This window comes from Ovis aries, chromosome 23 (assembly GCF_016772045.2).
Source record: "Ovis aries strain OAR_USU_Benz2616 breed Rambouillet chromosome 23, ARS-UI_Ramb_v3.0, whole genome shotgun sequence".
Taxonomy (NCBI): Eukaryota; Metazoa; Chordata; class Mammalia; order Artiodactyla; family Bovidae; genus Ovis; species Ovis aries.
Window position 1 is genome coordinate 62,085,635 of NC_056076.1, and position 69,650 is coordinate 62,155,284.

A 69,650-nucleotide genomic window follows, 5' to 3' on the forward strand; every position below is an offset into this window, starting at 1 on the left:
CACAAGACACTTAAATTGTCCTTGAGAATAAATTAATCTCTTAGGTGGATAAACAAGTGCTTTAAAAGGGCAAGTCTTACTGTTATCACTACTGGAACATAGCAACGACTTAATCCTAATATGATGAACAAATGCACGCAAGAAGGAAAATCAGTGCTGTGGATTTAACTGTGAGTAATAAGATGGAAGCCCTAGGAGCGAGTCCAAAGGCAAGGAATGGAAGGACAGTGGAGGATGATTCATAGATTTTCTAAGAATTATTTTGAGCTGTGTACCTTTTACAATGACTGCTTTTTAAAATTCATCTAACATTTTTTTGGCTGTGCTGGCTTCCCTTGTGATACTCAGGCGTCTACAGTCGTGCCGGGCAGTTGCCCTGCGACGAGCTCCCCTTAGTTCCCCACAGGGATCGAACCTGCACCCCCTGCATTAGAAGCAGATTCTTAGCCCTGGACCACCAGCGAAGCCCCTGAGCATAATTATTAAATCGGACTGGAACATATGTTTTCTGTTCTTGGTGTTCTATCCATAACCATGTTCCCTTAGCTTCACTAGATGCCTGGGAACCTCATAATAGCTGAAACAGAACTTCAGTTGTGGCAAAGTAAATGAGGCAAATCCCCTGACTTGGTACCTAGTTCTTTACCCTTTCCTCAAAAGTCCAAGGTAACTGGATGAAATTGCATGGGAAAGAATTATCCTTGAAACTCCCCCCTTAATTTCTGGTCAGCGTCTAACCTAAGGACCCCTGCCCCGGCCGCCTGAGACACCGCTAGCTCTGTCTTTGAAAGAGAGAGCTGAGATTCCGCGCTCAGCAGCCGTCTCCTCTCTCGCGGCCTTGCTCCCTCTTTATGACCTCCGCGCCGTCGCTAGTCAGTAAGCTGTCTAGTCGTCTCTATCTGCGACCCCGTGGCCTGCAGCCTGCCAGGCTCCTCCGTTTATGGGATCTCCCAGGCAGGAGTGCTGGAGCGGGCTGCCATCTCTTTCTCCGGGGAATCTTCCTGATCCGGGGATCAGACCACATCCCTTGTGTCTCCTGCATTGCCAGCGGGATACTTCACCACTGGCGCCAGCAAGTCCTTGTTAGTTATCGATTTGCGTGTATTTTAACTCCAACTGACCATTTCTCTCTTCCCCCGGTTCTCCCTTTGGTAGCCATAAATTTGTTTTCTATGTTTGGAGTTTATTTCTGTTTTATAGATAAGTTTATTGAATCATTTTGTTTCTTGATTCTACGTATAAATGGTATCATATGACATTCGACTTTGTCTGACTTTCTTCACTCAGTATTATGATCTCTAGGTTAATCTGTGTCACTGCAGGAAGGCATTATTTCATTTTTTGTGGCTGAGTGATGAGCCACCGCACACACGCCGCACCTTCTTTATCCATTCAGCGTTTAGGCTGCGTCCATAGTTTGGTTGTTGTAAATAGTGTTGCTGTGAAACTGGGGTGCGTGCGCCTCTTCAGAGCTTGGATTTTTCTGGGTATATGCCCAGGAGTGGGATTGTCAGTTCATAGGGTAGTTCTATTTTTAGTTTTTTAAGGAACCTCTATATCGTTTTCCATGCCAATTTACATTCTCACTGATAGGGCAGGAGTGTCCGCTTTTATCCATACCCTTTCCAGCATTTTTTATTTGTAGACTTTTTGATGACGGCCATTCTGACTGCCGTGGGTGGTTTTGATTTTGATCTCTAATATAGACGGCTAAGGAGGAGACAACGGCACCGCACTCCAGCACTCTTGCCTGGAAAATCCCATGGACGGAAGAACCTGGCAGGCTTCAGTCGGGCACGACTGAGCGACTTCCCTTTCACTTTTCACTTTCATGCATTGGAGACGGAAATGGCAACCCACTCCAGGGTTCTTGCCTGGAGAATCCCAAGGACGGGGGAGCCTGGTGGGCTGCCGTCTATGGGGTGGCACAGAGTCGGACACGCCTGAAGCGACTCAGCAGCAGCAGCAGCAGCAGCATGCTGCTGTAAGTTCCTTTAAAGTCTCTGATTCTCTGGTTTATAGGGAAGAGTTCACCACTTTAACATTCCACAGAATTTTAGGGTTTTCTTTTGTGGTGGGTTAAGGTTTTCTTTATTGATACAATGCAGACAGTATTATTTACTCCTCAAATTCTGATGCTCATTCAGTCATGGCTTGGGGATGATTTCTGGTAGGACACTGAGTGCACTGCCCTGAAATTTCATGAAGAGGAAGAGCGCTTTCTATGGAAATTCAATGACCTCAGAAGTCCTCTAAGGACGTGTTTTCCTTCAGATATGAACCATGCTTTGAAAAAGAGTCAGTGTTGCTGTAATGATGACGGGTAGTCCCTGGTGAGCTGTGCGAGTGAATTGTTCCTCTGAAATGGCCTAACTCTGAGAGAAAGAGAGAGCGAGAGCCCAACAAGGTTAGGGCGGGACTCACTGAAAGACAGGGAATGAGAGATGAGGGAGACAGAGGCAGAGAAGGAACCAGGGACTTTCTGGCGGTCCCAGTGCAAGGGCCCCGGTTTGCCTGTGGTCAGGGAATGAGATCTCGAGCGTTGTAACGAAGGGCTTTCATGCTGCAATGAAGACGGAAGCTCCTGCATGCTGCAACCGAGGCCAGCGCAGCCCAGTAAATAAGCAAATGTCTTAAAAAACTGAAAACCCCCATTAAAAAAACGAGAAGAAACCAGGGAGACAAAGGAAGAGGGGAGAGAGTTTGTGCATTAGTTAGGGTCTGTCTGAGATGCTGCAGGAAGACAATCAGGCTGGTGACAACGCTCGGCGAGTTTCCTGGACGCTGCAGTCACGGCTGGGCAGGTCACAGAGGCAGGAAGACGGTGTTTGCAATGCCCCCTCTCAGCTACACTTTGCTTGCCTCACACTCACTAATACTGAAACCATAGGGTGTTGAAACCTCTCAGTCCGTTGGCTGGGAGTGGACTGGGGCAAGCTATGAACACCATTCCCTGTGGATTTTGCATATCACACTCACAAACTGAACTCGTGCAGCTTCACAGCTCTGCAGCTCTGCAGTCTCCAAGGGCTCTGTAAGGTGCTCAGGGAGAATAAGGAGCAGAGAGCGCGTCCAGGAAGGAAGGGGCGGTTCATATACACAATGGAATACTACTCAGCCGTGTAAAGAACGAAGTGACGCCATCTGCAGCCACAGGGATAGCCCTGGAGATGATCACACCAGTGCAGGGAGTCAGAGAGAGACAAGCATCGTGCGGTACCACTTGCACGTGAAGTCTAAAGTAAGGAACAGCTGATCTTATCACGGAAACAAACAGACCTACAGACGTTGAGAACAGACCCCTGGTTGCCGAGCGGTGTGGTGGGGGAGGGGTGGATTGGGAGTCCGGGACTGGCAGATGTGAACTATTATGTATAGAATGGATAGACAGCAGGGTCCTTTATGACAAAAGGGACTGTATCCATATTCTGTGATAAACTGTAACAGAAGAGATTATGAAAAAGAACGCATATATATGGTTGGCCAAGAAGTTCATCTGAGTTTTTCCATAGCATGTACTGGAAAACGCTGAACAGGCCTTTCAGCTCTATGTCACTGTTCTGTGCAGTGGACATTAACATGATATTATGAATCAGCTATACTTCCATGAAAAGAGAAAGTCCAGGCTTGCTAGCAGCCCTTCGTAAAGGCTTCCTCTGTAACCTGTGTCTTCCAGGAATGACAGGCTGCGGGAGACTGTGTGAAGAGAGGCTGTGTTAGTGGAACATTCTATTCTAAACGAGTGATAACGCGGAATTAGAGATAACTGCTTTAATTTAAACCTCATTGCTCTAATGACCACGGATGTAGGTCTCCCTTCCCCCTCCCCCCTGTCTTATAGGTTAATTATTCTGATTCATGGCCCTTATTTAAGACACATAGAATTACTTGTTCAACACCTATCCTTAGCCGTTTCCACAGGCTGTAAGACGTGGCTGTTTCTTCCTCTGTCTGGTCTTGAACTGACTTCATCAGAGCACAGACTTTAGCTGGAGACAGTCCTCACTAACTTCTAGGTATGTGCTTGGATGGGACAAACTGTTGATGGTGGAGGTACCTTTCGGGGCTCATTGTCTTGGTATTGAAGCTGCATGTGTTTCAGATCTTAGTGTTGGGGTCAGAGAGGCAGGCAGGTGCTAATACCATGCTGCTATTTTCTAGCATCATGGCTGAGCACCTTAACTTGCCTGAATCCTAGTTTTCTCACTTGTCACCTTGGGATAGTAATATCTCCCTCCCTGAGATATTGGAAGGACTCAGGGAGATAATGAACCTGGAAGGCCCTCTGTGCATGTTTATTATTTGTAGACACAGGTCATACAGTCTGGATAATAAGCTTTTATTGCTTATTAGGGGTCATGGGAGCAGGAACAATCACACGCTTGACAGTGTGCCCCCAGCGTCTGACGTGTAGTAGGCACTCAGAACATAGTTATTCATCAAATAAATGTCGGGACCATTATTTTATTGCAGTACTCCAGGAGCTTAGAGTTTTGTCTGAGGTTAAGTTCAAACCAAGATGCATATTTTTATTACATTTGCTCTATGTAAGGAGAGGTTATGTATCTAAGGATGTAAGATTTTCATAGACTTTAAAAGTTATAATATGTTGTCATTTAAAGTAAGGATGAGCAAGTGCTAACCACTCACTTGTGTCCGGCTCTTTGCCACTCCATGAACTGTAGCCCTCCAGGCTCCGCTGTTCAAGGGATTTCCCAGGCAAGAATACTGGAGCGGGTTGCCATTTCCTTCTTCAGGGGATCTTCCTGACCCAGGGACATAAAACACATCTCTGATGCCTCCTGCATTGGCAGGCAGGTTCTTTACCACTAGCGCCACCTGGGAAGCCCCGTACCAGATGTAATATTCCAGAGAGAAAAGACTAGTTACTAAAGGGTTAACTGGTTGGCTCATACATAACTCATGGTGTGTCTTTACGTATGTAGGTGAAGTTATCTTACTCTACACTTGATGAAACCCTATTTTTGCAGCTGTTGCCACAGAAAAACTTCTTTCACTTGCCTTGAGCATAGCACTGACCTTCAAAATTCCTTTAAACTCTAGCCTAATTCTCTGACACCGTAAGTCATTGGTATTGGAGACTGACCTTCTTCAGTCACTCACGTGAAGTTACATACGGAAAGTTCCAAGTGGTGCTTGACCCATGGTGGAGATGCTCAACGAACTCTCTCGCCCTCTCTAGTGATTTATCATAGACCTCCATATCTAGCTACACTCAGTGGAGGGTTTCATCACTACAAATCTCCAGGGGATCTTCCCGGCTCAGGGCTCGAACCCCAATCTCCCACATTGCAAGCAGCTTCTTTACCATCTGAGCTACTTGAGAAGCCCATAGAACAATCACACTACCCCAACATTTTTAGGGTTGCAAGACACAGTCATCTGTAACTAGGTCTTTGTTGGATTATTTGAAAGAATGAAGAGATGCAATCCTAGATGAAAGATATTCAAACAAGCATTGGATCTGCCCAGGCACCCAAACTGGAGCTGGGCAGAGATCCAGGGGGCTGGGCAAATAAATCATCCTGCTGTAAACGTCAGTAGTACGCGTTTTGGCATGGCGACGTGGAAGCAATCTCAGGAAGTAGTTACTGATCAACTGGCATGAAATAGTAGTTGCTTCACAGGTTAAAATTTTCCAACCTCTTGTAAATCAAAAGCAATGACCAAACTCAACTGAAAAATGATGGTTTTAGAAGTTTATGGAAACATTTAGAGAAAAAAAATCCATACGCATTTTCTAGTGAAAAAATGAAGGCAAGTCACAGCAAAAGTGAGTCAGCAAGGACGGCCAAGACAGGGCAGGTGGCTCTGACCTGTGGCTCACACACCCAGTCACATTTGGGTGTGAGATGTGTTCTTTTTCTCCGCAGCTTTACCGAGGTATAACTGACAAACAGAAACTGTGCGTGTTTAAGGTATGCAAATATCTTGATATCTGCTTACATTGTGGAATGGCCACTACCGAGGAGCTAATTAACATCTGTTCCACCTCATAGCGTGAAGTCTTCTTAAAGTGCTGGACGTTATCTTGGTAAATTCATGTCATTCGCTTTATGGACTTACTGAAATTTCCATCTCCCCCTGTCTCACTGTTGAAGTACACTGTCAGCAGTCCTTATTACAAAGGGTTAAACCACAACAGCACTTTTGCTTTCTGTGTTCACCACAGAGTTGAGAGACCCTTTTGATGTTGAGCTACTGATTCCCACTGGTTGATATTTTGCCTTCTAAGGTGGTCTTCACTTGTTTAATTTTTACATCATCTGAAGTAGCTTATATTCTCCACGTAAGTTTACAAACGCATAGAGTGTATACACAGCCTATACTCTCCTTAAAGGCAATACTCTCATTTCAAACAGTTTGCTTTTAAATTTCCCTGTATTTAATACAGTAATTGTATGTGTTGGGTTGGAGCTCACATAATACTGTTGTCTGACAAGAAGTCAGAAAAGGAAGACAAAGCTGTCAAAAAAGGAATCGAGCCGTAGAGGGCCCTTATTTTGCCCCTAACTTGTGTTGGTTGCAAAGCTTTGACTGTCCTCTCTTTCGTTAACAGCTACAGCCGCTGTAGCCTGTTCAGGAACTGCCCAGTTTATGGTCATAAACAAGTCAGGGTCGTGGAATACTAGGACTAGAATGACATCAGAAATTATTTATTTCAGTTTAAAAACTATTGTTTTTTTTCAGTTGTGGAATACATTTGTCTGATGAAAGCTTTATCGGGAGCCCAATCAGGAAGAAAAAAAGAAAACAAGGCTAAGAGGAAAGACAGAAAGAAAAGGAAGAACGTGGGAGCAATAGTCGTTTGAGGAAATAAAAATAAAGCAGACGAGCAGGCCACAGAGTGCAGGGGGTAAGCTGTACAGGTTTTCTGGAGATATTGGTCCAGCACTGATCAGCCTTTGTTTCTTAGCCATTAGCTCATTTCTGGAACTCACCTCCCATCACCCTGCTCTGCCCCACCCCGTCTCTGTCAGTAGGTCTTGAGAATTCCCATCTTCCCACTGTTATTCAGCTATTCTAGTAGATGAATTAAATAGCAACCCCCAACCCCCACCCCAAGGATGCTGCAGGGAAAACCCCCCAAACTTTGAAAATAACTTAAAGCATATTTTGAAAGTCATTTGTAATAGTAAAAAAAAAAAAAGCTTTGAATAAACTATAGACATTCAAGCGTAAGAGAATGTCCAAGACATGGGGGTAAAGTGGAGCGGCTCTCTGCATCTTGATCCAGTGTAAGGGTCGGGTTGGAAGGTACCGTTCAGCAGTTACTGTGAGGTCTCTATGAAGAGACCCAGTTAGAAAGATCAAAGGAAATATGCAAATAGTAAGCTAAATGTTTAATTTAGCTGAAGACACAGAGCGTGAGAATTTGTTTAAAGATGTGGGACGCACATTCCTTTTCTTTGGTTTCTTTTTTTTTGGTTGTTCATCAATGACAGCTGCACCCCGGATGCCAAAGGGTGCTTGGAGGAGAGCCAGTGTGGGAGGCGCAGAGTTCATATATTTCCGTTCCTGACAGGGTGTGGATTGAAACTTACCTGGCCAGCTGTTAGGAGCAACTCTGAAGGCAAGAAGGTAAATGCTAGCCTTACCTATTGTTTTTTGTGATGAACATTGCACTGGAATTTTACATTAAATGATCGAAACCCAAAGCTGACTTGATTGAAATCAAAAGCTGTGTAATTTTATTTTTATTAAACCAAATATCTTTTAAAACAGAGCAATTTGTTTTACGATGGTTTGAATTTTTTGTGAATGTGGCAACACCTGTATCTCTCACAAGTATTTCTTGTGTAAGAATTGTTTATCATTTACTTAATTATAACCAGGCTTTATATTTATTCCAGTAGAATGGTATCACCTATGTGAACTTAGAATTTCATTCTTGGGTTCTTAATAGCTTTGTGGAAATTATAAAAATTATAAGTCATGGAATAATTTGGGAATATAACTTTTTTCTTTCTATTCTATATAGGTAAGAATAATTTCACTCAATGTTTTGGGTTGTTAGGAAATCTGTTTAATCTAAGCTTTAAAATTTTCACTTTAAAGGAAATCATATTTTAATAAGTGAATAATTTCTAATATAGTAGGAACTTAATCAGAAGTTGATTCTATTATATAATATCTATTGATTATAGCTGCCTGCAGAATGTATACAGTTAATAATAAATAATTGTCATCTAATATTTCAAGCATTACAATTGCTTGCAATGGAAAATAAGTAAATGATAGCTAATAAATCTATAAAAATTTAGCAAGTGCTCATATATGCCATCATTCTTTATGATGGGATACAAAGATGAATGAAAAAAATGGAACCTACCCTCGAGAGAATTATGCTTTGGAAGCAAAGACGTGTGCTCAGCGTGTGGTCAGTTGCTGACCGTGCTGACCAGGTGGTCAGTTGCTAAGCTGTGTCTGACTCTTTGTGACCTTGTGGCCTGGAGGCCCCCAGGCTCCTCTGTCCATGGGGTTCTCCAGGCAAGAATACTGGAGTGGGTTGCCATTTCCTTCTCCAGGGGATCTCCCTGACCCAGGGCTGGAACCCAGGGATCTCTACTCAGTGGTAAAGAATCTCACTGCAGGTGGGTGACAAGGGGAACAAACATACAAATGTGTGCGCTCCACGTGATCAGGTAAAGGCATGTTTCATATATACAGATGGTTGCAAGATTAGAAAGCACACGGAAAAATAAAGGCAATTGATTTGTCAGTATTGTGAGAGCAAAATTCAAATTTATTGAACTTGTTTGGCCCTGGGAACCATTCTCAATATCTTGTAATAACCTATAAAAAAAAAGAATCTAAGGGTTTGCTGCATAGCAGGCAGATTCTTTACCGTCTGAGCCACCAGGGATGCCCCTGAATAAATAGATATATGTATGCACGTAACTGAATCATTTTGCTGAACTTCTGAAACTAACAGAACATTTAAAATCACCTGTATTTCAATAAAAATTAAACAAAAGTAAAAAACAAACAACCCCCCCCCCCAATTTATTGTGCAGATGGAAGTACCTCATTACTGACATTCTGCCATTTGTAAAACAGATTTGAATTTGAGAATCAAAGTTCTTCTTCTGCTTCGTTAGAGGTTAAATAACAAGTCACTCACCTGGGAAGTATTATAGGAAAACTATGATACTTTGTTATTATTATCAAAGTGATATCTTTTTTCCCCTGAATTAAACTTGCTCAGTAGCACCAGCGATGGCTGGCCTCCCTGGCGGCTCAGCAGTAAAGAATCTGGCTGCAAATGCGGGAGACGTGGGATCCCTGGGTCAGGACGATCCCCTGGAGGAGGCCGTGGTGACCCACTCCAGTGTTCTTGCCTGGAGGATCTCAGGGACAGAGGAGCCTGGCGGGCTACGGTCCACGGGGTCACACAGAGTTGGACACGACTGAAGCAGCTTAGCCAGCAAGCAAACGTATATGTATATGTGTACCTGGCTCAGTACACCTGTGACAAACGCAACATTGCAAATCGACTAATTCCAGTGAAAACATTAGTTTTAAAAATGGCCACACCAAGTGACCCAGCACGCGCCCAATGGCAGGAAGGTGCCTCCAGCAGGTGCATGTTCTGTTGGTGTCGCTGAGTGGGGACCTGGGCTGTAGAAAAGGACCACCCAGCATGGCACCCACCGGGGCTGTTCTGAGCTGACCTCTCTGCCCTTGGGCAACTCAGGAATTAGTTTGTCTGTCCTTCCAAGACTCCTGTGATCTACCCAGGACTTCTCCTCCGGATTGAATATTTGCTGGAAAGTCTTTTCCACATTGCATTGAAGTCTGTGTAAATGGGTCGTAAATGTAGATTGGGATTGCAAGACTGCAAACCCTTTTATCTCAAATCCAGACTGATTTACACAATTTCATATTTAAGTCCCAATAACACCTCCTGCCAGCTATGGTGGTGGTGGTTAGTCACTGAATCATGTTCGACTCTTTGCGACCCCATGAACTGTAACCCCCCAGGCTCCCCTGTCCATGGGATTCTCCAGGTAAGGACACTGGAGGGGGGTGCCATGCCCTCCTCCAGAGGATCTTCCTGACCCAGGGACCCAACCCGGGAACCGAACCCAGGCCTCCTGCGTCTCCTGCACTGGCAGGCGGGTCCTTTACCGCGAGAGCCGCTGGAGAAGCCGCACATTCACTGGTACCTACTCTTTCTTAGATTCTCTCCCCATACAGTCATTATAGAGTGTTCAGTTTTGCTTTGGAGCAAGAGTGTCATCTGTGACCACGGGCAGCGAGATGCAGGAGGAAAGAGCGAGGCTTTGAACTTGGGCTGAGCTGACTGGTTTGAACACCAGCTGCATCACTTAATGGCTGGGTGTACAATGAAGATAATTTCCAGACTTACGAGATATTTTGAGAACTACAGACAACGTTGATGAAATGCTGGTCACACTGAAGGCTCAAATGAAGTGGTAGCTATTATTACAAAGTCATCATGGGTGAAGGTAGTGCTAATTTCTTGAGCTGAATAGATTTTTGCGGGACCTTTCTCTCCTAAAAAGTTGTTTCAAGTCTAAAGATACTGACGACTGAGGTAAATTATGCGCTAGTTTTTCAAGTTGTAGTTTAGTAAGCGGCAGCTTACATCAGCAACCAGCCTTTAGATTCGGGCCTAGCCAAACAGACGCCTCTTGTGTGGTGGATCTTTTCTAGATTAGATATAAAGTACTTCCTGTTAATGTTTGGGGAACTCGTCCTGTTTGTATCTGGAGCCAGATTTCACTGTGATGTTACTCTTGAAGTTTGAATATAATCTTAGCCCTTGTGTTAAACACAAACTTGCAATGCCTAAAAATTAATTGCCATGTTTAGTAATATATTTACAGCAAACTTTAAAATTGTGTAACTTCAAAAAGCTATGTACATATATACGCTACTACATATAAAATAGACAACCAACAAGGACCCAACGGGGAAACAGAATCGCTATTTTACAGTCAGTCGCTCAGGCATGTCCGACTCTTTGCGACACCATGAACTGCAGCACACCAGGCTACCCCTGTCCATCACCAACTCCCCGAGCTTGCTCAAGCTCATATCCATCAAGTCAGTGAGGCCATCCAACCATCTCATCCTCTGTTGTCCCCTTCTCCAGCCTTCAATCTTTCCCAGCATCAGGGTCTTTTCCAGTGAGTCAGTTCTTTGCATCAGGTGGCCAAAGTATTGGAGTTTCAGCTTTAGCATCAGCCCTTCCAATGAATATTCAGGACTGATTTTCTTTAGGATGGACTGGTTGGATCTCCTTGCTGACCAAAGGACTCTCAAGAGTCTTCTTTAACACCACAGTTCAAAAGCATCAATTCTTCGGTGCTCAGCTTTCTTTATAGTCCAGCTCTCACATCCCTACATGACTAATGGAAAAACCATAGCTTTGACTAGATGGACCTTTGCTGACAAAGTAATGTCTGTGCTTTTAAATATGCTGTCTAGATTGGTCATAACTTTTCTTCCAAGGAGCAAGCATCTTTTAATTTCATGGCTGCAGTCACCATCTGCAGTGATTTTGGAGCCCCCCCCCAAAATAAAGTCTGTCACTGTTTTCATTGTTTCCCAGTCTATTTGCCATGAAGTGATGGGACCAGATGCCATGATCTTAGTTTTCTGAATATTGAATTTTAAGGCTACTTTTTCACTCTCCTCTTTCCCTTTCATCAAGAGGCTCTTTAGTTCCTCTTCGCTTTCTGCCATAAGGGTGCTGTCATCTGCGTATCTGAGGTGATTGATATTTCTCCCGGCAATCTTGATTCCAGCTTGTGCTTCCTCCAGCTTGGTATTCCGCATGACGTGCTCTGCATGTAAGTTAAGTAAGCAGGGTGACAATATACAGCCTTGACGAACTCCTTTCCCAGTTTGGAACCTGTCTGTTGCTCATGTCCAGTTCTAACTGTTGCTTCTTGACCTGCATATAGGTTTGTAGTAGTCATAGGTTTGTAGTAAACTCTAAGAAGAAAGAACCTGAAAAATAATCCACTCATATAGCTGAATCACTGTGTCATACACCCAAAATCAATACAACATTGCAAACAACCAAGCTTCAATTTTAAAAATCAAGATAATTAAAATAAACTATGTAATGTTTATTACATATGTATGTATGTGTATGTATGTGTGTATGTATGCATGTGTATGTCATATGGAACACGCATGTACCTGAAGTGTTAGTAGGTCAGCCTTCTGACCCTTTGTGGCCCCAGGGGCTGCCGTCCGCCAAGCCTTTCTGTGCACGAGACTTCCCAGGGAGGAGCACTGGGGTGGGCTGCACTTCCTTCTCCAGCAGGTCTTCCAACCCAGGGATCGAACCCGAGTCTCCTGCACTGGCAGTGGGTGCTTACCACTGGGCCACCAGGGAAGCCTGTTCTGCAAAACAGCGCGGATTTCTCAAAGGCAGAAACTGTCTTGTTCAATTTATCTTTTCATACTCAGTGACTAAGCCAGTGGGAGCACTTCATAAATGCTTGTTCATCAAAAAATTAGATTATTGCCAGATTTAGCCAGTTTCTAATTTTAAAATTAAAAAGACCCTCAAAGATGACTGCCATATGTCATTTAATGAAGCTATTCAGTGTTCTTGTTTTCCATATTTTAGAGTTTTGTATAAAGCCAGGTGGCTCACAGGGCAAAAGTGTCCGCCTGCAATGTGGGAGACCCGGGTTCGATCCCTGGGTTGGGAAGATCCCCTGGAGAAGGAAATGGCAACCCACTCCAGGACTCTTGCCTGGAAAATTTCATGGACGGAGGAGCCTGGTGGGCTGCAGTCCTTGGGGTCGCAAAGAGTTGCACAGGACTGAGCCGCGTTTGGGCTTCCCTTGTGGCTCAGCCGGTAAAGAATCCGCCTGCAATGTGGGGGACCTGGGTTTGGCCCCTGGGTTGGGAAGATCCCCTGGAGAAGGGAAAGGGTATCCACTCCAGTATTCTGTCTTGGAGAATTCCATGGACTGTGTAAGTCCATGGGGTCTCAAAGAGTCGGACAGACTGAGCGACTCTCACTTCACTTTCACATGAAGGCAGAAGGGTTCTCCCTATTATAGATGCTCACACAGAGCCAGCGATATTCGCTGTCGCCCTGAGGGCACCCTTCTCTTACTGCCCTCTCATCACTGCCCTGGGAGGGGAGGTGGTGTGAAGCTCTGCTGTCTGCTGTGGAAGCTCGGGACTGGCCTATGGGGTTGTTGCTGTTCCGTCTCTCAGTCGTGTCCAACTCTTTGCGACCCCATGGACTGCAGCACGCCAGGCTTTCCCATTCTTCTCTATCTCCCGGAGCTTGCTCAAACTCATGTCCATTGAGTCAGTGTTGACATCCAACCATCTCATTCTCTGTCGTCCCCTTCTCTTCCCGCCCTCAGTCTTTCCCAGCATGACGGTCTTTTCTAATGAGTCAGTTCTTCGCATCAGGTGGCCAAAGTACTGGAGCTTCAGCTTCAGCATCAGTCGTTCCAATGAATATTCAGGACTGATTTCCTTTAGAATTGACTCTTTTGATCTCCTAACAGTCCAAGGGACTCTCAAAAATCTTTTTCAGTACAGTTTGAAAGCATCAACTCTTTGGCACTCAGCCTTCTTTATGGTCCAACTCTCCCATCTGTACATGACTTCTGCAGAAACCAGAGCTCTGACTAGATGGTCCTTTGTTGGCAAAGTAATGTTCCTTGTTTCTAGCATGCTGTCCAGGTCTGTCACAGCCTTCTTGCCGTCACAGCTGACTCGGTTAGAGCTCAGGGAAGGAAAGCACAAGCTAGTCGTTGGGGCCACGGTAGGGAACTCAGCCAAAGTTCACGAAATTGCGTGCAGATTCCACGTTCTTTCCTTTAAATATTTACTTATTCATTTGGCTGTATTGTGTCCTGGTGGCGTCATGTGAGACCTTTCACTGAAGCACACGGACTCCCTCGTTGTGGCCTGTGGGCTCCGTAGTTGCACAAGGGCTCAGGTGCTCCGTGGCACGGGGAATCTTAGTTCACAGCATTGCCAGGCAGGTTCTTAGCCCCTGGGCCACCAGGGAAATCCAGATTCCTTGTTCTTTATGCACAAATGGGCAGAGAGAGTTTGGTGGTGGGGGTGGGTGGGGGTGGGGGGCTGGGGTGGGGCTGCTCTGCAGCTCACAGAGTAAAGATAATTCTAGAATGAGAAATGAGGGCCCAAAGCAGTACATTCGGTGAGAACAGGCACAGGCGGGGGAGGGCTCAGCCTCATCTCTTCTCCGCCAGTGTGTCATTGTGTACGGGTTCCCTCACCTCTGCCGGCCTCGTTTATTTTTTTAATCTGGGGAAGAAGGGAGTGGCCGGCATGAACAACTCTGCTCTTTTTAAAGCAGATAAGACACTAATTGTTGAGGTCTGTGCGTTGTCATGCCAGAAAGCAACACCCTTTCACTCTGGGCCACATCCACACCAGGGAACAAGGTGATGCTGTGCAAACAGCTGGGAGCCAAGGGCTGGGTTGGGATCATTCAGTCTTTTAATCCAAGTCCATTTTTCTCTTCAATATTGCCTGTCTCAAATCTTCTTTTAATAGCAGGGAATAAATAGCCAGAATGTCCATGACCCTCCCCTCCCTTGATACCAAACTCTTTTTTTGGCTAGGCTGTGTGGCATTCGGGATCTTAGTTCCCTGATCAGGGATTGAAACTACGCCCTGTGCATTGAGAGTGCAGGGTCTTAACCACTGGACCTCCAGGGAAGTTCCCATTCCAAAGATTTTGATCAGATATCAACATTGGTTGTACAGCCAAGGGTTTAAAAAACATAAGGCTATTTTTTATCCAAAATTTTATGATTTACAAAAGCCTGTGAAATCCCCTCAACTCATATATTTAAAAATTTATTTGATTTCTCTACTTTCTTAGTCGACTTGTCACTACATGAACTGCGCTTATAGGCAGAATGTGTTGGAGGTGAAGACATTTTTCAACACACCAAGTTTAGCTTTCTGAGGTGTGAGGCATTATTGAATTTCCAGACGCACCAGGAACATATGTTTCTTGGAAACTTTACTGGAACCCAGTATTAATAGCACAAAATGAGAAACACAGTTATGGATAAATTTGGCAGAAAAAAATGTGACATTAGAAATGGACCGAAAGCTAAAGCAAGAGGAGAAAGTGCCCTCATGCAGCAGACAAGCATGTGGTCAGCAGGTCCGGCATCGAAGGGCAGCTTAGCAGAGCTAGTGAATATAGCAGAGGGGGCGCTCGATCTGGATAAATCCATGGAAGTTTTAAAAAACCGACTGACTTACTTTGGCTGTGCTGGGCCTTCGTTGCTGCACGCGGGCAGTCTCTGGCTGCGGTGGGTGGAGGCGGCTTCCTGTGTGGGGCACAGGCTCGAGGGGCAGCGGCGCAGTCATCGCCTCTCGGGCCCAGCTTCTCGAGGCACGGTGGGTCTTCCCGGAGCAGGGACTGAACCCGTGTCCCTGACACTGGTAACAGAATTCCTAACCACTGGAACACCCGAGAAGTCCGCAAGTGGGATTTAATTCCTCCGTTTCGTCATCTCTAAAAAGGGAGCGACAGTATCTCACTTCGGAGAAGGCGATGGCACCCCTCCAGTGCTCTTGCCTGGAAACTCCCATGGACGGAGGAGCCTGGTGGGCTGCAGTTCATGGGGTCGCTAAGAGTCAGACAAGACTGGTCAACGAAAAATGCAAAAATAAAATTAAAAAAAAAGGTCTCAACTGGGAAGATGCCAAAGATGCAGTAACTATTCCTAACACTCACTGAGGGCTCTCCTGGTGGCGCAGAGGTTAAAATGTCTGCCTGCAGTGCGGGAGACCTGGGTAATACTCACTGAGGGCTCCCCTGGTGGCGCAGAGGTTAAAATGTCTGCCTGCAGTGCGGGAGACCTGGGTTCGATCCCTGGGTTGGGAAGATCCCCTGGAGAAGGAAATGGCAACCCACTCCAGTATTCTTGCCTGGAGAATCCCATGGACAGAGGAGCTTGGTGGGCTACAGTCCACTGGTCGCAAAGAGTTGGACATGACTGAGCGACTTCACTTCATTCACTGTGGGCCTCAAGTCTAGTGGTAAAAACACAAATAAGAGGGCTTACGTCTCCATCTTGGAACACCACAATAGTCACAGGCAAAAAGGCAGAAGAAAGGACATCTCATCCGAGAGGGAGGGGTCCAAGCTGAAGGCTTCCTAAGAGTCTCTTGATTCTTCTGGAATAGACTTTTGGTGGGCAAGGTTTAGAGCCACTAATGAATTCTAAACCTCCCAAGATCTTTCAAGGCTTATTATCTTGAACAATGCCAATGACTTCAGAGCCCCATGTCCTCTAGGCTGCATGTGGAATGAGTCAGGAGGTGAGAATGTTCCAATGGACACGGCCCTGGATGACCAGCTGGATGTTTCTGACGTTGTAAAACACAGAGGGGAGGGAACTGGGGAAACACTTAGGAGGAGGTGGAATGGCCTTGGTTGTCAACTTGACCTTGGGGAAATGGTAGCCTTTGACTTTATTGACCTGATTAAAGGCAGTTCTACAACAAAGTAGGTGGAACTTCCCTAAAGATGCTTAAACGCTAATCCCTGGTACCTGCGACCGAGGCCTTACATGAAGTAGGGTCTTTGCAGGTGTAAACAAGTTACGGTGAGTTTGTGCAGGATTAGGGTGAGCCTTAAACCAAAGGTGAGTGTCTGTCCGTGACACACCCGGGGAAGAACGCGACGGGGAGATGGGGGCCGAGGTCAGAGTGATGTCTCCGCAGGCCAAGGGCTGCTGCCAGGGGGCTGGGAGAGAGGCAGGGGGCGGACCCTCCCTGAGAGTCTCCGAAGGACTCCTTGGTTTTGGCCTTCTGGCCTCCAGAACCGTGGGAAAATCCATTTTTGTTATTTGAGTCACCTGGTTTGTAGCAATTCATGCCACTTAACGAATATAGATGTCTATCTGAATCAATGTCACCATCCACATCTCTGTGCATATACCATGAGGATAATGACCTCAGTTTTCCAGCTTTTAACGACACGGCGACTAACGGTGTGCAGTCGTATCTTGGGCGTTTGAAGCGACAGCTGCTGACCCACAGCCCTGATGGTCGGTTTTCTCTCTTTTGTTTTGCTTTCTTGTTTCAGACAGTCATCAGACTCACAATGGACTCTCTCATCGCAGCAAATACCAAGTTTTGCTTTGATCTGTTCCAAAAGATCAGCACAGGTGACTGTCGGAAGAACATCTTCTTCTGCCCGCTGAGCCTCTCGGCCGCGCTCGGCATGGTCCGCCTGGGGGCCAGGAGCGGCAGCGCGCGCCAGATCGACCAGGTGCGCACCGCGCTCCGCGTCCGGGCGCAGAGTCGCCCGACCCTTGGCAGGCCTGACTGTTCCCTGCGCCCTGGGCTTGCTGGGAACTGCATTTGCTCCCAGATTCATTTACGGCACGCCCTGCTTTCTCTTCAGTCCGACCGTCCTTCCGGGCTCAGGGGCGCCCCCGGGTCCCTGAGGACGCCCGCTCCATCTCGCCTACCTGACAGCTGCTCTCCCGCCTCTGTCTGTCTGTCTGCATGCGTGCTCAGCCACTCCAGTCGCGTCTGACTCTTTGCAGCCTCATTGGCTGGAGCCCGCCAGGGATTTCCCAGGCAAGAGTACTGGAGTGGGTTGCATTCCCTTCTCCGGGGGATCTTCCTGACGCAGGGATCGACCCACATCTTCTATCTGCATTGTCGGCAGCTCTTTCCCGACTGTCTACATGGCTGGTCGTTTTCTCTATGTAATTATTGATACCGATATCGCCAGTATTTTTAATATGTGCGTGTGTTTTCTCTCTCACTCATTCCATTAAATAAAAATGTATTAAGCACCAGCTATGTATCCAGTGGTGAAAGATTCTGGTGCCCTCCTTGACTTTCTCTCTCGCTGCACATCAAGTTTGTCAGAAAGGACGGCTGGCTTTTCTTGTGAGATGTGTCTAAGGCTTCGGCCTCCCCACTGCCTCCCTGACGCCTGCCTGATGCTTGGACCCAGATTCCTCTCGAGTGGCCTCCCTTCCACTGTCAGCATTCTCAACCCTGGTGCCAGGAAGATCCCTTAAAACCAGAGTCAGATCCTGTTTCCTGTTGACTCAAAACCGGGGCTTCCATCTCCCTAATGACAGAAGCCTGTGAGGGTTTGGGGGTCCGGGTTCTGGGTAACCTGGTGACTCTCTCCCTCGCCTCCCCTCTCTCTGGCCACCCCTTCCTTGGGAAATCCACACCCACTTCTGCTTCAGGGCCTTTGCTCCATCCCACGCCCCTAGGTGACTGACCTAGAACTTAACCTCCACTTCTGGACTGTGACCAGAGTCCACCTTCTCAAACAGACTGACTTTGATTTCTCAGTCTAAGGCTGCGTGTGTGTGTGTGTGTGTGTGTGAGTGTGTGTTAGTTGCTCAGTCCTGTCCTACTCTTTGTGACCCCATGGACTATCGCCCTCCAGTCTCGTCTGTCCATGGGACCCTCCAGGCAAGAGAATACTGGAGTGGGTAGCTGTTCCCTTCTCCAGAGGATCTTCCTGACGCAGGGATTGAACCTGGGTCTCCCACACTGCAGGCAGATTCTTTACCATCTGAGGCACCAGGGAAGCCCCTTAAGGCTGCATACTGACCCCCAACACTGTGAGATTCCCTCTTGTCCCAGCTGCTTTCCCCTACATGCATTTTCCATCTTCTGACATACTGCCTAGAGTAATTAATTGCTATTTCACCCCTCTCCCACTAGAATGTACCCTCTCAGAGGGCAGGACTCTGTCCTAGGGCAGCAACCCAGTGCAAATGTGTACAATGAACGAATGCCCTCCAGTAAGCCACAGGCCCCCGAGGCCGGCCTTACGATTCCCCGCTCGAGTCCAGAGGGCAGAGGTTCGGTGTGCGCACAGCTGTGCCCCTGAAATGGAAGCGTGGAGCACTGCACTGAGGCAGCAGGCGCTGGGGCCACGCTGCTTTACTCAGGTGCTCTGACTTGGCGTGTTATCCCACGCCAGGCGGCTCAGTGGTAAAGAATCTGCCCACACAGGGGATGCAGGAGGTGCAGGCTCAGTCTTCTCCAGAAGGTCCCCTGGAGAAGGGAATGGCAACCCACTCCAGTGTTCTTGCCTGTGAAACCCCATGGGCAGAGAGGCCTGGCGGGCTACAATCCATGGGATCACAAAGGGTCGGACACAACTTAGCGTGCGCGTGCGCGCACACACACACACACACCCCTTATTCCATTAGCCACACTCGGCTAGAGTGCAGTCCGCATCCTCCAGGCCAGGTTTCAGATGCTCCTTCTCCAGGCTCTTGGGTGTCACAGCAGACCTACCCTGACGATGCCAGATGCCCCCCCTTGTCTCCCATTTTTCTGCAAAGCTCTGGATAACTTATCTTCTGCTCTACTGATTTGAAGCTCTAGGTCAGCGCCGTCTAACACAAATATAATCTAAGCCACATATGTAGTTAAATACTTTTTAGTAGCCATGCTAAGGAAGTATAAAAATAGATGAGACTAATTTTAATAATATATATTATTTAACCCAATACCTTGAAAATATTATCAGATCAACATGCAATCAGTTAAAACATTTAAATAAAATATTTTATATTCTCTTTTTTCATACTAAGTCTTCAAAATCTGATGTGTATTTTACACTTCTAGTCAGTTCAGGCCACCTCATAGCCAAGTGCGATTTGTGGATGCTTGATAATCTTTATTATTCTTATTGCTTGGCTGCATTCTTTCTTAAGTGCAGGGGCGTGGCGTTCTGTTTACTTCCCATCCTCCCACTTCACAGCCTGGGTCAAAAGAGACATGCACCTTTCTCTTTTTTAATTTACTTTTAATTAGAGGATAACTGCTTTACAATATTGCGTTGGTTTCTGCCGAACATCAGTATGAATCAGCCACAAGTATACACTGTCCCCTCTCTCCCACCCCTCTCGGCTGCCACAGAGCCCCAGGCTGAGCTCCCTGGTCAGACAGCAAGTTCTCCCAGGCTGTCTAACTTGCATGAGGGAATATACCTGCCTCCATGCTGCTCTCTTAGCGCGTCCCACTCTGTCTTTCCCCAGTTAGACCATCAGTGATTATTTTGTCTAACTCTGTAACCCTTATCATTGCCACTATAAAAATGTTTCTGAAGCTGTTTGTGCGGTCTGAAAGACCCCATCTTCACTCTCGCACAGGTACTGCACTTCAGCGAATTTTCCCAGAATAAAGGGAACAAGCCGGATCCCTGCCTGAAAAAAGCAGAGCAAGAAGGGCCTGGTGACAGCAACCTGGAAGGGAAGAAGGAAGTGACGGGGTCCCTGACGCTGCAGGTGGGCCACCACGACCTCTGCCCCTCCATCCAAAGCGCTCCTCTGGGCTGTCCTGTGTGAGACCACAGTCGTTTCTCCTTTGTGAGATCCTGGCAGACCTCAGCAGCCACAGCCGCAGCAGTAATCCCAAATGACCCAATTCCTTTCTGATTACGCATCTTGTGTGTCCTTGGCTGTAAAGAGTAGGATCTAGAATCGTCTGTGTAGGGTAAAGAAGCTCAGACCGTAGTCCCAGGACTCACCTAGGGTTACAGGCCACGGTCTCCCAGGATGGAGCTAGGCTGAGGAGGATGGGGTGGGGGAAGCAGCTCCCCACGACGCCCTCCGCTTCTGTTTCCTGCTGGAATCTGCTGACACTGAAGGTTTGTATGGGTTGTCTTATGCCAGGAACTGTAAAGATATTCTCCAGTTTATATATCCTCCTACGTTAGGAAGTTTAAGATTCTTTCTTGACTCGCTTTGAAAACAGAGAAAAACAAGGCACACTCATCCAAAATGCAGTGTGCTTTGTGGAGTCCCCATTTCTGTATTTCCCGCCTGATCTTGATCCCACGTGGGCTCCAGGACAGGGACCACGCCCACCCTCCGTCCCTCGCGGCGTCTCCGCTTGCGCCCCCACCTGGTGACAACGTGAAATGACAGCTTGCTTCAGGAGGCTTTACCGCGTTTTATTTAAGATCACGTTTCACTTCTTTTGTTAGACCGAGTCTTCAAAGGATGAGAGCGGACTGCTCAGCTGCTATTTCGGGCAGCTTCTCTCCAAATTAGCCAGGATCAAAGTCGACTATACCCTGAGTATTGCCAACAGGCTTTACGGGGAGCGAGAATTCCCAATCTGCCCGGTGAGTTGACTGCTGATTAAAACCACCCTCTGACTTACCATTTCAAAACCATCAGGGAGCTGGGTCTCTCACCTGCTGTCTAGAGCCCAACCCTCTGACAGGAGAAGTGGCGCGGGATGTCCAGGACCTGCCTCTCCCCGACACCTTCTGTCGCCCTCCTCGCGGTTTCCCTCTTGCCTGCTCTAGGAGGCCCCCTGGCGGCCGGGAGTCGGCGGGGCGGGGCGGGCCACGTGGCTGACAGCCTCTGCAGGCCTGGAGCTCGTGTGGGTTTGGTAAGGGTGCTCTCTCCCGTGACCTTGACGGTCTTTCCCACTCACGGTGCCCGGTAGAGGCACTGGTAGCTCCTCTCCCAGCTGGTCCCTCCCTCACCGCTCAAGGCGCTTCTCTAAAACCCCCTTTTATGCCGCGATCAGGCCGCCTCCCTATGAAGTTGTACTCATTTTAAGATGCGGTGCAGTGTCGCCGAAGGAGACTGACTGGAGCCAAAAGGCGCAAGTTCTGTCTCTGTGGCTAAAGGCTTTGGAACTAGAGAAAGACGCTGCTGAATCCGGGCTTCAGTTTCCTCCCTCGCCACTAGAGAGAGCGAGTGAGCCTCAGTGAGCGTGAGTGGGCGTGAGCAAGGCACAGGCGGGACACGAGCGTCAGGGGCGTGTTTAAGGGGCGGGGTCGCGTCCTGGGACCAAAATTAGTATGTTCTCTTGTAATGGAAATGAGATTTTATATGATTTTTTAAAAACTAGCTTTATTGAAATATAAATTCATATAAAATACAACTCACTTATTAAAAATGCTCACAGCAGTGATTTCGGTATATTACGTTACAAAATTCCTTAAAATTGTGGTAAAATATCTATAGCATAAACATTGCCATTTTAACCATTTCTAAGTATGCAATTCGGTGGCATTAGTTACATTCACGGTGTTGTGTAATGATTACCCTATTTCCAAAACGTTTTCATCACTGTGACTAGAAACTCTGTCCAGTACAATTAATCTGTGTTCTAATTCCTAGCAACTGAAAGCGCGTTTCAGCAAAGCCTCTGAAGTTGCTTGCTGTCTGTGCTGTGCTGTGCTTAGTGACTGAGTCGTGTCCGACTCTTTGTGACCCCACGGACTGTAGCCCCCCAGCCTCCTCTCCCCGGGATTCTCCAGGCAAGAACGCTGGAGTGGGTTGCCATGACCTCCAGGAAACCTTCCCAACTCAGGAATTGAACTGGGGTCTCCTGATTCTATACCCTTAATTAACACTACAGGAAATGAAATGTCTCTGTGTAATTAAGTCTGGGGGCAGATAGAGGCCCCAAGGGCCCAGTATAAATGGCTAGGCACTTCTTTCTCATTAGGCTTCTCAGGACTGCTTCACTCCTAAACTATTAGCATAATTGTATGATTTTATGTCACTATTTCCATTTATCCCAATTTATCAGGAATACTTAGATGGTGTGATTCAATTTTACCACACGACCGTCGAAAGTGTTGATTTTCGGAAAGACACTGAAAAATCCAGGCAAGAGATCAACTTCTGGGTGGAATCTCAATCCCAAGGTAAGAAAGACCCAACACATTGGAGGTGGTGTTCTTTTCCATTTAAAAGAAAGAAGTCAGCCCAGCTTTGCAGATCACTGGTCTGTTGGGGCCAGATGCTCTCGTGTGTGGATTGGGTCCGAAACTTGTTGTCAGGTATCACATAGTTAAAATGCTTAGACGCTGTGAGTACTTATTTCTGCTCCTTTGCTCCATCATAAAGGTGAGATGCCTTTCAGCCAAGTACAATACCGGCAGAATGTCAGCTAGTTCCATGTTTCTCTAAGGGTCAGTAGAAAAAGGTGAATAGAGTCTGTTTATTCAGAGGGAAAGAGAAATAAGATCCTAATTCTTGCCAACTTTTAGATTCACATATATTTTCTGAGTGAAGGCATGATGGTGATGTGTAGTGAAAATTTGAGTTCAACAAAAATGGAAGAATATTTTCAATCTGAAACTGCCCTGCCTGCCTTTCCTGGGGGTTTAGTTTTCTTGGATTAGGCTTCCCTGGTGGCTCAGTTGGTTAAAGAATCCAGCTGCAACGCAAGAGACCTGGGTTTGAACCCCGGGTCAGGAAGATCCCTGGAGAAAGAACTGGCTTTCTACTCCAGTGTGTTCGCTTGGGAAATCTCATGGACAGAGGAGCCTGGCGGGCTACAGTCCATGAGCTGGACACGACTGAGCGACTAAACCACCACCAGTTTTCTTGGATTACTTCCTGGATGAGACATACTTTAGTTTTAGGAATACTAAACTGCATTTTAAAATCTGTCTACTTGAATACTTTTGCGACAATTTGTATTTAGGATGTTCTCTGGAAACTTTTTTAAGGTAAAATCAAGGAACTCTTCAGCAAGGACAGTATCAACAATAAGACTGTGCTGGTGCTGGTGAACGCTGTCTACTTCAAGGCCAAATGGGAGAAATATTTTGACTGCGAAAACACGGTTGATGCCGTTTTCTCTCTAAGTGAGGTACCAGAGCACAGTTTTCTAGATATTCATTCAGAGTTTCCACGGAGTGATGGGCGGATGTATACTCACATCTAAACTTAGGTCTCTGGCTCGCGACTGGCGTTTACCAGAGTGTTTGTTTATTAATGAAAATCGGTGCCTAAAGGTTATGGAGCAGTTTGTGCTAGGTGCTGCACTGAGCATTTTTCCTTACGGAAATAGGTGTTATTATGAGTCCTACCTAAGAGTCCAGGGGGAAAAATGCAAAGGTTACTCAGCCAAACTCATGCGTTACGATTCGCATGTGTATTTGCCTCAAAAACCCATGTTCCTTATTTCGAAAGAGCAAATATATATTATCAATATTATATGTATTGCATTTTGTATGTTATGTGTGACTTGCAACTATATATGAGTGTCACACACGCATAGAGAGAGACCACTAGGGAACATACGTTCATCTGTCAGCCTAGGTAACGCCAGGAGAGAGAGATGGCATTCACATCGGCCTGTTCTTATGCGTTTTCTAACTTTCTGCATGAGAATAGCTGTGCTGGTCTCTCCAGCACGGCGCGTGCTCCTCTGCGGCTGGTGACCTGCCGCGTACTGTGAGGCTGTCATGAGGCTTACGGCCCCCTTTCTTCTGGCAGAAGCCCAGGTGGCAGGAGTTGTTATTTAGTACCCAGAAGCTTAGTGTTTAACCAGGTTTCCCGCTGATGCTTCTGTGGGGCCATCCAGGCCCGTAGGGATAGAGCATCCCGGGAGGCCAGAGGCTGGGGTGGAGCAGGTAAGGACGAGGGAGCTGGCAGGGCTGGTTTCAGCTGGTGCGGCTGTGGGTAGACACCTGGATGGACATCCTACCAACAAGGGGTCTTAGGAGCTGAAGAACCTACCAAAACCATGGAAAGATGGGATGTTGGCAAAGTAAGGGCCAGCTGGTCAGTGGGCAGAAGGCTTCATTAGACTGGACCCCTGTGGCTCTGCACTTTTGGGGGAAGCCCCTTCTCATCTGGACGGACCATGTTTTCAGGGAAGCTGGGGACTGTGTGGGTCTGTGAGCTTCTCGTGGCCGTGTCGCGACTTTCTGCCTTGTCTGCCTCAGAGTGAAAAGAAGAACGTGAAGATGATGAACCAGAATGGGCTGTTCAGAGTCGGCTTCGTGGACGAGCTCAAGGCGCAGATCTTGGAGCTTCCATACACGAAGGGGAAGCTCGACATGGTGGTGCTGCTGCCGTCCGGCTCTGCGGACAACCTGAAGGCTCTGGAAGAGGCAGGTTTTCATTTGCACACCTCTGCAGCTGCAGTCCACGGGGTCGCAAAGAGTGGACACGCCTGAGCGACCGGGCAACAATGACGACAACGTATTTTGGGGCTCCCCTGTGGCTCAGATGGTAGAGAGTCCGCCTGCAAGGCAGGAGACCCGGGTTCAGTTTCTAGGTCGTTAAGAGGCCCTGCAGAAGGGAATGGCAACCCACTCCAGTATCCTTGCCTGGAGAATCCCACGGACAGAGGAGCCTGGTGGGCTACAGTCCATGGGGTTGCAAGGAACCGGGCACGACTAAGCGACTAACACACACACACACACACACAAACACACACACACACACCATATTTCATCATATCGTCTTGAGGAAGGATGGTATCTGGGCTATCAGAGAATCAGAGAATACATGCGAATCTGAATTCATGAGATATTTATTTCTCATTTGTTGAGAACTAAAGAACAAATGTCGGAAATATTCGATGGGACTCTCTTTGCTCATCTTGTGGTTCTCTGCAGTTATTTTTCCAGACTAAGGGATCTGGAAGCCGAGGAACTTGAGAATTGAACAATGAAGTAACTTTTGCTTTCTCCTGAATATCCTGATAACTGGCCCCTTCTCACACTATTTCGCTGTAGCTCAGTTAGAGCTTCCTTGCCTCGATCCTCTTCCTCGGCCCTCGTGCTTGGACAGCAGTGCAGATGCTGATGCGGAAGCAGAGCACTTGTGAAGTGGGGATTAATAAAGGTCCAGCTTGGTGGGGTGCGGGTGGGGAAGAGAGAAAGTGAGACAGAAATTCAGGGATATGGGGGAAGAGGTGTGACAGTGAGAATCACGACTCTTATTCCAAGCTTATCACGTGGGCACTATGTGGGGGCTTCCCAGGGCGCTCAGTGGTAAAGAACTCGCCTGCCACGCAGGAGACACAAGAGGCGCGGCTTCCACCCCTGGGCTGGGACGGTCCCCTGGAGAAGGAAATGACCCTCCACTCCACTGTTCTCGCCTGGAAAATCCCATGAACAGAGGAGCCTGGTGGGCTACAGTCCATGAGGCCTCAGAGAGCCTGACATGACTGAGTGACTGAGCGCAGCGCATTATGGGAAGTACTTTACACACATTAGTTTGCTTAATCCTTGCAAATCCAGTGGTATTCTCTCTGTTCTATAAAAGAGGAGGTTGAACTTCAGAATATTAAGGATTGGTCAAGCTCACCTGACGTAATCAAATGAGCTTTGCTGGGCATTGAACACTAACCTGTCAGACACCAAGAACAGAGGAATCCAAATTTTCTGGTATCTTTTAAAGAGGAAAGAGATTTTCTTGGAGGACTTTTAAATGAAATGAGAGGATTCTGAGGCAAAGACCTTGAGGATTGTTACCAGTGGTGGAAATAGACTCAGGCCCCCCTTTGAAGTCTGTAGGGCATACTTTGCAAGCTCATTGTCTGACCTTGAACGTGATTTTCTTCCTCTTGTAGCTTGAAAGGAATATCACTTACGAAAAACTCGCGGCCTGGAGCAGTTCAGAAAATATGTCAGAAAAAAGAGTAGCTGTCTCCTTCCCTCGGTTCACCCTGGAAGACAGCTATGATCTCAACCCTATTCTACAAGACATGGGCATCACGGATATCTTTGATGAAACGAAGGCTGACCTTACTGGAATCTCTCCAAGTCCCAGTTTGTACCTGTCAAAAGTTGTCCATAAAACCTTTGTGGAGGTGGATGAGAATGGTACCCAGGCAGTCGCAGCCAGTGGGGTTGTCGGCATGGAAAAGTCCTCACCGTCCTGGGAGACATTTAATGCTAACCGCCCTTTTCTCTTTTTCATCAGACACAACAAAACCCAAACCATTCTCTTCTATGGCAGGGTCTGCTCTCCTTGAAAGGGGAACACGGTCTGGTGCTTGGAGCTGGGAGAAAGCGATGATACGATTCACCCCTGGTATCACACGGGTATTTGCGTTTCGCTAACATCCAAAGCTGACTGAATTTCATCACGACTCCACGCTCCCCACCTCCGGCCGTTGGTCTGCATTTCTCCTGACCTTTCTCTCACCCTGTCGCAGGTCTCATCTAAGTCCTTTAGTACTAAAAGGTCCTTGCTCCCTCCCCAAACTTTCACCACCCTAAGCTTTCAAGCATGCAAGTTTACCCGCTGTGCCCTGCGGGTCACCGCGGCCCCTCCCGTGCCTTCTCCAGCCTCTGCTGGGTGGACTGATCTGTCCTCCCAGAGGCCTCCTAAGAGCCCACTGGGGCCTGGGCACGGTGCTCGTGGAAACCCTTTCCCATCAACTGAAAGCCAGACACCAGAGCGTTCAAGACTGCAGACCCAGGGCCTTTGTTCTCGGAGGTGTCGGTCTGAGTTCTTGATCTCTGCCTCAACTGCATGCTCTGGAAGGACCACTGACACTCTCCCGTAAAGGTGGACTCCGGTCCGGACTGTGGTCCGGTTTCCCTGCCCTGTGGCTGCGCCCCTCGCAGCTGCCCTGTGTTGGTGCAGTGTGGCTGCAGCAGGTTTTACCGGAGGAGGTGGGCTGCCTGCGCCTGCTCCTGTGCTGGCCCTCCCCCGAGTTCTCTCTGTGCTGGAAGAGACAGCTGTCGTGTCCTTCATACAGGCGCCTCATGGCTCAGACTCGCTCATAGCATAAAAACATTCTCACTGGTGACATGAGGCTGTTCTTCCAAGTCCTTTGCCCAGAATACATGTCCCACATGTCAGATTTATCTCCGATAATCAAACACAGTCTCTCCCGTGGTCCCTTTTTGAGGGTAGGGTTTCCAGGGCTGGCTCCACACTAACCTGGCCGTGTAGCCGGACATTGACCTTGACCTGTATCGTGGGTCTGGCATTGTCTGGTGTTGCTCTTGCTCTTATTCTTTCCCTTGCTATGCATATTTTCTCATTTGCTTTGGGATTTTTCAGAATTTTAATCACGAAGGGAAAATGAATCTATTTACAATAAAGAGTGTGATTCTTAAATCTGTCTGAAGTCAGTAAACGCCATCTCTACTGACCTTTCATTGATCAAAATGTTTCCTCGTGAATAAAACATTTTTGTCATAAAATATGTATGATGTGTTACCAACTGACTTTTTTTAGTGACATAAATACTTTCAAGCTCTTCATCGAAAAATGCAATAATACATACCCTATAAAGCTAATAATTATTTTCAGTTATTTAGGAATAGTACATCTTGTGCCAGTAATAATTCTTTTCCCAGCTTTCCACCCTAAGTACATATAAATACATATAAAAAAAGATGAGAACTCACAGTAATTCTAAAATCTAAGAATGATGGCCAGTGGGTCATCAGAATAACGAAGACACATCTGCTGATTGCAAGTTGATGTGGCCGGGTGGAAAGGCATGGTTGAGAGGGGACCCGGTGAGGCGCCTGTGTGTCAACCTGCCTTATTTTCTTCCCACAACTGCCATCCCCTGAGTTCTGAAATACAAGATAGCGGCCAGTCTAAACTAAGGCACCCGTCTCTCTACTCGTGTTGCTGTCTCCCAGGCGGTGTCTGTGTGGGATGGGCGTGCACACGCTGCTCTGCACAGGTGGGCCACTGGCAAGGACCTATAGCAGAACACAGGGAGCCCTGCTCAGTGTCACCCGGCAGCCTGGGTGGGAGGGGGTTTGGGGAGAAGGGATACTCTTATATGTACGGCTGGGTCCCTCTGCTTTTCACCTGAGACCATCACAACATTGTTAATCTGCTGTACCCCAATACGAAATAAAAAGTTAAAACGAGTCTGTTTTCTTTCTGAAACCCCTGAAAGACTGGATGAAACTCCCCAAGTCTGACTCAGAGGAAGGCGAGGACAGGCAGCGGGCTTCCCAGTCTAGGCAGCTTAGTCATTGCAAGTGAAGTCCTTCCGGGAGCAAACACAGAATGAGCCCTGGTGGGGATGCTCTTGGGTTGTAGGGTGCCTCCCTGCTTTGAGTGCCAGAGAGTCAGGCCATCCGAGAGGAGACAGAACCACAGAACCATGGTAGATGGAACCCCTGAGACCCGGGCAATTAAGCTCAAAGTTAGAGGCCCTCTGACTCTTTTTCTACTCTCAAGCCAGCGAGAGCGACCCTTCAGTATGGCAGCTAGCGGCAGTGAGGGCCCGCCGGTTGGTGGGCTGCTGTGGGGGTGGAGAGCTAGCCACGGCCGGGAGTCGGGGGTGGGATCAGCACTTCCGGTCCAAGGTCTCCTGCGTCCGCAAGGCTGCAGGCCGACACATGAGACAGCATCGTCAGCAGGGTGTTCATTCGCGTCGGCTCTCAGTGTTCTGGTAGGAGACCCGTGAACGCGCAGTAACTGGCAGGACCTCTGGCGCTCTCGACTTCATAGGCTCTGTTTGTTCTAATGTATTGCAACTCAAGTTCTCTTTGACTGCATACATTTCCTTACCAACTTCTGCCTGAAATTGCTCCTCAGTTTTCCCGTAAACTGGGGCGAGCCGGAACTTGCAGTGCTTCGTCCCCGATGGCTGTTTACTCCTTTTGCACTTGCGGCCTTTAATAAGACTACCTTGTGGCGAACCTGTGCCGCAGGTCCGGTAAGGGGTGACGGGGAAAGGAGGCGGAGCGGTTGCCTCCGTGGATTTCTTTGCTCCCAGGTTGAATGCCAGCTTCAGAGTTGTTCTTTCTTTGCTAATGTTGTATTCTTGCTTTTCCGAATCTAATGTCTTATTCTTTTCTTCTTACTCAATAAAAGCTCCACAAAATGTATCCCCATATTTGCACACCTCTTACCAGTATATTCTCCATATTTAATATTTAATTTAAAAATTCTCATAACCTAATGCACAATTTTGCTTATAAATAATGATATCCATATTAGTGCATCAAACAGTGTTTTAACTACAAATGGCAAAAAGGATTTAAGAAGCAGCCAGATGCATGACAGTGGGGCTGATGGAAATCCACGCAGGTTTTGTCAGTTGACAGAGGTTCTGGATAAACCAGCCCATGTCCAAGGCTGAATACATGGGAGAAACCTACAGGGTTACAGAAAAAAGTAGTGCCAAATAAGGATGGGATACATCACGCCATGAGACTTCAGAACATTACTTACGGCAAGAGCCAGAAGCGGGGTGTAGACAGTGTTTGGCCTGAAGACTCAGATTTAAGGAGGCTTCACATTTATGGAATTGGAGCTGAAGTCAGCTGTGATAAGAAGTGAAAGAATGGAATAAAATAGAAGAAGACTACTAGGGAGCTAAAGGAGAAGGCAATGGCACCCACTCCAGTGTTCCTGCCTGGAGAATCCCAGGGACGGGGGAGCCTGGTGGGCTGCCGTCCATGGGGTCACACAGAGTCGGACACGACTGAAGTGACTTAGCAGCAGGGAGCTGAAAATATAACGTGTGTGTTAGTGGCTCTGTTGTGTTTGACTCTTTGTGACCCCACGGACTGTAGCCTGCCAGGCTCCTCTGCCCACAGGATTTCCCAGGTAAGAATACTGGAGTGGGTTGCCATTTCCTTCTCCAGGGAATCTTCCTGATCCAGGGATCGAACCCGTGTCTCCTGCAATGAGAAGCCCACACTGCAACCACAGAGTAGCTTCCGCTGCGAAAACTAGATGAGCCCAGGAACTAGATGAGCCCAGGAACTAGATGAGCCCAGGAACTAGATGAGCCCAGAACTAGACAAGTCAAAACTAGACGAGCCCAGAACTAGACGGGCCAAGAAACCAGACGGGCCAAAACTAGATGGGTCAAGAAGCTAGACGTGGCCCCAAAGCCCAGGAGCAGCAGTGAGGACCCAGCACCCTCAAAAGTACATAGATAAACCTTAAAAACATTGTTGCTCTTGTTGCTCAGTTGCTAAGCCATGTCTGACTCTTTGTGACTTCATGGACTACAGCCCTCCAGGCTCCCCTGTCTGCGCCATCTGCGCCAGGAACTTGCTCAAACTCATGTCCATGGAGTCGGTGATGCCATCCAACCATCTCATCCTTGGTCACCCCTTCTCCTCCTGCCCTCAGTCTTTCCCAGCATCAGGGTCTTTTCTAATACCAGGCTCCTGTCCACTGAATTCTCCAGGCCGGAATATTGGAGTGGGTTGCCATGCCCTCCTCTGTTCTGGCCTATCATTTGCCAAAACCACATTTAAGTGTTTAATGACAAGTCTTGCCCTCCAATAGAACAGGTCTTACATTCTTCTCCTTCAAGAGCATTTGGGCTATTCTTGGTGCTCTGCTATTCCATATAAATTTGGAATTGGCTGGTTAATTTTTTGAAAAACGAAACCTCTTGGGATTTTGATTGAAATTGTAATTATCAATTTTGGGAGAATTGAAATTTTTACAGTATTGAGTCTTCCAAACCACAAAATATTTCCCACCATTTGCTTAAATCTTCTTAATGTTTCTATATTATGTTTGATATTTTTCTATTTAAAGGTTTGCACATTTTTCAGTTTTAATAAATGAGATGCTTTTTTGATAATCTTTTAAATTGTACATTTAAGAAAATTTTAATTGCTAACCGTATGTTGCTAGTATATTAAAATATGTTTTTTTTAATATTGACCTCACATTCAGCAATTTGCTAAGCTCACTTTTCAATTCTTACAATGTATGTGTGGGTTCCTTTGTAAATGATTATTCTGTGTTTTCACTATGAGTCTTGAGACTCTAACGATTTAACCTATCAATTGTTAGTGCTTAAAGTTTCAGGTTTTAAAATTGATTTTCGTTGTAGCATAGTCGATTCACATTCTGTGTGAGTTTCTGCTGCACAGCAAAGTGTGTCGCTTGCACGCACAGGTCTATCCGCACTTTTTAAGACTCTTTTCAAGACTCTTTTCCCGTATAGGCCGTTGCAGAGTATTGAGAAGATTTCTGTGTGCGAAACACTAGGTCCTGATTAGACTGTATATATGTATATACACACACACACACATACACACACACATATATATATTTATTTATGTTGTGTTCTTGTTCAATTGCCAAGTCAAGTTCTACTCTTTGGGACCCCATGGACTGCCCCAGGCTAGGTTCCTCTGTCTCTCACCATCTCCAGGAGGAGTCTGCTCTATTTCATGTCCGTTGAGTTGGTGATTTTTTTATGTATTAATAATGATGTACATATGTCAGCCCCAACCTCCCAGTTCATCCTTCCTCCGCACCCCTTTCCCTCCTTGGTGACCATAAGTTTGTTTTCTACATCTGTGACTCTTTTTCTGTTTTGTAAATAAGTTAATTTGTACTTTTTTTTTTAAGATTTCACATATAAGTGGTATCGTATGATTTGGTTCAGTTTTGAATGGAAGCAGTGACAGCAGACACACTTGTTTTCTGTCTGATCACAAACAGAATGCTGTTTTTCCGTCTCTCTCCATTTCTTTCTGCGTGTTGACTCCACTGAAGAGCATGTAGTTATGAGTGGGATTCCCACTCAATGTGTGAAGACGCCAATGTTCGCTCCATTAATGTGCTGGTTCTGAGAAGCCCCCAGAGGGGTCTTCACAGACCTTGATAAACCGATACAGAGTTTATCCAAAGGAGACTATATATAAGATTTGCCAAGGAATTTGGGGGAAGCAAAAACAGTGAAAGGGCTTGGCTAGATAATTAAAACACGCTTGTCTCAGGTGAGCTGTCCTATAGGCAGAACCAAAGACAGAGATGCTTGTTCAGGTCCTTTGCGGGGTGGAGGGGAGGGGAGTGATCCTCAGAGAGACACAGGGCAGGGCAAGGGGCAAGTCAGCCACCCTGAGGCCTCAAGTGGAGGCCGGCTGCTGGGACCCTATGGGGGCTCTGGAGGACACGCTCCACCAGAAAACTGGCCTCATTCTGATGCAAGGGACCCATCTGTCCTTTACCCTTCTGCAGGTGAGTCACACCTGAGGTGTGGCTTGGCTGGGGGCAGGCTGCTGCCTAGCTTCCCAGGCAGGTGGCTCCCAATGAGCTGGAAATCATTTGACTGACAAAGGCTGACTATGAAGTCTCAGGCAGAACAGCAAGTGGGCGGCAGGGGCGGCGGGGGCAGCCCGACTGGGGCCCTGGAGCGTCCATGCCTTTTAATGAAGGATGAGACTCATAGGCAGTATCAGTAACAGACATGGGAAGTCGTGCCAAAACTTGGGGTGGGGGATGGGGAAGCCATTAGTGCCCCGGTTTGGGGCCTAGCTCTTTCCTCTCCTCACTCCTGAGCATAGAAAGCAGTCTCCTGTTTCCTAACCACCCACCCATTTCCTACCTTTAGGATCGTTTTGATACAGAAAGGAAGAAACTGACAGAAAAATGGGATTGGAGGTTGTGATGACATTGACAATTAGGTTTAGGGAAAACAATAATGAGATCTATGCAAAGAGAGGAGGGCTTCCCTGGTGGCTCAGCGGTCAAGAATCCACTTGCCGAAGGGACCTGCAGGAGACCTGGGTTTGATCCCTGGGCCCAGAAGATGCTCTGGAGGTCATGCCAACCCACTCTAGTATTTTTGCCAGGATAATCCTATGGATTACCATGGGATTGCAGAGTCGGACACAACTGAAGGTACTGAGCATGCATACACACAGCCAGAGGGAGGGACTGAGAGTCCAGCAGCTGGTAGCAGGAACAGTTCCTGCTGATGGCAGCATCCAAAGCGTGGCCCTGCACATGAGCTACAAGCCAGAGGGAAGGTGAGGGCCGGGGGCAGGGAGGTCACTGACACGCGCGTGGAGACACAGAGAGGGGTGGCGGCTGGCAGGGGGAGAGGAAGACGTGTGGCAAGGACCAGGCGGGCTTCTGGAGGGGGAAAGGATGGGGCCATCTCTAAAGGAAACCCTGAAGGTGACTGAAGGAAGAAAGGCTTGGGAGAAGCAGAAGTAAGCGAGAGGCAAGGAATGGAGACCTCACCTCCTGATTGCAAGATGAGAGTGGTTGTCCCCAGGTGAAGACTTTGTGGTCTGCGGTGGTCTTCGGGGGAAAGCCAGGTTTTCCTGTAAAAGTGAGGTGGTAGAAAAAATGCTTTAGAAGAAAGCAGAGGGCTTATGGAGTTAAGTGGGAACTAGAACCGAGAGTCCAGGGTCACAGAGAAAGGGACTAGGAGATATCAACCGGTGGGCGTATTAAAACATAGAGCACTATGGCCAGCTCAAAGATCTTTGCTGCTTTATTTATTAAAATAAAAATAATCATTTTATTTTATTTTTTAGTGTTTTCCTTTATTTGGTTGCATTGAGCAAATTGTGAATATTGAGATGGTATGTACGTATGTTATCCATGGTCTTAGCAGCTGCCTCACTAAGCTGCTTCTTTAGACAGTAGGTGGGAGGGAAGAGCTGAGATGGCCTTCTAGGATCCGCTGCTTGGCAACGGTGACAAACCCTCACACACTTCACCAATGAGAATCACCTAGAGGTCCAGCAGAGCCAGTAGGGATACCCTAGGGGTGGCAGGAAAGGCTGGACTTCGGAGGTGTACTTTCCCAATGCGTTTTCAAAAATGGTACTGTTTTCCTGAAATCAGTGAGCTTGTTGTATGTTCATGAATTATTGGCACTTATTCCAGCATCTGGTGCTAGTGGTGAAGAATCTGCCAGCTAATGCAGGAGGCCTGGGTTCGATCCCTAGATCTCGAAGACCCCTGGGAAAGGAAGTGGCAACCCACCCCAGCATCCTTGCCCGGGAAATCCCGGACAGAGGAGCCTGGCAGGCTACAGTCCATGACGTTGCAAAACAGTTGGACACGATTTAGTGACTAAGACAACAACAACCAGTGTCTGGTACATAGTAAACTCTCAACAAATGTTCGGCAAATGAATTAAAATGAGACATTTCATAATGAATGGGCAGAATCCTTGAGAACAGGAGTGGTGTGGGTGTTGCCTCTCCAGTTTTTCTCAGTACCTTTTCTCTTTTCTAGGAAGTTAGCTTTCATACTTTTCTTCTTTTTCTGCATTTGGTAACCCCAAGTCATGCAACTGCGAAGTTAACTTTACTGCGGAGTCTGGTCTTGTCAGGACAGCGCCCTGTGCGTCTGTGGTTAGGAAGTATGGTCTCACTCAGATGTTTACCCAGGCTGTAAACCAGGGCTTCCTGACCTTGGCTGCACACCAGGATCGCCTGAGGTGATAAAAATTCTGACTCCTGTTCCTGCTTTAAGGATGCTGACTCAGTTGTCTGGTGGTGGGGGGTGGGGGCAGGTGGGGGTGGGGGCAGGTGGGGGTGGGCCGGGGTCGCCTGGCCTTAGATTTCCTTTTTTAAGTTTCCCAGGGGATTTTGCTGTGCATCCAGAGTGGAAAACCAGTGGTCTGAATGGTTCTTTTCAGAGGGTCCCCTATATCATTAGGGAGGAAGACCTCTTATCGCTGTCTGCCCCCACCCCCAGATGGGATGTAATTCATTTCTCTTGGTCATTCCAGTCCCTTTCATCCCGGGGTGTATTCCTGCTTTCAGTCTCATGTTGTCATCTGGCTAATTTAGATCTCCTTATGCTTGGGCCCCTGAAAGAATGTCAGAGAGCCTTTGGAGAAGTGAGAGTTGGAGCTCTATTCCTCTATGTCCAGGTGTGTATTGCTCACAACACAGTTGCTGACAACTGCAAGTGCAGAACTTCGTGATCACGAAGAAAAGAACAGAAAATTCAGTCTGTGGTTTTGTTGTAACCCTTGCATGCTAATTTTATTAGGGAAATAGCCATTGAGAAACCGAAGCTTGTTTCACGGGAAATGCAAGCCAGGATGACTAGGGAGAGGCAGAGAGAGCTATAAATTGAAGACTTCACCTGCTCGTTTAGCACAGGCTTCCTGGTTCCTTGCCCTGTCGCCTCTGTCTTTCCAGAAACCAGGTAAGTTCCTTCTGCACCACCTTAAGATTTCTGGTTATGAGGGCCCCCCTGTCTGTTAGTTTGAAAGAAGTGCTTTTCCTGTACTAATCCCAAGTACCTAACTTGCCTTGGGGTGGTTTTGTTTAACTCAGTGTTTACCCAGCCGTGACAATGTTATCTTGTCTGACAGTAAGTTAATTCATTTTATTTTTGAGTGAACCTGCAAGAAATCCTTGCAAGGAAACATGGGATTGAAATGGAAGTTTTAACAGCAGATGTAATGCCTTTGCAGGGATGAGCCCTTGAGAGCAAAAATCCCTCAGAGTAGGCTTTTGATTGGCTTTAATCTCATTTTTGTTTTAAGATTTTTCTTTATTAACTAGTTGTAATTTGTCTGGTGAAAGTGAAAGCTTTAGCCACTCAGTCGTGTCTGACTCTTTTCGACCCTACAGACTGTAGCCGGCCAGGCTCCTCTGTCCATGGAATTCTCCAGAAAAGAATAGTGGACTGGGTAGCCATGTCCTTCACCAGGGGACTGTCCCAATCCAGGGATCGAACCTGGGTCTCCTGTGTTGCAGGCAGATTCAGCTGGTGAAGGAGAAAATACAAAGCATGTTCTAGTTATTTTTGGTAAATGGTAACTGCGCTCTAACTTTTGTGAGATGAACAAAAGTCATATGAACTCACTGCATAAGCTTGAAGCAATATAGAAAGCTACATAAAGAAGCTCTTTTGCCCCAGTTACTAATCCATGGCCAGACGTCTGTCACTGCCCTCTAAGGAGCGTTCAGCCTGGGGTCAGCCTTGCATGCAGCTAGGGACTGGGGTTTAGGAGCTCTCGTGTATCTGGTCACTTTGTGCTGGATTTGAAGCAACTGAGAAAACAGTGTCAGAGAAGGCCACTTTGCTCTTGTTGAGGCTGGATCCGAGAACTCTGCTTGGACTTGAGGGCAACCCTTCCTACAGAACAAGCCCCTGGCCTTGTTCTCAGGCAGCGGGACACGCCCGACATGGGAGGGCCAGGCTGAGGCAGGCCGGGAGGGGCGGCGGGCAGGCAGGTGCTGGTGCGGGCAGTTCGGACAGAAGGAGAGAGAGCAGAGCCTCTAGGGGGTTCACCCTGCTCCCTGGGACACGGGAACCCAGAGCTGCGGTGACGCCTTGCGATTCACATCCCGTCAAGAGCAGGGCTGGGAAGTGACCTTTCGCTGCGAGGGTGAAACTCCCTACGTCCTGGCTCAGCGCCCGAAGAGAAGCGGGAGGGGGCGGCCCGACACGAAGCCCTGCGGCTGAGCGCCCGGGTTCTGGTTGCTGTTGTTCAGGTCCCGCTGGAATCATCATGGACTCGCTGCTCCCAGCAAGCGCTCGGTTTGGGTTGGATCTTTTCAAAGACCTGAGTAAAACAGATGAGGGCAACATCTTGTTTTCCCCTGCGGGCATCTCAACCACCATTGGAATGCTGCCCCCGGTGACCCGAGGAGCCGCCGCCACCCAGGAGCAGGAGGTAGCGCGGGCTTCCCTTGCTTTCCAGCCGCAGGCTTGTCTCTGGGGCAGCACTCTGGCATTACCTCAAAAACCTGCCTCCCTTGATCCGGGGCCAAGAAAAGACAGCATCTATCTGAATGGGGCGATTTCAGGTCTATCAGCAAAGTCCTTTCCCCTCTTCCAATACCATCATGTCTTCTGCACCTAAATGCTTGAGATTCCTTTGGGTGAGTGTCTTTGTCCAAAGCAATTCAGTTCAGTTCAGTCACTCAGTCCTGTCCAACTCTTTGCAACCCCATGGACTGCAGCATGCCAGGCTTCCCTGTCCACCACCAACTCCCAGAGCTTACTCAAACTCACATCCATCAAGTCAGTGATGCCATCCAACCATCCCACCCTCTGTCGTCCCCTTCTCCTCTTGCCTTCAATCTTTCCCAGCATCAGGGTCTTTTCCAATGAGTCAGTTCTTTGCATCAGGTGACTTAAGTATTGGAGTTTCAGCTTCAGCATCAGTCCTTCCAATGAATATTCAGGACTGATTTCCTTTAGGAATGGACTGGTTGAATCTCCTTGCAGTTCAAGGGACTCTCAAGAGTCTTCTCCAATGCCACAGTTCAAAGCATCAATTCTTCGGTGCTCAGCTTTCTTTATAGTCCAACTCTCACATCCACACATGACTTCTAGAAAAACCATAGCTTTGACTAGACAGACCTTTGTTGGCAAAGTAGTGTCTCTGCTATTTAATACGCTGTCTAGGTTTGTCATAGCTTGCTCCTTTTCTTCCAAGGTTCAAGCGTCTTTTAATTTCATGGCTGCAGTTGCCATCTGCAGCAATTTTGGAGCCCCCTAAAATAAAGTCAGCCACTGTTTCCTCATCTGTTTGCCATGAAGTGGGAAAGCCTTTAAGCGCATAATTAAAGGCAGAGCCAGAAGGACAGAGCCTCCTGGGGGAAATGACGCGTCAGGGAGGGGCAAGTGAAGGGACTGACTGGCAGAGGTGAGATCAGCGCGCAGCCTAGAACTTCCCGTGATCTTGCAGGGACGGCACTGTTCCCTGTGTGCCACGGAGGCCTGTCTAACCGACATGCAGTTTACCCTGACTGGGCCCCTGTGGGCTTTTCTCTGCTCTCACCACTGACATGGTACTTTTTTTTTTTTCTTCCTAGGTGCCTTTCTTTGAAAAAGACACAGAAAGCTCAAGAATCAAAGCTGAAGAAACAGAGGTGGGGCGACATGGGCTTCCCTGCTGGCTCACTGGTAAAGAAGCCACCTGCCAAGGCAGGAGACGTGGGCTTAATCTCTGGGTTGGGAAGATCCCCCGGAGAAGGAACTGGCAACCCGCTCCAGTATTCTTGCCTGGGGAATCCCATGGACAGAGGAGCCTGGCAGGCTGCAGTCTGTGGGGTCGCAAAACAGTGACTCAGCGACTAAACAGCGAACAGCAGGACCTGTCTTATAGCGTCCAGCGATGACTTGGCAGATGTGGGAGCCCTGGGGAAGCGGGTAGAAGATGCGATTCTTATTGTTAAGCAATAATAACAACGGCAGCCAAACAATGTGGCTTATGGAGTGTCAAACAATAGTAAACCCCAGTGTTAAGAGGAGACCTCAGCTTTAGTGCTCACTAACCGCTAGGATACATGCCCATAAAGGCGAATAGACTGCGAGTCCCTGTGGCAGAGGGAGTGTGTTTGGAGTTGGCACGTGCGTGTGCTGAGTCACTTCAGTCGTGTCCGACTCTTCGTGACCCTGTGGACTGCAGCCCACTGGGCTCCTCTGTCCATGGAATTTTCCAGGCAAGAATACTGGAGAGGGTTGCCGTTTCCTTCTCCAGAGGATCTTCCCGACCCAGGGATCTAACCCGTGTTCCCCGTGTCTCCTGCTTTGGCAGGCGAGCTCTCTCCCATTAGCGCCACCTGGGCAGCCCATTTTGGAGTTAAGGTCAAATCCTGGCTTCATCACTTAACAGGTGTGCTAGTTTGTGAAGCTGGTCACCTTTAAGCCTCTGTAAAGTGTCTAGTGGAGCAACCAGGACACCTGGCGGCTCACCCCATGGGCGCTGCAGCAGTAGTGGGTGATACTGTCACTACAGACTTCCCTGGTGGGTCAGATGGTAAAGAATCTGCCTGCAGTGCAGGAGACCCAGGTTTGATCTCTGGATCAGGAAGATCCCCTGGAGAAGGAACTGGCAACCCACTTCAGTATTCCTGCCTGGAGAATTCCATGGACAGAGGAGCCTGGCGGGCTACAGTCCATGAGGTCACAGAGTCAGACACAACTCAGTGACTAACACTTTTATCACATTATTTTCTTATTTTAAGGACCTTTTCCTACTCTGTTGATGTTTTATTGAAAACTGTTAGGCCAGGACCAACGACTTCCTGAGTTCCCTTCCGGCTCTGCTGCTGCTGCTGAGTCGCTTCAGTCGTGTCCGACTCTGTGCGACCCAGAGACGGCAGCCAGCGAGGCGCCCCCGTTCCCGGGATTCTTCCAGCTCTAGGGCTATAGTATTCCTCACTCACGGGACAGTCTGTGCAAACACGGGAGAGAGTCCGTGGGTCAGGGCTGGCATCCAGAGACGAGTAGAGCTCCCTGGGAGGCCGCGTCTGCCAGGACTGCTCTCACAGCCCTTTTCCCGCCGTCATAGATTGTGGCTCAAGTCCCGCAACGGTGTGAGCCATTCGTTTCATGATCCCACATGGCCAGGCTGTCTGCGCGGCTGGGTTCATATAGGAGGAGTCAGGCTTCCTTGCGGAGTATGTACAGCAAAGGTGGGTCCAACGGCTGCTCCGTTGTGCAGTCAGTGTATCAGCGCTCACAGCTGATGTCAGGCACTTCCTCTCCCAAGCATGGTCCCAGCAGAGTCTTTGCAAGCTAGAAAAAGGCTCACCTTGGGTGGCAGATGCCTGCTCCTAGGTGAAGAGCTTTCAATCTTCCACCATTGAGTGTGGTGTTACCTGTGGGCTTTTCACATATGGCATTCTGTCCGTGGGATTCTCCAGGCAAGAATACTGGAGTGGATTGCCATGCCCTCCTCCAGGGGATCTTCCTGACCCAGGGATCCAACCGAGTCTCTCTTGTGTCTTGCGCCGGCAGGCGTGTGCTGTACCGCTGACCCACCGCGGAAGCGCAGTGATGACCGCACGGCTTTGCTAGCTTCTACTCAGGAGCGCCCCCTGGTGTCTGTTTGTAGTGCTGCAGACTGGGCTGTGTGTTGATGGCCTTTGTGCTCAGGGACCAACCTGGTGCCTGTTCCTCTTGACGCTTAGATTCAGGCAAGACACAAACCAGTCCCTCAGACAGCCTCTGAAAAGTCAGAGTGTTGGACACACACTCCACACGCTTCTCTCCTCAGGGAGTTGGGGTTGAGAGTTTTCCCCCAGTCACACCATGAGGTGTGGCGGGGAGAAACTGGTGTGTGACCGTCATGAATTGTCCTGCTGGGCTTTGATGCAGTCTCCTCCTGGGTTCATGCTTCTCCGGGCTACAGGAATCTCTGAGCTGGTTCCTGGGTTTCTTGTGTTGTCGTTAACTGGTGTTTCCAGTGGGGAAAGAACGGTGTCCAGAACCTACACCGAGCTCATGGACGACCCCCCAGGCTGCCGTGTCTTCCGGTTGCGGGGAGGGTGGTGGCTCCAGGTTTACTGTTGCTGAGATGACTCACTGGGTCTTTGCTTTGACTTTGAAGTTGGAGGCGACAGAAGAGATGCATCGCCAGCTCCAAAGGGTTTTGAGTGAGATAAGCAAGCCCAGCGATGATTATGAGCTGAAAATAGCCAACCGGCTGTTTGGAGAAAAGACATACCTCTTCCTTCAGGTTAGTTTTGCTGAGTTCACAACGTCTGTGAGTGGTACTCAGGAATGGCCAAATGACTCTGCTAAGACTGGGATCTTTGGGGCAAGCTGCCTAATTTGAGCACCTGGCTCAGCCCACATCACTGGGGGTGTCCCTCCCACCTCTCCCTCTCACCCTCCACCCCACCCACCTCCCGACCTGTTCTCCAGATACCCAGACCTTTTGGGAGCTTCTTTTTCATCTTCACAATCTGATTTTTGCTTTAACCCTATTGAACCTGCACAAAAATATGCATGGAAGTACTCAAAGCGATTCACCCAGGCCCTAAAAAGATCTCTTCTTATGATATTAGTCATCTTCATGTACAGATAAACTTATTTAGAAATGATGGCAATGGATAAGCTGAATTTTAAAGCTATTTCTATTCCTTCCCTGTTTCTCCTAAAGAAATACTTAGATTATGTTGAAAAACATTACCATGCTTCTCTGGAACCTGTTGATTTTGTAAATGCAGCAGATGAAAGTCGAAAGAAGATTAATTCCTGGGTTGAAAGCCAAACAAATGGTAGTGTATGGATGAGTCGTTCATCATAAAAACACTTCTGAGCACCTGCTGTGAGTGAAGCCCTGTGCTGGACGCTGCATAGGGTATAAGGGTGCACAAGCTTTGGGCGGGGACCTGAGATGGGTATTTCAGGTTGGAGGGGCAGGACTGGAGCCAAGGAGTGAGGGAACCCACTGCCGACAGTGGAATGGCCTCAGCAGATGTGGAGAGAGCCAAGGGGATTGGGCAGAGGACCACAGGAAGCCAACTTCTTGGAGACACGTAGTGGAGAATTATTTGCGCATAGCTGGGGATCGCAGTGACTTTGGGGCTCCTGATACCTGGCTTATGTCTGTCGTGAGGTCATATTTGACTTTTACGTGAGCACCTTTCTTTCTGAGTCTGGGTCCATAAGTGAAAATGTCAGAGGGCTCCTTTCTCTCGGTCAGTGAGAAGCATCAGCTCAATAAAGACGCGCCTGGCCCCTTGCCGCTGGGCCTCCTGCACGGACAGCCTTGAGCCTTGTCGGCAGCAAGGACTCGAGGAAGCCCCGCCTCCTCCGCCCCGCCTCACGCCCCCGTACGAGCCAAACTCGCAGGAAGTAGCAGAGAGCAATGTTAAGATTTTGCAGAGCAGTGCTGATACTTTAGTGTTAGTATTTCAGAATACACTTTTAAAAAAGATTTATTTATGGATTTGGCTGTGCCAGGTCTTAGTTTTGGCTGTGGAATCTTCAGTGGAGGCACGCAAGGTCTTTAACTGCAGCACGCAACCTCTTAGCTGCAATCTGTGGGATCGAGCTCCCTGACCGGGGAGATACATTAAAAAAGACAAAAATTCCAGTTATCAGAGAGACATCTGTTATTTTAGATTGTAGTTTTTCTTCATACTCAGTTCAAAGGAAATGAAAATTTTAAAAGGGGGATAAAAGAGGACCTGTCAAAGGGTTGGTTGAAGGCAGTAGTCTTCAGAACTTCAGTGGAATGGGCTGAACCCAGAGATAAAACATCAGCTCCTTTGCAATAAAATAAGAGATCTCTAAACCTCAGGTAGCTATAATGAATGGGTTAAAAATAATAATAGCTAACTCCGAGTACTTATTATGAGCTGGATAATATTCTAAGTGTTTCTCTACACAGGGAATCATTGACTCCTTTCAGCAGCTCTGTGAGGGAGGTTTTATTCCTGTTTTACAGGTGTGGAAACTGAGGCTCAGAGAGCTTAAGTAACTTACCCAGGACCCCTCAGCTGATGAGAGGCAAAGCTGGATGCCAGCAGAGGCAATCTGACTCCAGAGCCTGAGCTCTTAGCCCTCACACCTCAGTTTATCCTGTGGGATAAATTGGCGATGGGCAAAGTGAGAACCTCCTATGGTTTCTGCCAGCGAACTCTTTGTCAGCTAAGCCTTCAGGTGCTGACCTGGCTGAGGTTTGAACGATCGGTCACGTCCATGTTCATCGTATCTGACGTGTAGCACTTGTAATTTTGAAGATGGACCCATTTTGTTCTTGTTGCTGTTCATTTGCAGAAAAAATCAAGGACCTGCTTCCAGACGGCTCTTTAAGCAGCTCCATCAAGCTGGTGGTGGTGAACGTAATTTATTTTAAAGGGCAATGGGACAGGGAGTTTAAGAAAGAAAATACCAAGGAGGAGGAATTTTGGCTGAATAAGGTATGTTCTTTAATTAATCTGTGTGATATGCTTACAGATAAAATGTAGAATCTGAAGTCATATTTGAGCAAATGTACATGGTATATGACTTCCCAGGTGGTTCAGTGGTAAAGAATCTGCCTGCTAATGTAGGAGACACAGGTTCGATCCCTGGATCAGGAAGATCCCCTGGAGGAGGAAATGACAACCCATTCCAGTATTCTTGCCTGAAAAATCTGATGGACAGAGGAGCCTGGCAGGCTACAGTCCAAAGGGTCACAAAGAGTCAGACACGACTTAGCCACTAAGCAACAACAGTGTGAGATATATATATATAAAATGCTGATTCCTAGGCTCTGTTCTTTAGCATGGTCTTAGGTTGAGCCAATTACTTTGGGGAGCCCCCTTGGTGGCCTTCCGCCCCTTGACACCTCGAGCTCTGCTGACTCATTGCAGAGCACGAGCAAGTCTGTGCTGATGATGACACAGCGCCAGTCCTTTAGCTTCAAGACCCTGGAGGACGTGCCAGCCAAAATTCTGGGCCTTCCGTATCGAAACCATGACCTCAGCATGTTCTTGCTGCTGCCCAATGACATCGACGGTCTGGAGAAGGTAAAGCCTTGCCTCTTCCTTGTTCTGCCTGCATCTCCCGAGGCTCTCTGTCTCAGAGCTTGTTTCTGGGTGAGTCTGGAGTTAGGGCTCTCATCTGGAGCTGGTGAAATAGAAAATATTTCTGTCTCTCTCTGCAGCAGGTAAAGATGGGTATCTAAAGAGGAGCATTAAATGGTGCCAGGTTTATCGAGAAGAACCAACGCTAAAATATTTGGGGATGAGATAACATGAACATTTGAGGTCATACAGGAGTTCTAAAGATCACCCACCATTCTCCGAAGTGGTTGATCTCTGTGGACCCTCTTTCCCAGGGAAAAAAAATCACCTATGCACATAGACAGCAATTTTGAATTCTATTCACAGGCTATTGGACTTCCTGAGTTCCTTTTTCAGACATTTCATTTTTAAAAAGACTTTTTTAGGGCAATTTTATGTTTACAGCAAAACTTAGAGGCAGGTACAGAGATTTCCAATACACCTTGTGCCCCACGTACCATAGCCTCCCCATAATCAGCATCACTCACCAGTGTGGTTTTTTTTAACTCCAAATAAACCTACCTCGACTCATAATAAAAGTCCATAGGACCCTTAATCATAAATCCCTTGATTTAGTCCTGCCCACTGGTTGCTCAGACAGTAAAGAATCTGCTTGTACTGCAGGAGACCTGGGTTTGATTCCTGGGGTGGGACAGTCCCCTGGAAAAGGGAATGGCAACCTGCTCCAGGATTGTTGCCTGGAAAATCCCATGGACACAGGAGCCTGGCAAGCTATAGTCCATGGGGTCGAAAAAAGTCAAACACAACTGAGTGACTAACACTCAAACTAGAGCTACTTTGTAGTTAAAATATTGATGTGGTGAGTAGCCTGTGTTTTGGAGAACAGGAAGGTTGTTTTAAATCCCTGTTCTTCTACTTAGTAGCTTTCTACCCTTTGAAGTTTCATAATTTCTTTGAACCTTAATATTTTCTCATTTATAAAATGAGTTCCATAGCTCTTAATGTGTGTTGTAATGATTAATATATATACACACACACACACACATACATATACATATACATCCTGGACTAACCCTAACCCTAACCCTAGAACGGATCTGAAAAGTGAAGTTGCTCAGTCGTGTCCGACTCTTTGCGACCCTGTGGACTATAGCCTACCAGGTTCCTCCATCCATGGGATTTTCCAGGCAAGAGTACTGGAGTGGGTTGCCATTTCCTTCTCCAGGAGATCTTCCCGACCCAGGGGTTGAACGTGGGTCTCCCACATTGCAGGCAGACGCTTTACTGTCTGAGCCACTAGGAACATCCAGAATGGATGTAGGACATGAAAAACACTTGCCTAGAATGCTTCCAGTTCTTGGAAAGTGCTCAATAAATTGATGGGTGCTGTATTATTAAGATACTAGATGCTATTCTGCTTCTGTGAAATGTGTTTAGCAGCATTGCTGCTGCTGCTAAGTCGCTTCAGTAGTGTCTGACTCTGTGACCCCATAGATGGAAGCCCACCAGGCTCCCCCGTCCCTGGGATTCTCTAGGCAAGAACACTGGAGTGGGTTGCCATTTCCTTCTCCAGCGCATGAAAGTGAAAAGGGAAAGAGAAGTTGCTCAGTTGTGTCTGACTCTTCGAGACCCCATGGACTGCTGCCCACCAGACTCCCCTGTCCATGGGATTTTCCAGGCAAGAGTACTGGAGCAGGGTGCCATTGCCTTTTCCATTAGCAGCATTACATGTTGGCAAATATGTTGGGAAAGCAAAATGACAGGATGGATGCAAGCTTTATGAGATTGACGCACTGCTTACTGTTCTAACGAGCACTTATCTGCAAGCTTTAAAAGTATTCATAATCTGACTCAAAAGCTCCAGTTGTGGGAATTACTGTAGGGAAATAATTCAAGAATAAAATTTACTTTCTGAGCCAAATCAGCAACATCTTCGTTAAATACATGGTGGCTCAGATGGTAAAGAATCCGCCCGCAATACAGGAGACCCAGGTTCCATCGCTGGGTAGGAAAGATCCCCTGGAGAAGGGAATGGAAAGCGACTCCAGTATTGCTGTCTGGAGAAGTCCATGGCCAGAAGAGCTTGGCAGGCACAGTCCATGGGGTTGCAAAGAGTCAGACACTAGGATGCTCGGCTTGAAATCTATATAATAATGATCATAATTTTATTATTAATAGATACCGAACCCACAGTATCTATCGGCGTCCACTTGACACGTATTTAGATGATGGTAAAGTGAGTGAAGGGCTTCCCTGGGGGCTCAGACGGTAAAGCAAAATGAGTGAAGGGACGGGTGTCAGGTGGAGTTTATCAGCTTCTGCCTGTTTGAAGCTACTTAGACATATGCAGTGCTGTGAAAACATGCTTACTTTATGACGAGAAAAGTAGATAGTCAATGTAGTTGCAACTATATAAATACATAGTAATATAAATTACATTCATTATAATTTTATAAATTGTTCTTTATAATATAGTAATATATAAACTATATGATAATACTCATTATATAAGAGTATATAAATTATATAATACATATGTAGACAAAGATTAAAGGGGAATAGTAAAAAATGAAATAATAGATATTAAATTGATAGAATAAGAAATGACTTTAAAAATTTATTTATATGCGATAGAGTTTTCATACAGACACAGATAATTTAAATATAGAAATATAAGACCAGTGGCTGGTGTATATATATGTGTATGTATATATATATATATATATATATATAGCAGTTGAGTGAAATAAAATTTCGGTCTCACTTGTTACTAAAGCTAATATTAATAATTAGTATTGCACTGTTTTGAATTTGCACTGATGATCAAGCCGTTCTTCCCTCTTTTTTTCCTTAACAGATTATAGATAAAGTAACTCCTGAGACGTTAATAGAGTGGACTAGCGTGGGGCGTATGGAAGAGAGGGCCGTGGACTTGCACTTGCCCCGGTTCCGGGTGGCGGGCACTTACGACCTGGAAGCCACCTCCGCGGGGCTGTGCGCTGCCGGCCTCTCGGGGAGCCCCGAGGGTGCCGGGCTGCGCGCCCAGAGGCTGCTGCACAGGTCGGTGCTGGAGCTGACCGAGGCGGGCACGGAGGCTGCGGCCGCCACCGCTGTGGGCTTCGCCGTCACGCCGGCCCAGGACTGGGAACGTTTTCACTGCAATCACCCTTTCCTGTTCTTCATCAGGCACAACAAGTCCGACAGCGTCCTTTTCTTTGGCCGATTTTCTTCTCCTTAGTACAGTCCCTGCCTTGGCGTAAAGCAACCACCACCACCGGTGCCGGGGTGTTCACAGGCTTATGGAAATACCCGCTCTTTAAAAAATTGTTTTACTTGAATTCCAGCCTTACCATCAAAATCAATGATTAATGACTGCAGTAGTGTATATATTTACAGTTTTTCCTGAAACGGAAATGTTTTGCTTGTGATGTGCAGATAGCAGGTCAACTCAAGGCTCCTTAATGACCTTCCACTGTTTTCCTGTAGGAAATCAATGCCTTGTACTTTCGTGCACTAATGGCGAGGAGCAGTCTCTTTGGTGAAGACTGTGGACTAGGGGTTTTGAGACGCCCACCAGTTCTAATATTTTGGTAGATTATAATACCGGAGTAAAAGAAAACAAAAATTTGTATTCAGTTCATGTGTGGCTTTTTTATTTCTTAGCATATAGTGCGGCAAACTGAGCCTAGGAAAGAGAATAGAGAAACACGTTAGCAAAACATAAATTAAAACTCAAAACGCCAAACAAAATAAAACAATCTGCCAGGCAGAGAGGATTCCCGTATGTTCGTCCTCAGCTCCAACAGTGGATTATTCCTTGTCAATTTCATGAGCATTTTGATATTGTGAAATAAATGTGATCATAAAGCACACCATTTTAAGCCTAGAACTTGACAAATTTTGATAAATTCGCACATGAAAACACTATCACACCCAGAATGCAGAACACTTGCATCATCCTCCAAGGTTCTTTGCTCTGCTTCTGAGTCAGCTGTCCCTGAACAGACCCTGCTCCGCCAACAGCTGACCTGCCTCCAATCGCTCCAGGGCGGATCTGGGCTCAGACTGTGTCCTCTCTCCTGCCTGGCTTCTGTCGCCCGGCACTGTGTTTTCAGATTCATAAGGCTAGTTGGGATATCAGTAGTTGATTACTTTCTACTGACAAGCAGTGTCCCATCATCTGGATAAACCACATTTGTTTATCCATTTACTCATTGACAGGCATTTTTGTTGCTTCCAGGGTATGGCAGCTATACATAATAATTGTTGTAGAGTTGCTCAGTTGTGTCCAAATCTTTTGTGACCCCATGGACTGTAGCCTGCCAGACTCCCCAGTCCCTGGGATTCTCCAGACAAGAATACTGGAGTGGGTAGCCATTTCCTTCCCCAGGGGATCGCCCCAACTCACAGGGTGAACTCACTTCTGCACTGCGGGTGGATTCTTTACTAGAGTCTCCAGGGAAGCCCGTGAATAGTGTTGCTATGCCCATAAGTCTGTGTGAACATACATTTTCACTTCTCTTTTCGTAGATGACTAGGAGCGAAATTACTGAGTCAGATGATAAATACATGTTTAATTGTATAGGAAACAGCCAGTATGTTCTCCAAAACGGCCATACCATTTTCTGCTACAAGCAATGAGTGAGCGTTGCAGGCGTCCTGAAGATACGCCAGTGGGTGGTGTTGCTGGTCTTCTTCATTACAGCCGTTTCTCATGGATGTGAGGTGGCATCTCATTGTAGTTAGGCATTTTCCTTTTGACTAATAATGTTGAGCATCCTTTCATATGTATGCTGACCCTGCATACATATTCTTTTGTGAAATGTCTGTTCAAATCTTTTGCTCATTTTTATTAGATTGTTTGCTTGCTCATTATTGATGTGTAGTTGCTTTTAATACATTCTAAATAAAAAATTTCTTTCGGGTATATTTTTCTTAATGGTGTCATTGAAAAGCAGTTTTAAACTTTAATGGGATCCAATTCATTAATTTTTTCTTTTATAGTTTCTATTTTTCTGTCTTATTTGAGAAATCTTTGTCCATCTCAAGTCTGCTAAGACTTTCTCCTGGAACTTTTATGATATTAGCTTTTGCATTTAGATCTATGATTTATTTTATTTTTTTTGGTATACCCAATAGTCTTTGTTTTATTTATTTTAATTGGAGGCTACTTAATTTACAATATTGTAGTGGTTTTGCCATACATGGACATGAATCCACCATGGCTGTACAAGTGTTCCCCATCCTGCACCCCCCTCTCCCCTCCCTCCCCACCCCATCCCTCAGGGTCATCCCAGTGCACCAGCCCTGAGCACCCTGTCTCGTGCACCGAACCTGGACTGGCGATCTGTTTCACATATGATAATATACATGTTTCAGTATATTATCCCCTCTCAAATCATCCCCCCTCTCCCTCTCCCACAGAGTCCAAAAGCCTGTTCTATACATCTCTGTCTCTTTTGCTGTCTCACATACAGGGTTATCATTACCATCTTTCTAAATTCCTTTTTTTTTTTTTTTTTTAGTTTTTATTTTTTAAATTTTACAATCTTTAAACATGCAAACATGAACCCCCTCCCACCTCCCCTCCCCATAACATCTTTCTGGGTCATCCCCATGCACCAGCCCCAAGCATGCTGCATCCTGCGTCAGACATAGACTGGCGATTCAATTCTTACATGATAGTATACATGTTAGAATGTCATTCTCCCAAATCATCCCACCCTCTCCCTCTCCTCTGAGTCCAAAAGTCCGTTATACACATCTGTGTCTCTTTCCCTGTCTTGCATACAGGGTCGTCATTGCCATCTTCTAAATTCCATATATATGTGTTAGTATACTGTATTGGTGTTTTTCTTTCTGGCTTACTTGACTCTGTATAATCGGCTCCAGTTTCATCCACCTCATTAAAACTGATTCAAATGTATTCTTTTTAATGGCTGAGTAATACTCCATTGTGTATATGTACCACAGCTTTCTTATCCATTCGTCTGCTGATGGACATCTAGGTTGCTTCCATGTCCTGGCTATTATAAACAGTGCTGCGATGAACATTGGGGTACATGTGTCTCTTTTGGTTCTGGTTTCCTCGGCGTGTCTGCCCAGTAGTGGGATTGCTGGGTCGTATGGCAGTTCTATGATTTATTTTGAATTAATTTTTGTGAAATATGCGTTGTGGTGGTGCAGAAACCAGTGCTCGAGGAACCAAGCACCACGCTCGGAGAGTTGGAGAACTCAGGTTTATTACGCCGGCGGGTCCGGAGGAGTCAACACTCCAAGCTCTGAGCCCCGAACAAAGGGACTACAGGGTTTTTACAGACAGATTGTAGTGGGCAACACTAGCTGTTAACAGGCTGGTTTAAACTTAGGGGTTCCATGCGTGGGGACACTGGTCAAGATGGGGAGGGGGATGTCTGGTCTTTACATGGACAGGCATGAGTAAGCAAGTTTGCAGGGGCTGGCCGATTACAAAGAGCAGGACAGGGTGAGAGAGAGAAACTCCGGGTCCTAGCATTGCAAGTCCCCACTTTCTGAGACTGGGCGACCTGCGAGATCCAGACTCTGCAAGGGGCAGCTGAGTTACAGAGGCAGAAGGAGAAGGAGGCCATGTAAAGATTTAACTTTTCCTCTTCGGTGGCTCATTACTCTTAACGTGGACGTTCAATCGCTCCAGCATCACTTGGATTCTGAAAAGGCTGCGTTCACCCTCAGGTGATTTAAGGGCCTTGGAATCTTGGTGACCCGTGCACATGCTGGGCCCGTTTCTAGACCCTCTTCTGGCCCCTGATCTGTTTCCACCGCGTGTCACGGCCTCTCCACCCCTGATAACAGCCCCTCCTGCAGCTTAGTTTGTCTGATATTAATGTAACCATCAGGCTTTCACGTGGCCAGTGTCGGCAGGCTGTGCCTTCTGCCATCCTTTCGGTCCACCTGCACGCGCTCTCAAGTGGGGTTTCTAAAAAGACTCCCTGGCTCGTTCTGTTCGGCTGCCCTGGGTCTCTCGCTGCGCCGGGCTTCCTCTCGCTGCCGCCCTCGGCTTCGCACGCGGCTCTCTCTGGCGGGGGGCGCAGGCTCTCGGCGGCCGGGGCTCAGCGGCTGCGGCTCCTCAGCGTGCGGGGTCTTCCTGGACCAGGGGTCGAAGCCGTGTCCTCTGCACTGGCAGGAAGATTCTTGACCACTGGACCACAGGGAAGCCCTGCGTTTCGTTTTCAGTCTGCCAGGCGGGCAGAACAGGGAAGAGGAGCCCAAAACGGCGGCGGCTGCAGACACGGAAGGGAGAAGCGCGAAATGAAAGAAAGAAGGTCCGAGGGGCGAGGGCCGCAGGGAGGCAAGCGACGCGCCTGGCCGGTCACAGGAGCAAGGACCTCAGGGGAAGCAAGCGAGCGCCTGGCTGGCCCAGTTTACACAGGACGGGCCCAGGGAGAGAGAGACACGTACACAGAGGAGCCCGAGCCAGCTCTCGCGCCCTCCCGCGCGCTGGGGCGCTCTTCTCCTCTCCTTAGATCGACCTGCCCTCATGCCTGAGAGATGAATTTTCCTGCCATCTTCTAAATAAGATAGAGCTGTAACACTGAGCTGTAACACTGATTTGTCTGAGAGCTATAACACGGTCCATTGGAGACCTGGGAGCTCTAACACGGTCTATCCAAGACCTGAGAGCTGTGACACGCCGAGGGGGCTTTAATGTCCGTCACTCCAAATCTTTGTTGTGACGAGACAAAGAATCGAGGAACGCACACTCGCGTGACAAGTAGACACCGTGGACTGGGATGCTGTGGTCCTCCCATGGATGTAAGATGGACTCCCCATCAAAAAAAAAAAAAAAAGGTTGGATGTTGAGATTAGTGATTCCACATCCGCCCCAAGAATGTTAGTTCCTCGTGTGATGCGGTTTCTGGGGAGCCTGTGGCAGGGTTCCTGGCTGCGAGAGCCTGCAGGGCTTGACCACGGTTAGGAGCTGGCCTGGGGAGGGCTCCTGGGCACCGGCAGGTCGCCTGGCTTGCATTTCCTGCAGGTACTGGGGGAGGGAGCTCCAGGCCTTTCCTTGCCAGCTGGCTTAGTTTTGTGTGTGTGTGTGTGTGTGTGCGTGTGTGTAGGGTGGGGGTGGTTAGACGGAAACAAACAGGGGTGGGACTAGAACGTTGTGAGGAGAAGGCAATGGCAACCCCACCCTAGTCTTGCCTGGAGAATCCCGTGGACAGAGGAGCCTGCTGGGCTACAGTCCATGGGTTGCAAAGAGTCGGACACGACTCAGTGACTAAACCACAGAACGTTGTCAATAGTCAATTGTCAAAAATGAGTCAGACTCTTTATTATACTGATTCTTGCTTTTTAAATATAGTCTGACAGTTTCTATCCTTGTGTGTGTTTGTGTACCAATCGCTCAGTCCAACCCCATCAATGGTACACCGCCAGGCTCTTCTGTCCAAGAAATTTTTCATGGAAGAGTACTGGAGTGGGTTGCCACTTCCTGCTCCAGGGGATCTTCCCGACTCAGGGTTTGAACCCGAGTTTCCGGCATTGAAGGTGGATTCTTTACTGTCTGAGTCAAACAAGTTTGTGTGCCCCATCAGAGAGAGGTCAAACTGAAACATCAGAGTTTGGAGCAGAGAAAGGTTTATTGAAGGACTAAGCAAGGAGAATGAATGGCTTGGGCTAAAAAACACAAAAAAACAAAAAACTCTGAACTCCCCAATAATTTGGAGGGAGAACTTTTTGTAAGCAAAATTTGGGGTGAGCGCTGCAGGGCATATGATTCTCTTCCAATTAGTTGTTAGCAGGGTGGTGCTCTAGGAAAATTTTGCTCAGCCAGAAGGAAGTTACCATCCTCCGCTTGGGGTGGGGGCTTAGTTCCTGCAAAAAAGCTCAAACAGGTTTTGTAGGTATATCCCTTGAGGGGGAACCAGGATCCCACTTTAATGTTGCGCTCTAGTCTCTTAATTGCCCTCTTTGTTTCTGCACTTCCTCCCTTGCCTGGTCAGCAGCTGAATGAATCCGCCCTTTGTTACTCAAGGGCTTCTCTCATAGCTTAGTTGGTCAAAATTCTGCCTGCAATGCTGGAGACCCCAGTTCAGTCCTTGGGCTGGGAAGATCCCCTGGAGAAGGGAAAGGCTACCCACTCCAGTGTTCTGGCCTGGAGAATTCCATGGACTGTTATGTTATGCCCAGAGTCCGAGTCCCCACAACTGAGAGAATAAGACGTCCGAAGCAATGCAAAAGCATAAAGGGGTTTATTACTAGCTCGAGCCAGGACCCATGTTTCATCCAGCACAGTGGAATCAGACAAAGGCCCGGAGCTCTGAATCACATATACTTTTATACAGACGGTTCTTTGTTTCTGTAACAGCATAGCTGATTGGTTAAACCGTGCATGCGCACGGGACTTTTAAACCTCACATCCCTATGGATTGGCTCAGGTCTGGCGTGGGCGGGGGGGGGGGGGGGTGTGCTACAGGGATTTTTTTCTGATTGGTCCAGCTACACTGCCTGCGGGAATTCCCAGAGCCTCAGCTTTTCTCAGGCCTAGCCTGCCCCTTAGAGCCTGTCCTGGCTTCAGTTTGGTCCTAACATTCCCCCCTGTCTTTTTATCCTTGAGAGGAATCTTCCTCTCCATTCTGAGACACTGCCTGATATTGTTGCCTCAGTACCATTACGTGAACGGTACTGATTTGTTTTTTTTTTTTACAAAGATTATCAATTTATTTAAAATACATGGGCCAAAATTTAGAATGAGTAGGAGTATAATGAGCGGTCCGAGTAGGGTAGAAATTAGTGTTGTTAGCCACAGGGACTGTTGGAACCAGGACTCAAATTAATTTCGAGGCTTTTTTCTCTCTCTCTCTCTCTCTCTCTTTTTTTTTTTTTTTTTGATTTAGCCATTTTCTTATCTTGGCCAGGGACTCCCTGATTACCCCTGAGTGATTCATATAAAAACAACGTTTTTCCCCTAACGCAGCACATGGGCCCCCTGAGAGACTTCATACTTGAGATACTATCTGGGAATCGGGGCGGAGGTCTCTTTCTTCTCTAACTTCTTACTGCTGTGCATGGGCGCAGGCCTGCCTAGCAGAGCAGAAGTCTCTCTACCTGATCTAAGTTGGGGTTTTCCACATCTGAAACCAGCTTTTACCCTCGTAGTTGCAGCAATTTAGTTGGCCCCTCTCAGAGATGAAATAGACAAGGGCCAAACAGGAGACCTAACAGGATGGTCATCTCTGGTCCCTGGAAACCGAAGGCAGCATTTGGGGTGAGGGTTACAGGGTTTGTGACCCCTTCTGATTTGTTGGTGGTGAGGCAACAGAGCTGTGCTCCAGGAATCTTGTGTTCAGTCTGAAGTCACCATCTTCCACCTGGGTGGGGGCTCAAAGACACTGTTACGCATATTTCTCTGAGTAGGAACCAGGACTCTGTCTGGAGGCTGCACCAGCCTGTGATGGTTTCTGTTTTTGTATCCCCTCCCTTCCCTGATTAGCAACTGTTTGAATCCAAGCTTTGGAATTCAGGGAAGGCCAAGGAGGCTGAACAAAGTCTATATCTTACAGATAAGAAATGGAGAACACAGAGCAGATCTGTACTCCAGAGCCCCACAGAGTCTCGCTCAGTTTTAATTTTAGGGAACTAGACAACAATGACTATGATAACTTCCTGTCCAAATGGGGCACAGGACTGCCCCAGCTTGGAGCAATACAAGCTCTAATCTGGAAGTACACCCATAGCATCACTTAGTTATTTTCCAGGATATCTGAACCATAGCTACTCTATTTTGACTTTTAATTGTAAACTATTTTTTAATAGCCAAAGCAGATTTTACCATTAATGACAGTGTTTTTCTAGATATGAGAAGATGCAAGAATTGGGACTCATAAAATCTTTTCCTGAAAAGATCTATCTGATGGCCTGTTTTGCCAGTTTTTTTTTTGTTTTTTTTTTCCAGAGCACAGAGTGCCTCATTCCTGATTTTTACCCTGAACTCCTTTCAGGGGCGTTAAAAGTCAGCAGTTGCAGCGGCCGTGATTCAGTCTTTGTGGATGCAGATGGTGAGTGTCAGTCTGCAGTTGGCAGAGCCCCTTTTGCTCATAAACTTGACCATGATCATGAGGGGGGCACTTCATGACCATTTTATCCCAGGGTGCTGAGAGTGTCCATTTTTAGGTAAACAGGCCACTCAATGTGCTGTTACTGGACTAGACCATGAAACAGTATCTAAAATTCTCTGGACCATCTGTCTTACTAGGTCCAGGAAAATATTCCCTCTTGTTGCTTCTTGCCATATCTAGAGTTACACTGTTACCATCATCGATCTCATATGGGACTATATATTATTCTATTAGAGGCCTCACACACATACAGTGTAAGAAACAGCAATTTTGTAAAACAGGTGAAATACAAATAACATAGCCAGCAGTATTAGGAAAGCCACAAGTAAGACTTATGTTAAGAACTTCCATTAGATGTAGCCCAGTATATCTCAGGTCCTCTGACTTAGTCTGCCCTGTAGAGTCTTTATCTTCCAGGGAAATTATATACTGGCACCATCTATAAGGCACAGAGCCCAGTTTTCTAGTGTCACTAGACTGATTATCTTTAGTATGATTTAATTTTTAAGTAAATTTTCTCAGGGCCAACCAGTTAGAGTCTGGTAGTAGAGAAATTTACCAAGATAACCCAGAACTAGACACAGGTTATTGGCCACAAACCCAACAATTGGATTGATTTTGAAACTAGCATAGGATCAGGCCTATGATAGAAAAGCATCTGACTTATATGCAAAGGCCTAAGAAGTCAAGGAAACATAAATGATCATACGACTCAGGTCCAGCATCTCGGGGAAGCTGTCTCCCTCTGATGTCGTCGTCTTCTCATCCTGGTGTAGTGTAGTTTCTCCTGATAAAAAAGTCTTTCCCTCCATGTTGGAGACAGTCCCTTAAATTATGTCTTTTCCCAGTCCTGGTTGCAGGTCATGAGGCATGTGATCTTCATCCAAAGATAGATTACTGAGATAAGCTTCAGAAACAAACTTAGGGTGTTTTTCAAGAATTTGATTAAATTTTACATTAACATCACATAACAGCAAAGAACTATCTAAGAGATGAGTCTTACTAGATGCAGACCTCCATTAACAAACTGGGATTTAACATTTTGAAATATCTTTTTCTCTTTAAAGTTACCCTTATTTTTATTAAATATAACCAAATTAAGGCTAGTTTGTTTGCAAAATAGGTCTGTTCTCACTGATTTTGGTCTGATGATTTTTATAACCATAATTGATTATAGGCTTTTTATTTTGCTGAAATATTTATAGAGTCTCAGACTGAACTTTTAAAATAAAACAGGGCTGAGAAACTCACACCAAAGGCTTATCACAGATTTTGCCTAACAAATCTAGGTGAATTTTTCCCTTTTTAAGGTCTCAAAAATTTCTTGAGATTTTTGTATCCATGAGATAAACTTCCTAACTCATTTGATAAGCTTACTGGGAACTTAAGAACTTCCAATTTTTGGAGGAGTCAGATAGAAAATATAATTGTTTTGTTTATAATGTTTAATTTTACCAACGTATTATCATAATTAGTTTGAGAGGAAGATTTTCCCTACTCCCTGAAAACATAAGATTTAACCCCATAATTTTTCAGATAGAAACCATAAAAGTTATAAGCATATTCACTGGTTCATTCAGTCTTTTTGCTAACTTTTGTGAAGTCATCAGGTTTTCCATTAAAATACCAGGACATATCAGAATGTTAAAAACTCCATATAATTTTTAGGATATCTGTATTAGTAATTTTACCCTACATTATAATATGAGCAGATTTATTACTCATTTGATAATCTTTTTTTATGTAATTTAACCAACCAAATAAACACAGTTTAATATCTCTCTTTGGGATGCTTCAGGGGCCCTCTGAAGCATCCCAAAGTCAGCTAGAAGCCAAAAGTGCTTCATAGAATGATTTAGGAAGTTTTGTCAACAAATATCAGAAAGGTTTCAAGCGCTCAGTCAGATGGGACTATAGGTCACTGTGAAGCAATAGCTATTCACTCAGCCAAAGTAACAGTATGGGATTTCAGAGGCAAATACAGAACAGACCATTTAAGAGGCAAATGAACTTAAATCTATTGTCAAATGCAGTTCAACATCTGAAGAAAGTGTGTCCTTTTAACAGAGAGAAAAGCCAAATTCAAGTTTTTGCGCCAGCTCATTTTTAGTCATTAACAGTCCCAAATTTCTTTAGCTTCTTTGTAAGAGGAAACTAATGTTCAGTAATAAATGTTTCAAAATTTTACTCTATTTGGAAATGAGCTAGCTAGTCAGTGAATTTCCATCACTTAGTTTAGCACAACCCAATTCAAGTTACCCCAATTTGGACAGACTATTTCAGCCAGACATTCCTAAAGCATAATTATTCTTAATAGAGTCTGTCTAAAAGCTCATATCTCATTTACATTTTTTTTGAAGTTTTTTACTTGAGGTAATTTTCTTGTTGACAAAATTGTAACAGATATAATATTTAACATATTAAACCTAGGTACAATGAAAAAATATATATATTTAACGTTAAGTACTCTAAGACATGTCTATATTAAATAGGTCAACAAACAAACATTAATATCAGGTATTTAACATTGAATATTTCCCAGTTTACATGAACCTGGAATTTATTGTTTAATTTAGAATTACTTGATTTATAAGTGCTTACCTTTTTTTAAGCCAAATAAATAGATCTCATACACAAATTAACCTCAAAAATATTATCCAGAGACAGAGACATACCAAGACATATTTAGACAGACACAGTGCAAGATTTAGCTTTAAGTCCTTTTTTTTCTTCTCAGTGTCAGGAGTTAGAGATAGTCTAGATAAGTGTTCTTAAGAGCCCTGGTCTCAAGGCACAGGGAAAGAAAATCAAGGTCTAACAAATGGCGGCAGGTCTCAACCACATGGTGGCCAGACAAAGCAAAATGGCCATCGAAAACCTTCAGGTCACAGAGCTAAAACACACACATACAAACCCGGCAGTCTTCATCAGAGTGAAGGTGAAGTCGCTCAGTCGTATCAGACTGTTTGCGACCTGTGGACTGTAGCCCACCAAGCCTTTCCGTAACATCAAAGATTTTAAGGGAGGAAAGGAAGCCAGGTTGAAAGAAGAAGGGGGAGGAGGCGGGAGAGGGGGCAAAAGGGGTGGCCTTACTGACGTCTCCTGCCACCTACAGACACCCAGGCCTTACGGGACTTTTCCCTGGGCTTCCAGAGAAGGGAGGACTGGAACTCGGCCCTACCAAAAATTGGAACCAGAATTTGAGTTTCCTGCCAAGAGGAAGTAATCAGTCTCCAATCCTCAGCTCAGGCTGAGGGCCCTTTGACCAGATTTCTGCGTCTAGGACCAGGGGACTGGAAAAACAGGGAAGGATAGGAAGGGTTAAGGAGAGGAAACAGAGAGGGAAGGGGAGAGAGATCAATAAACTTTCTTGTTTCTTACTGGTCGGGGCACTCTGGCCAGTTGTCCGCGTCAGGAGGAGACCAGGGACAAAAGGGTCCCAGTTGCGGCTGCTGGGTCTGGTCCGTTGGCAGGCAAGCTGGCCCCTGAGTACCCCGAGTGGTCAGGATGTCAGTCTCGGCGAAGAAGAATCCCACCAGAGTCACCATTTGTTGCAGGAAGAGGGACCCCTTCCAGGGCCCGAAACTGGGCTCTTGCCTAACACTCAGAAATGAATTGACTGAGGAGACGTATGTGCTGACAAAGCAAGAGATTTTATTGGGAAAGGGCACCTGGGTGGAGGGCAGCAGGGTAAGGAAACCCAGGAGAACTGCTCCGCCGCGTGGCTCACAATGTACAGGCGGTGTCTCCTTTAAATCTTTCCAGAACTCTTCCGGTTGGTGGAGGCTTATTAGTTCCGTATTCCTAATCAGGATCCCCTGTCATAAAACAACTCATGCAAATGGTTACTACGGTGCCTGGCCAGGGTGGGGCGGTCTCAATCAGTGTGCTTCCCCTAACAGTTCCCCCTGCAAGATGGGGCATATAGCGGCGCCCTTGGTTCAGGCTCCTTGATATTTTTTTTTTTTTTTCCTTACATGTGTCGCCAACACCTGAGGGGTAGAAAATCCCTGTTGAGGCAAAAAGGTTTTACCCAAGGAGGGGGCTTGGTCAGGGTGTCCGATCCGCGGTCGGAAGACGATATCTTGGACTTGGTGTACAGTTCCCAAGTCAAAGGTGCCTTCTGAGGGCCAGCCTACGTGGAAGGTCGGCCATTCTGCGCTGCAAAAAGTTATTAATTTGTTCTTCTTCACCAGCACCGATAGATTCTGTGCTCTAGACTTAAAATCAGAAAAGTGGTCAGTCCTAAGGGACAACGGAGTGGAAGTCTCTTGCCCCATGATTACGGGATAGAACACAGGAGACAAGACGAACACACAGAGAGCAGCGGCAATGCCGGCGCACACAAAGATGCGACGAACAGAGGAGACAAACCTCGGCCGAGAACACAGCGCTAGGTCTTCCAGAGCCAGCCGCCTTCCCAGCACGATGCCCGGCCTCGGCCTTACGCCGGCTAAGACGACTAATTCGTCCCTGATTAAGCCTGACAAGAGCTTTCTTCTCACCAGAGCCAGCTGCCTTCCAGTGCGTAAGCTGGGCCTCGGTCTTACACTGGCTAAGCAAACTCAACACCGGTGTTCAGATAGCTTTTCTCCAAGTGAGGAAACCCCCTCTACCGCGGGAGTGTTATTCTTCCCAGTTAAAGGGATCCCGGACGAGCCCCCAAATGTTATGCCCAGAGTCTGAGTCCCCAAAACTGAGAGAATAAGATGTCCACAGCAATGCAAAAGCATAAAGGGGTTTATTGCTAGCTCGAGCCAGGGCCCAGGTTTCATCCAGCACAGTGGAATCTCACAAGGGCCCCGAGTTCTGAATCACATATACTTTTATACAGACGGTTCTTTGTTTCTGTAACAGCATAGCTGATTGGTTAAACTGAACGTGTGCGTGGGACTTTTAAACCTTGCATCCCTATCTGGATTGGCTCAGGTCTGGCGTGGGCGGGGGGCTACGGGGATTTTTTCTGATTGATTGAGCTACACTGCCTGCGGGAATTCCCAGAGCCTCAGCTTTTCTCAGGCCTAGCCTGCCCCTTAGAGCCTGTCCTGGCTTCAGTTTGGTCCTAACACTGTATAGTTTGTGGGGTCACAAACAGTCAGACACAACTGAGCGACTTTCACTTTGGTACTCAGGAAAACCTAGGAGGCTAAAACCTTTTTCTTACGAATAACAACTGGGACCAGAAAAGGACTTTGTGACCAGGAAGGTCCCACTCAGTTGTTTGTGTTCACTTCCAAGTTACGACTGCATGCTCAGGCGCTCAGCCGTGTCCGACTCTCTGTGACCCCACGGGCTGTAGCCCGCCAAGCTCCTCTGTCCACGGGGTTCTCTGGGCAAGAACACTGGAGTGGATTGCCATTTCCTTCTTCAGGGGATCTTCCCGACCCAGGGATTAAACCCACATCCCTTGCGTCTCCTGCATCTGCAGGTAGGTTCTTTACTGCTGCCCCACCTGGGAAGCCCAAAGTCACACCCTCTTGTGTCCCCACCAGTAAGGCAGGAGAGCTTTCCTTGCTTCACTTTCCTTCCAATATTTGAGGGGGCCAGACCTTAACACGGGCCGTGATTCTCTCACATTCTGGTTCCAGCCTTTTTCTTCAGGCGTATCATGCTCTACTCTGGTTTTGAACTTTTCTTCTTATAAATTCATATGTTTCCAAATTATCTTTCCAATGTGTGGCAGGCCACTTGCACTTTGTTGAAAAGGAAGAAGGAAGAAAGAGAAAAGCACCAAGTAAACTGGAAAAGCACTGTTTTATTGACCACCTGCTTCATAAGAGCAGACATTTTCAGCTTGTGAGTATCCCCCATGTCACTTAAACTCCAATAATTGTGGAGGTCTAGCTGAGTAGATTTGACTAATAGATGTGATTTTTGAAACAGCAGATACATTATTTCAAAGTTAAGTGAAGATAGAATATTGGTATATCCTTTTACCATAAGTTGAAGATTTTGTCCAAATGCGAGCTTCCGTGCGGAAACAGAGCAGGTCTGCATGTGTTTGTGGGAAGAGAGGAGAAGGGCAGACGCGCTCTTTCAGTGACTATATTCTCAGAGGTGACCGTGAGCTTGGAAAGGAGAATGGATCCAAGGGAGCCTGTTGCACCAGCATTCGCGCTCCGGGAACAGCTCTCTGAATGCCCCGAGTGTGGCCGCTGGCCAAGGCCGTCTAAGGGGAAGAGACTCGGCCGCAGAAGAGGATGCTGTTGGTCCTGATGTGCTTGATGAGGAACAGGAAAGGGTGATCACAGCGGAAACTCTCAGAATTTCTTCCTGCTCTTGTAATAATTTCTACATCAGTAGCAGCCGCGGCCTCCGTGCCCTCCTCGGTCACCTCCACAAAGCACTTGTGGACGACCGTCGACACCACCAGATCTCGTCTCCCGGTCATGCCCGAGAAGTCGGCGGCCCCATCATGGAAGGCGTCCACCATCCCCAGGGCTTTCAGTGTGGGCACGAGGTCGTAGCTGTCTTCCACTTTAAACCGAGGCAGGTGTAAGTCCACTTGTCTCTTCCCCATATTCTGTGGGCTCGTCCACGCTATCAGCTTCTCAGCAGTGAGCTGGTCTTCAAGCTGGAACAGTGGAAAAGGAACAACTGTCAGGATTCTCAGCGGTCATGGGGCCCACCTAACCTCGGATTGAAATGTCTGGAAAACAATTATCTGCACAGTAAACATGAATACAGGAGGTTCAGCTGTATTATGCCTATGAACCCACCATACTATATGCATGTAATATCTACATATTGCATGTAATCTCACTGTACAAGCTGGATGTTTTGTAATATTTATGTGATAGACTGAGCCTTCTGTATATATATGTGTATATATACCCATGCATAACAGCAGAACCATTAAATAAATTTATTTTGTAAAAGATGAACTATATATCTTCGCGTCTTAAGTTGCCAGATCACTACATGTCTCATTTTCAAATAGTCTTGTCTTGTTAATGTCTTTCTGTGCAGTTTTTGCATGATATAATTATAGTGTACAACCCATTATTATTCCTTTAACTTGCTTGACTTATTTGAAAGCGTTTCCTGTATAGACATGTTTCTCTAATCAAGTTTAAATTGTTGCATGAAACCACCATTAGGTAGAGATTCAGTGTGTGCGTTTACTTAAGCAATACTTTTAAGCCTTGTGTGTTAGTCCCTAAGCTGCCGCATGTATATTTTTTGTGTGACAAGTTCACTGCAAATTCAGCATCACTGGCTACTAGAGTAGTTGCAGATGGCCATTTATGGAATGACGTTTATATGCCAGATATTGTTATCGGTTTCTTTACAAATTATCTTGAACCAATATAACAATGCTGAAAGGAAGATTCACTTCTTTTTAATTCCCAGCAGTGAGGCTCCAATAACTCTGAGAGAATACTTCTAAATAGAAAGTGAGCATCAGGATGGGTTGGTTTGTCTCCTCTCTACGAAGCATGGGGTTCAGTCTGCAGAATGGAGCTCAGCATTGTTTTACTTTGTTTGATTCTGTTCGTGAGTGAATGTGCGTATATTTTCCGTGAGTCATCTGCATTTGACTTTTAGTTTCCCCTGTCTTCAAATGAATAGACTGGAATAGGTGAAGTTTTGATGGCTGCAAAATATTACTGTGTGAGCCAAGCATATTGTTTTTTGGAGTGATATTCTAGTTTTCTCAGAATATTGCTGGGTCCCGTGAAGTTAAGGTTCTCTACACACTCTTCCGCATCACACAGGAAGGGCTGTGTTTTTGGAAAGTCGCAGGAGGCCAAGTTCTCCTTCACGACGTTCCATTAGACTCAACAGAGAAGAAACGACACGCGCTAGTGTTTTGCTCTCCTGGCGCATCGCCAGCATTCTGTGAGCACTGCCTCCGTGAGCAGCCCACACGGGCCCTGAAGCCCTGTAAACGCCAGGCCTCACCTCCTGCAGACCGTCCGCTTCACTGGGCAGCAGCACCAGCATGCTCAGCTCTCCGCCTTTGTACGGGATTTCCAGGATCTTGGCTTGCACGTCCTCCAGTGACACGAAATTGAAGTGACTGGTTTGTTTCATCATCTGCACAGGTTTGCTTGTATCCTGCAATAAATTCATGTGGCAAAAAAATGCTAAATGGGCATTAGTCCAAAAGAGAAAAAAAAAGATAATCTTATTGAGATACCAAACTCATCTTCCTTCTAAGAGATGGTCTGGGAAATCTGAATTAGAGACAAGAGTTTCTTCAACTATTACCAACTAAATAAAGGTGAAAAAAGAGCCTTGAAAAATTCTACTTCTACTAGCAGTTATAGAAGAAACGATCAAATATGTATTTAACTTTCACATTCTACACAGAGCTATGTTACATTATTATAAATTAATTACGGACAATACCTTGTTCAGCCAAAACTTTTCCTCCGCGGTACTTTCTTCCTGAAATTTCTGGTTCCACTGCCCTTTGAAATAGACGGCGTTCACCAGAACCAGAACAGTGGTGCTGTCGAGAGAGTCTTTGGGAAACAGACCCTTGATTCTTTCTGCAAAGACAGAAAACCAGAGGTCTGTCGTGAAAGGCACGAGGGGCTTGTCTGTCAGATGCTTTGAAAGCTGCAAGTGATGATTAAATACTCGCACGAGTCAGCCCGGGAGGGACCGCATGCCCAGCGGTTCACCAGGTGAGGCTTTGCTCACGGCCCCGGCCTCATGGAGCCGCCCTCACGGAGACGCCCCTGCTCCTGCCTGGGAAGGCGTTCAGTGTGTGTGTGTGGGGGCCACAGTCATGTCACAAGGAACCCTGATGCACTGATTCTAGATATGTTTTCCACAAGTCACATTCCTGCGCCGCCCCCCCCCCCCCCCACTGCCCCCTGGGTCCTCTCCTGCTTCCTCCAGCCTGCACGCATTCCCCTGTTCTTCCTCCCTTCCTCCCTCTCTGTCTTTTCAAACTTGAGCTCAATATTCTGAAGAAGTAGCCAGAATATTCTTCTGGACAATCAACATGCACGCAGTAATTTGGAGCACGCGGCAGACACCATTCCCTGAGGAGTCTTCGTCTTCATTCTCCACGTTGAGTTGCTGCAGGTTAGCCCTCTGTTTCGAGCAGGGAGATTTTGTCCAGCCACCTGTCCCGGGAGGGGAGGACACCTATGACAGTCCTGTGGGAGGGGGACGTGGGCCAGGCACCTCCTACTGCAGGGGGTCATTTCTGCAGAAAGGGTGGTTTGGGGGAGAGAAGATTGTTTCCCGATTAACAAAGGGACCCTTTCTAATATCTTCTCTTGAGGAATCATAATCCAGAAGTTAAGCCTCTAATTGAAAGGAAAACTTATGAATCACCCTGAAGTCTGAGCAGAAACTTGGGATCCACAAGACACTGTCTTCCAGACTCAGCTGTGCCTGCAGGGGGCTGGTCCTGGGAGCACCCCCGCCCGGGTCTCTCCGCACTGACGTGGACCGTCCGCCCCCTGCAGGACTCCCCACCCTCCTTGATCTCGTCTCACCCCTGCTCCTGGAAGCCTGGGCAGGGTCCACACTGTGTTCACACACAGTGGGGACTCAGTGGTGACTTTTAATGAGTGACTCATAACCTACCATTGGTTTGGCTCTCCACCCAGGAGTTAATCATCTTTCGACTTTCCTCTGCAGCATTTTTAAAATCGGCAGATTCCACACTGGCCAGATAAAATTTCTGAACATTATCCATGTATTCCTGTGACATGAGCAGGAAGAAAGCAGGAATGAAAAGTGATTTATCAGTAACCATGTCGGGATTCCCGAATTAAATGCGATGTGCTAAATCCTGATCAAGCAGAGTTCACAAGCCCATGCCCAGCCCCGCCTCACTGGTGTGCTATCAGCCTCTGGACACTCCAGCGGGTGGGGTTGTGGCTGGGGAGCCCGGCCCCTGGGGGTAATGCCCCCGTGCGGGTTCCCAGGCTCCTCTGCACCCCTCCCCCTCCATTAGGAGCTGGGGCCCGAGGACCCAGCATGCAGACTAAAGGTGTGACAGATGAGGAAACTCACCTGGAGAAACGGAAACTCCTTTTCTCCATAGAGCCTGTTGGCGACCCTCAGCTCATAGGCATCAGTGGATTTCTTTAATTCCGTCAGAAGCTTTTGAAAGTGATGATGAATATTTCCTGGCTTTTCAACCTTCAAACACCAAAAAGTGAGCTCACTGGATTCTCTGTCAGTGTGAACTCTACACCCCCAGGGTCTTTTGGATCCCTGTCTAGAGGGAGGTATCCCTGGGGATGATGGTTGTTGTTACTTCCCCTAATTGGCGTGTGTTACTGGAATTAGCTTTCCCAGTCTTTACATTAAATCTTCCAGGTAGCTCTCCCTCCCTGCTCTAACACATTCCAGCCTTTCCTCTGCTGAACTAGAGATGCATCAGCTCAGCTCAGTTCAGTTCAGTTCAGTCGCTCAGAGAAGCATCAGCATTCCATCAGTGCACTGTCCCTCAGTTATCTCCAATAGTTAGGGTGAAGGTCTCAGCTGAACAGAAGCTCCTGAAGGGCTAGAGCCGCAGAGGATTCCTAACAGTCATCAGCTGTGTGAGAACATGAGATCTGTATGTTGTCCTATGTTGTGATTCGATGCCCTGTTACAGTCCTTTGAGGGATTACCTTCTAAGACCTGTTGACTGTGATCTGTGGTTCTTCACTGTGACGGCCACACTTCCCAGTGTAGGAACAGTGGGTGCCAGAGAGCCTGGGAACAGCTGTACCTCAGCATCTCTAAGTCTTCAGTGCCATTCACAGGAGAGCTCGGAGAGCTTAGAAACTTCTCCAAGGAGATACAGATAATTTTTTCAATGTAGGCTTGTCTCAATTCAGAATCTCTCACTTTTGGCTAAGAGTTTTAGACTATTTAGATAAACCGTAGCTCTCATTCATTTTCCAAAACACTCCATAATACACTTGATCATATGCTTTTTGCTCTTAATCTGAGTTAATTAAAACTATGCAATTATAGCAACATATTGTGATTAGTATACTTATTTTTATTCTATATAATAATATATAACCTTAATCAGAGTTTCCATACCCTGGTCCTGCTGTCCTATCTGAAAGTATTTGCATGCGATGTAGCAAGCCTTTTATTGCCCCTGGCTAGTTGGGATGACATCACTGTGGCTGAGAGCCATTGTATTTTTGCCGTGTTCCTCATTCCTGAACAGCAGATCACTATTTGAAGCTCCTTCAGGTTTCTGAGTCCCTGATTTTAAGCATATGCTTCTCTACTTTCAGAAAAACAAAGATATGAGGTAAATAAGTGAAGGGAAGTGAAGTGAAGTCGCTCAGTCATGTCTGACTCTTTGTGATCCCACGGACTGTAGCCTACCAGGCTCCTCCATCCATGGGGTTTTCCAGGCAAGAGTCCTGGAGGGGGTTTCCATTTCCTTCTCCAGGGGATCTTCCTGACCCAGGGATCAAACCCAGGTCTCCCTCATTGCAGGCAGATGCTTTGCAGTCTGAGCTACCAGGGAAGTAAATGAGTATGTAATGTGAAATGAGAGGGCTTTCCAGATGGTGCCAGTGGTAAAGAACCTGTCTGCTGATGCAGGAGACATGAGAGATGCTGGTTCGATCCCTGGGGCGGGAAGGTCCCCTGGGGGCGGGAAGTTCTCCTGAGGGTGGGCATGCAACCCACTGCAGTATTCTTGTCTGGAGAATCCCATGGACAGAGGAGCCTGGAGGGCTACAGTCCATGGGGTCACAGAGAGTAGGACATAACTGAAATGATTTCACACACGCACACATGTGAACTGAGAAACAATTCTCTCCAGCTTGCCTAGCATGACCTCTAAAAATGGACTTCTCCCAGTTTATCTGAAATCCCCAGTTTAAGCTATGACCCTCTTGGACAGATGACCTCCTCCACATCCAAAGCTCTCTGACTCACGGGATTTCCTGCAGCTTGTCCTCTTGGGTTCTCTGCGATTTCACTGAAGTGAAGGACCTGGAGAAGACAGGGAGTGGGACAAGGAGACTGCAACGATCTGTACACATCAGAGGAAGTGATAAAGAAAGAACGGAAGGACGAAAGAATGCCCACAAGCAAAACTGTGTACCAAATAAATGCCCCTCACAGAGACAAACTCAAGAGGAAACAAAGAAAAAGCACACGGAACTGTCCAGTGAAAGCTTCATCCTTAAAACACAGTCTGTGTGTGGAAAGCACAAAGCTGCTTGAGCGCTGTCCACTTCAAAGGATCGTGTCTCGTTTTACATTAATCGTTGAGGAAACACGTAAAGATGTCTCCCGTGGATCTTAGTCAGGGACTCACTTCCAGTGAACTCTTCCATTAAAGCCTCCTCTGGTTCCTGGGCAATTGTAGGGGTTCATCCCAGCCCCCAGAAGAAGTCCAGGCACAGGAGCAGGGGGTAGCCCTGCGGGAGAGTATGTGCCCCGCTCTGTGCCCACCAAGTCGTGGGGCTGCTTGAGCTTCCCGTGGGACCAGGGACAGGCAGACCTGTGGTCATCTGCACACCAGCCAGCAGACAAACCACGCAGACCTGTGACGGAAAGGCAGCTGCACCTACCTTCTGCATTTCTGACGCGGTGTTTTCTCGGGCCCCTAAGTAAGTCATGGCTAAGGCTGACGAGACACTGAAAGGGGACAGGAAGATGTTCTCCTTCTCTGATTGTCTGATCTGGTGGAACAGATCGATTGCAAGGTGGATGATTGCTTCACCAAGGGAACTCATGGTGGCTGGATGTGGTCTGGAAGTCCTGGAAGAGCATCAGATGCATTTCATCATCACTCTAGTGGAGGAAGGCTAGTCTGTAATACTGTAATAATTTTTTTTTAATGCCCTATATGTGGGTTGCATGATTCTGGCAATCAGCATTTCTTGTCTTCTTACTTTTCAAGCCTTTTAAAATGAACAGTATGCATTTCATAATTAGAGGACTATTGAAATTAGTTTTTAAAGAAAATTTGTGAAAAAGTAATAGAATATCTTTATCTTTTCCTCCTTGGTGATTGCATTAAGACTGAGTAAAAAATGATTTATAACAGACACCAGGCAAAGACTGATGTGGTAACATTCAGCCATCTCCCATTAGGCACCTTCCTCTGTAGAAGGATCTTACTTGAAGGATTTGTGGGTCTTAGACGTCCTACCCCGATCACATGTGCTTCCAAAGAAGCAAGACTTTTTGGGAAGTAAGTAAATAATCTAAGAACTAAATCAGGAGAAAAAGATGCTTCACTTTTGCTCTGGCAGAATAAGTGAAGAGCCCCATCCAAAGAAATATTGATAGGAGCAGGATGAAAAAAGACCCTAATCCTTGCTATTTCCAGAAAGGATTCATGGAGCTACACAGAGATTCTGGAAGCAGTTACCTGTGTTCCGGGAGGAGCTGGGCAGGCAGTCTGCAAGCCTGTGTGCTGGGAGCTCTCAGCCCTGGATATATCCCTCTCTAGCCACCTCCAGTGCCTCAAAGCAGCTGGTATTTCAAGTAGATCAACTTCTGGTTTCTTCACCAGATACTGTCACCTTCACAAGCACAGTCTCTGTGAGTGAAGATTAGACTATTGTCCAATTCCTTTACTTCCTTCTCATCGCCAGAAGAAACAGAACTGCAGTCACTAGCTCTTGGGAAATACCTGTAGGTGTCTAAGACCAATGACAGTACAGTTAAGCTCTGACTTCTTTACATGCCTTGAGCTGCTATTTCCAAACAGACATAACCCATAAGAATCTGTCTTCTCTTACATGTTGAATTGTCCTTAAGACTACTTCTAACAAAAGTGATGAAATAGCTTACATTTTCTATTTTATGTTCTGAGAGCTGGGCCAACCTGATGATGTCCTTGAGAATTATTTGCACAAGTAGGAAAATATTTCAAATTCTCAGTTTAAGAGATACTGGCAAAGTGTCTCAGCCATGTGCGGAGAATAGGTATCAGTTGCCTTCCCCAAAAAGTGGGACCTTGGCTGTGGTCCTCCCTGTGACCCCATCCTCCTGACAGCCACCCAGCTGGGCCCTGAGCTCTAAGGTCAAAGGGAAACTCTTTTTCCTGCAGAGTCACCTGCTCTCAGGGGCCATCTAGGGGGCAGTTTTCTCATTCTTACACAAAGATGTACCAGAAAAATAAATTGAGGTCCATTATGAAGAGATGGGAATACCAGACCACCTAACCTGCCTCTTGAGAAACCTATATGCAGGTCAGGAAGCGACAGTTAGAACTGGACATGGAACAGCAGATTGGTTCTAAATAGGAAAAGGAGTACATCAAGCTATATATTGTCACCTTGCATATTTAACTTATATGCAGAGTACATCATGAGAAACGCTGTACTGGAAGAAGCACAAGATGGAATCAAGATTGCCAGGAGAAATATCAATAAGCTCAGATATGCAGATGACACCACCCTTATGGCAGAAAGTGAAGAAGAGCTAAAGAGCCTCTTGATGAAAGTGAAAGAGGACAGAGAAAAGGTTGGCTTAAAGCTCAACATTCAGAAAATGAAGATCATGGCATCTGGTCCCATCACTTCATGGGAAATAGATGGGGAAACAGTGGAAACAGTATCAGACTTTATTTTTTGGGCTCCAAAATCACTGCAGATGGTAATTACAGCCATGAAATTAAAAGACGCTTACTCCTTGGAAGGAAAGTTATGACCAACCTAGACAGCATATTCAAAAGCAGAGACATTATTTTGCTAACAAAAGTCCATCTAGTCAAGGCTATTGTTTTTCCAGTGGTCATGTGTGGATGTGAGAGTTGGACTGTGAAGAAAGCTGAGTGCCAGGGTCCAGCCCCGGTGGATCCAGGGAATTCGAAGTGAGGATGGCGTTGGCGAGGAAAACTTATTTATTTATTAATATAAGATTAGATTAGGAAGAAATAG

The 69,650-nt window shown here is 46.8% G+C and overlaps 3 protein-coding genes across 11 annotated transcripts; 2 read left to right on the top strand and 1 right to left on the bottom strand.

Annotated features, from left to right (window-relative positions):
- The first annotated feature begins 7,556 nt into the window (after nucleotides 1-7,556).
- On the top strand, nucleotides 7,557-27,957 carry SERPINB12 (serpin family B member 12). 3 transcript variants are annotated; one of them, XM_027960818.2, is made up of 8 exons: nucleotides 7,557-7,602; nucleotides 17,117-17,302; nucleotides 20,175-20,309; nucleotides 21,011-21,151; nucleotides 22,579-22,696; nucleotides 23,507-23,649; nucleotides 24,731-24,898; nucleotides 26,368-27,957. In XM_027960818.2, the coding sequence occupies exons 2-8, from the start codon at nucleotides 17,135-17,137 to the stop codon at nucleotides 26,770-26,772; spliced, it is 1,278 nt and encodes a 425-aa protein (XP_027816619.1). In that variant the 5' UTR covers nucleotides 7,557-7,602; nucleotides 17,117-17,134; the 3' UTR covers nucleotides 26,773-27,957. The 3 variants fall into 3 exon arrangements, with proteins under 3 accessions (XP_027816619.1, XP_042095086.1, XP_060261301.1); XM_042239152.1 differs by having other exon boundaries at nucleotides 17,121-17,302; XM_060405318.1 differs by lacking the exon at nucleotides 17,117-17,302.
- A 7,653-nt stretch (nucleotides 27,958-35,610) lies between these two features.
- SERPINB13 (serpin family B member 13) lies at nucleotides 35,611-47,351 on the top strand. 6 transcript variants are annotated; one of them, XM_012103836.4, is made up of 8 exons: nucleotides 35,611-35,663; nucleotides 36,962-37,143; nucleotides 38,291-38,347; nucleotides 40,813-40,941; nucleotides 41,368-41,485; nucleotides 42,993-43,135; nucleotides 43,571-43,726; nucleotides 46,581-47,351. In XM_012103836.4, exons 2-8 carry the CDS (start codon nucleotides 36,979-36,981, stop codon nucleotides 46,959-46,961), a joined length of 1,149 nt encoding a protein of 382 aa, XP_011959226.3. In that variant the 5' UTR covers nucleotides 35,611-35,663; nucleotides 36,962-36,978; the 3' UTR covers nucleotides 46,962-47,351. The 6 variants fall into 6 exon arrangements, with proteins under 6 accessions (XP_011959226.3, XP_042095087.1, XP_042095088.1 ...); XM_042239153.1 differs by lacking the exon at nucleotides 43,571-43,726; XM_042239154.1 differs by lacking the exon at nucleotides 36,962-37,143 and having other exon boundaries at nucleotides 38,291-38,381.
- Nucleotides 47,352-60,554: 13,203 nt separating this feature from the next.
- Nucleotides 60,555-68,313, bottom strand: LOC101103612 (serpin B3-like). 2 transcript variants are annotated; one of them, XM_027960881.2, is made up of 9 exons: nucleotides 68,135-68,313; nucleotides 67,329-67,518; nucleotides 66,688-66,744; nucleotides 64,804-64,932; nucleotides 64,372-64,489; nucleotides 63,813-63,902; nucleotides 63,175-63,317; nucleotides 62,725-62,880; nucleotides 60,555-61,393 (listed from the first exon to the last, which is right to left on the bottom strand). In XM_027960881.2, the coding sequence occupies exons 2-9, from the start codon at nucleotides 67,491-67,493 to the stop codon at nucleotides 60,989-60,991; spliced, it is 1,263 nt and encodes a 420-aa protein (XP_027816682.2). In that variant the 5' UTR covers nucleotides 67,494-67,518; nucleotides 68,135-68,313; the 3' UTR covers nucleotides 60,555-60,988. The 2 variants fall into 2 exon arrangements, with proteins under 2 accessions (XP_027816682.2, XP_004020623.3); XM_004020574.5 differs by lacking the exon at nucleotides 63,813-63,902.
- Between the last annotated feature and the right edge of the window lie 1,337 nt (nucleotides 68,314-69,650).

Bases quoted from the DNA above. Each gene is read 5' to 3' on its own strand.
- SERPINB12 (XM_027960818.2), top strand. From the start codon at position 17,135: ATGGACTCTCTCATCGCAGCAAATACCAAGTTTTGCTTTGATCTGTTC. The intron at 21,152-22,578 runs GTGAGTTGACTG...CCAATTTATCAG, and splicing joins GAGAATTCCCAATCTGCCCG to GAATACTTAGATGGTGTGAT. The intron at 22,697-23,506 runs GTAAGAAAGACC...AACTTTTTTAAG, and splicing joins GGTGGAATCTCAATCCCAAG to GTAAAATCAAGGAACTCTTC.
- SERPINB13 (XM_012103836.4), top strand. From the start codon at position 36,979: ATGGACTCGCTGCTCCCAGCAAGCGCTCGGTTTGGGTTGGATCTTTTC. The intron at 43,136-43,570 runs GTATGTTCTTTA...GACTCATTGCAG, and splicing joins AGGAATTTTGGCTGAATAAG to AGCACGAGCAAGTCTGTGCT. The intron at 43,727-46,580 runs GTAAAGCCTTGC...TTTCCTTAACAG, and splicing joins ACATCGACGGTCTGGAGAAG to ATTATAGATAAAGTAACTCC.
- LOC101103612 (XM_027960881.2), bottom strand. From the start codon at position 67,493: ATGAGTTCCCTTGGTGAAGCAATCATCCACCTTGCAATCGATCTGTTC. The intron at 66,745-67,328 runs GTAGGTGCAGCT...TGTCTTCTCCAG, and splicing joins CCGCGTCAGAAATGCAGAAG to GTCCTTCACTTCAGTGAAAT. The intron at 64,490-64,803 runs GTGAGTTTCCTC...CTCATGTCACAG, and splicing joins AGGAGTTTCCGTTTCTCCAG to GAATACATGGATAATGTTCA.